General features: G+C 45.3%; 3 protein-coding genes and 1 non-coding gene across 4 annotated transcripts in view; 2 read left to right on the top strand and 2 right to left on the bottom strand.

Annotated features, from left to right (window-relative positions):
- The window catches only part of LOC149331150 (amblin-like), a 12,670-nt gene extending 9,934 nt beyond the window's left edge, over positions 1 to 2,736 (top strand). The window contains exon 4 of the mRNA XM_089556348.1: positions 2,603 to 2,736. Within this exon, the coding sequence (XP_089412474.1) occupies positions 2,603 to 2,736 (134 nt within the window). The remainder of the gene's footprint in view (positions 1 to 2,602) is intronic.
- An 11,695-nt stretch (positions 2,737 to 14,431) lies between these two features.
- On the top strand, positions 14,432 to 22,885 carry LOC149331149 (amblin-like). Its single transcript, XM_089555403.1, has 4 exons — positions 14,432 to 14,549; positions 15,629 to 15,808; positions 17,819 to 17,998; positions 22,232 to 22,885. Exons 1-4 carry the CDS (start codon positions 14,495 to 14,497, stop codon positions 22,366 to 22,368), a joined length of 552 nt encoding a protein of 183 aa, XP_089411529.1. The 5' UTR covers positions 14,432 to 14,494; the 3' UTR covers positions 22,369 to 22,885.
- An 8,263-nt stretch (positions 22,886 to 31,148) lies between these two features.
- Positions 31,149 to 52,362, bottom strand: LOC149331147 (uncharacterized). The gene is made up of 4 exons (XM_089556347.1): positions 52,206 to 52,362; positions 49,964 to 50,060; positions 33,188 to 33,516; positions 31,149 to 31,604 (listed from the first exon to the last, which is right to left on the bottom strand). The coding sequence occupies exons 2-4, from the start codon at positions 50,037 to 50,039 to the stop codon at positions 31,392 to 31,394; spliced, it is 618 nt and encodes a 205-aa protein (XP_089412473.1). The 5' UTR covers positions 50,040 to 50,060; positions 52,206 to 52,362; the 3' UTR covers positions 31,149 to 31,391.
- Positions 31,881 to 31,953, bottom strand: TRNAS-CGA (transfer RNA serine (anticodon CGA)). Its single transcript has one exon. It is a non-coding gene; the product is annotated as a tRNA-Ser (tRNA).
- Positions 52,363 to 71,569: the final 19,207 nt, after the last annotated feature.

Genomic DNA, 71,569 nt, shown 5'->3' with positions numbered 1-71,569 from the left:
TGGCTTGTTCTTGTGCGTCCATTTAACTCAACTTGGTGCCTAGAGCACTTTCACGCGGCACATTATCGAGAGGCGTATCACACGGGCCCATATGCAATTTATTGTTATTTTATTTATCGGATATTTCTGCTTGGGTGAATATCTAGAGGGGGTACCGCTGCATGTATAATTCTCCCTGACACTCATATTGTGCCAAAACAAGATTCACCTCATCAAACAGGAAAAATGCAGATACCTAGGGCCGTATTCTATAAGCTGTCCATCTTCCATTGTTCATTTACTTTAAATCTCACCCTCTTCATCGGTCACTCAGATACATAGTAGTGGTTCAACAGCGCAAACACACACAGATCAAAAAGGGGACAAGACACACACTGCGCTGAAATTACAACTGATTTTTTTTTATGAATCTACACCAACTAGCCCAATATGCAGTTCTTCTACACTCAGATATACCCGCGCTTTCAAGCGTCTGTTGAAAGCGACCCTGCCATTGGGTGGCTGGCGACATGACCTCACCACTGGTTGGCATTGATTGCGATATGCAGCCAGTGGTGTGGTCGGGGCGCATATGTATGAACGATGTTGCATGAAAAAAATGTAAAGACAAGTGGAAATCGCCTGATATGTTCCGAATCGCAGTTTGTTGAGTGGCTAGTTATAAAGCGTGTATTTAAGGAAAAAACCTTCGGAAGATCACTTCCGACACCTTCATAGCTTTTGTTTACTATCATACGATTCTTACCACATAACGGCCTCCTATCCCAACACGATCAAAAAGCTATAGGCCATTCTCTGCAATAGCAAAGTTTGAATTCCCTAGCAAGCAGATGATCATAGTAAAGACTGCTTGGCTATTTTTCAAACCACTGGAAAACATTTACTTGGCCATTGCACATTTTTTTCATTCACTCTTAACTTCTGCTGAACCACTGCCAACCTAGACTTGTTCACTCCGCATCATTCTTCTTCCTTCGTTGCTTTTATTTTTAACCGTGGCGTGTTAAGACACTCTTTAAGACACGACAAGGCATTGGCTATTTTGCCTGGTCCATGTTTGGTGCGAGGCCCATGCGACTGCCGACGCCGGGAGGTATTGTACGCCAGATCGCGGCAGCTTTCCAAGGCGTCCACGGAGGCGGAATTTGTATATCATTTACCTCTTTTTGGCTCACGCCACCTAGGACGATGTTATCGAATGTTCCGCCGCGACTGCTGCTGCCTTGGCACCGAGGCTATGTTAATCTCTATTCATAAAATAACACTGCATGTGTGGTGGCTAGAAGGTTCTGTACTCGCTTTCACGAAAAAATTATGGGTTGGAATCCCACCCGAGGGACTGCTCTTTCTGAGATTTTTGTGACGCGGGAGAACCACACACAAATCGTTGAAATCGCTCACTGCGGCCAGTAATGCTTGCGCATCGAAAGAAACTGGAACTTAAGGTCTGCAGAATTTGAAGGTGTGGACATGACATAGCAGATATCTTTTGCAAGATTAGGATGAGGAACGCTCCGAGTGCGAGGAGCTGAAGTTGAGGGCAACATAATGAAGTAGATTTACGAAATGACAAAGATATAAAGAAAATGCAGGCAAGCGAAAAAGATTTAAGGAGACCTCACAAAGGAATGGCCTCTCAATGTGTTTCACTCTTACGAGCGATTTCTGTTTGATTCATGCGTATGACATCAAAGGTTGATAGTGTCATAGTGCCGCAGTCAGATATCTCTGGACTCTCCGGAACCATGAAATTATGGTGCCACTTTTTTTTTCATTCGGAACTGAAATTTAGCAGAATACAACATGTACAGTGACATTAGACTCATTGCCGGGGGCCAAAAATACAACATAACTGCAGCACGCGGAGACTAATAGTTCTATTCATTAAATGAAAATCAGAACTTTCCTGTGGTTTCAAGGAAATTGCATGAACGAAAACAAAAGACACCAAACATTTCAATCTTCACAAAAACACTAATTCACGACATAACTTCGCATATTCATCATAAACATTAAGAGGGATCGTTTTAACCTTCTTAGTCCTTTAACATCATTAGGAACGCAATTCCCGATGAAAGCACCCTTTCACTGTCATATTCTTTGCCCATAAGCATATTGAAAAAGAGGGAATTGAAATGTTTAGCACTATTAGCTCTAGTCTTCTGTTTAGGACTTATAAAGATGCTATGAGGAAGTGGGTCATTGAGCTGTTGTATTTTATGAATTCTCTTAGCTACCTATAAAGTATACATGGAATGAAAAGATAGAATACCGGTGGACTTTGAAAGTGCTTCTGTAGAGTCAGTCATGCCAGCTCCTTCATCCTAATCGGAAGGTCGCAATTATGAAGTATAATCTATTGGAAGAAGAGGCTGATGCTATGTTTTACGCTGCTGCTCGGGGACTGGTCCCCTGAGTTTCATAAATGTGTGTTCTGCTTCGAGAAGGTCTGATGTCACAGAACTCCGAGTTCTTTGTTTGCAGGATTTGTGTGGGCTACCCTGACGTAACTTTTCCGCTTGCAAAGCGATCTGCACCGCAATCATTCAAAAGATTCTGCTCATGTAAATTACATCAGTTGTATTTTTATTTGTTTTCAAAGGAAAGAAAAACGCTGAAAAAGACTGCAAGAAGAGGACCGCAGCATTTCGTAAGAAGTACAACTTAGGGCTTGAACCACAGCGCAAAACATCAAAGTGGCCTTTCATATTAAGCTTTCCATTCCTAAGGAGCTAGGTATGTGCACGAAGCACAATAAAAATACTAATTTTAACACCCCAATAAAGGTCTGGACCCGCACGCACAATTCTGTCGGAGCTCCAAAAATAAATCACATTTCCACATCCATGACCACGCTGTGTGGCACCTTTATACACTTTCTGGAAGTGCTTGAAAAGAAATTATAGGTAAGAGAAGTTACCGCATTTTTGCTGCTTGGTTTCATCCATCAAGGCCGCTATACCACATTATGTTGGATTTAAAGGTTTCGCAAATATTTTCCGCCAACACACGTCACTTTGTTTGTGTAGGTTCATATCTTATCACAGCGAAGAAACAAAGACAAAAGCATAGACCTAACAAAGAAAAGGCGCCAACTAAATTTCCGACTTCATAGTCATTCATAGAGGGAGTGAGCGTAAGAGCTGAGAGCGCCTGTGTTGTGTTAGGTCTAAGTTATGGGCATGGCTTTCTGGCGAGCTGAAATATGCTATCATCAGTCTTTGAACTTCGCTACAGCGAAATGCCAAAGTTTGTAGAAAGAAGCTTTCTATAAAACTCACTACCAGTGAAAGACACTCAGGCTTTATTTATTTGTTTTTCCATCATATAATCCCGGGCTTTTAGTCATTATTTTGTTCTGTGTTCACTTCAAGATTTTGTTTTCTACGGAAGGAACCCAAAAACACTTGGCTGTAACACGCACCAAAATGCCGTTTTATATCTAGTAATTCGTTGTCTTAAACTAAGTATAAAAAAGTATTTAAATTACAATATTTTTCGTAATCATCATGCAGTATGCAAACCAAAACATTGAAGAAAGGCGTATTCTGAACGGAAACAAAAATTTGAGTATCGTATGTCACTTTTGGAGCATTATCAGATTGAAGGTTAAACGATTTTATTGTTAAATTAAACAGAAATTGTTTTGGAAACGTCTCAACAAAGCGATTTGCCAAATCAAGATATAGGAAGGGACAGTGACGGGAGCCCCGACCCACATTTTTCCCTGTAAGCGAGTGCCTGCAATGCACATTTTCATCGTTTATCGACGAAGTAACGCCGGCACATTTACGCTGATCACCAGTAGTTTACTTCCTTGGTGTTTTGCCAGAACAACAAGGCGGTACGTAGTGCAAGTTTCATTTATCTATCCGAGAAATAGGAAGGAGCGAGAAGCTTGCTGCATTCCGAATAAAATGGGCAAAGGAGCTAGCAGAGTTTCATGTGTGCAAAGAGCATTTTTAATTTATAGAGTTTCCCGATAATGTTCGGTAAGAAGCCGACAAGGAAGGAGCTGGCTAAAAAATATTCGTATAACGTCTATGGAGATTAAATATTTAAAATGAGTGAGCGTCGTGCTTAGCAGCTCTATTTTCTAGATTTGAAGAAATTGGCGTGACCAAACTAGGAGTGCCCTATCCGTCGGTCTGAAACAGAGTGGGCTGCAATTAGCTTGCGTTATAGCGTATGTGTGAACGTCCTGAGCATTTCGGCACTTGTGCAGGCCAGCAGCTTCAATGTTCTCTCTAACGACCTAACATGCGTCCAAAGACGGCTTGTGAATCTTGGTCACTGCAGAGTTGGAAAGGCAGTAAAAATTGCCGGCGATTACGTATCTTAATAATGCGAAATTTGAGCGCAGCTCATCAGCTGTTCGAGCTTTTCGATAGATTGAGGCAGAGAATTTGAGCAAGACATCTATGTACAATTACAGACAACTTATTATTTTTCACACATATTCCTTTTTCAAGAAACATTCCACTAACAGTTCATTGTCAAGAAGGAAGCTTTGTAGATGAAGCAATAGATGGATATATGCTCGAATTGCTGCACCAATGCCTGGTTCTGAAAGACTAGGTCTGAGCAAGTATTGTGCGAGGTTCTCACTGCTGTGGGAGCCGTTATGAGCGAGAGGAACTGGATGTTCTCCCGAATAAGTGGTGAGAAATTCCCGCTTCTCTTTATATCTACATTAAAGTCCCCACTCACTTTGCCACCCTGACAGCTGGCAGCGTTTCTGGCACAACATTGTCAATGCCAAAGCATGCAGCGCAAATCTGTCACTAACGCCACGTAGATTAAAGCAGGATTGAGTTGTCCACTGTTCCGAGAGGGCAGTTATGCGCCTTCCTTCTGGTTCAGGTGTTCAACGAGGTAAGTGAGACAGCTACTGCGCATTTCCTTTCTTCAAACACCAATTTGCAAATTTTACCCTCTGCTTTCCAAGTCCCAGCTCTATTGGTTTCGCAGCTGTGGGAGACAGATACTGCGCATTTCCTTTCCTAAAAAAAATAACGAAGACATTTTGGAAATTCTAAAGTGTGCTTGGCGAAAACCTTGTGGTCAAACCCCTGCCGCTTCCCCGAACCGCTTGGCGCGGAATCACTGGGCCGCTTCAGAGCCATTCGTCTCATTCACTCGACTGAACGAGAAGCCTGGCGAAGAAGCGGCGGTATAGCTGCCACTGCCGACGCGCGCGCGCTCGTTCCACAGCTACTGTGTGACCTGACGGTTGCTATGCACAGCTGCGCCCTTCCACTGGCGCGCCTGTTGCTAAGGAAGGGAGGACGTTGCGCTTTTATTTTCTCCTTTTCAAGCTCCCGCTCCATTAGGGTGTTGACTGCTGGTTACAACGGACAACGGCGACGGCGACGCCGACGCCGCGAAATGGAGAAACGGGCGCTTAAGAGCTGCGCTCTAAAACTTACCGGGTGATGCTGCGGTACTCGATCTCTAATTAACAGCAAGGAAAAAACACAAAAGCCAAATGACCAGAGATGCTAAAGTTACCCCCCTTACCCCCGCACAAGAAAAACACTCGCCTGATGCCAGCGCGCAGACCGAAGAGCGTGTCCCAGCTCCCGTAATCCTGTGAAAGAAAATTTAACCTCCCGCCTCTTAAAAAAAAAAAGGAACGATGCATTGACCCTGTGGTTAACCACCGGTCACGCTTGCTTCGATCAGCTGCAAGGCTACTTAGCACGCGTGTGTGTGTGAGTCAGCTGCGTGTGCGACACACATGCCCATTCGGTTCTCCGCCTGCTGCACTAATGCCGAGTGCAGGCAGAGCGCAGACAGCATTTTCTTTATGGCTATTATGCAGAACGTTTACGCTGAGCGCACCAATTTTAGAACATGGAAAGGACACACTAGCCGATGTTTTTCGAATAATGCGCTGGCTCCCACTTGCTTTCTAGGTCTAAGCGCCAGTCGTGTTGTATTCTTTTTCGTTGTCCTTCGCCTTAGAGCTGTTTTTTTCAAGAAACATAAACCAACTAGCTCAACTCTCCGTTTTATTGAGGTCAAAGATGCTCTGCTATCTTGCAACGGTTTGGTTTGGTTTATTGGGGTTTAACGTCCCAAAGCGACCTAGGCTGTGAGGGACGCCGTAGTGAAGGCCTCCAGAAATTTCGACCACCTTGGTTTCTTTAACGTTCACTGACATCGCACAGTACACGGGGCTCTAGAATTTTTCCTCCATCGAAATTCGGCCGCCGCGGTCGGTATCGAACCCGCGTCTTTCGGGTCAGCAGCCGAGCGCCATAACCATTGAGCCACCGGGGCGGCCCTCTCTGAGCAACGTAGTAGCTGCGGCAAGGTGTCACTTTATTTCGTGCAACGCGCCGCTGGAGCGCTTTACATAAGGCTGACATAGTATACTTTCGGCGCGGATATACGCTGCGGTCTTCGTCGCTGCATCCTCGCAACTTTGTCGAGGATCGAAGACGAGGCTCTAGCCACCCAACAGTTCCGGTGAATGCCTCAATCGCTATTGGTATTTATGAGTCCCTAATGTGGCTCGTCCACAGAAGTCGTAGACGGGAGCACATGACCGTGGTGAATAGCCAGCGCAAGCCGCTTGATGAATTGTTTTGCAGAAACAGACGGGCTTAAAGGACTTAAAAAAAAAGCATCGCCTTCTTCTAAGTTTGCATTTTTCGGCTGGAATAGGGCCAGTCCACTTACTACGAACTTCGGATTCAACAAAAACTATCCCCGTTACAGCCAAGCTCCTTTGAAGTGGGCTCCACAGCGTGTATTTTTGAACCCGGCGTCGTTGTTGTTACTTGCATGGAGGGTGCAATGTTTGTCGAACTATAATGTTGCGAACTTTGCGACATACGAAACATTTAGAGCACCAGGCTTCCTGTCGATTCCTCTATTATCAGCAACGTAATCCTTATCAAAATCACAACCATTCTCTGCCCATGTCGCTTGCAGACGTCGGCAGAGGGGGCGAGAACGAGTATAAGCCGTCTAGCTTACTTGGTCTTTGGAGTCCTATGCTTCCGTGATGTCGGCAGACGTCCTACTGCACACATATTAGTGTACGGAAACCAAGCGTAGGCTAATGTTGCGTCTTGGTGCATTTTTCTTTGTTTCCCCAAAGAACCTACTGACGCGCATGTGACAGAGTTGGAGCGTTAGCGCTACAAGCAGCAGTAGCGATCTCGTCATGCAGCGTTCCGAGCAGCCTGATGCTGAACGAATACCAGGGGTGCGATTACGAGTCGCTCTTAATTTTCGTCTCAATTTTTGAGACTTAAACGTCAAAATGACGACACCGCGAGACGCTGACCCCGGAATCAACCAATTAGCAGCGAGGTTGCGGTGGCTAGTTGCAGGGCTCCGCCCCGGAAGCATTTATTTTCACCATAAGAGACCGTATGCTAACCTTTCGCTGTAAACACGCCGTTAATAAAATGAACAATGTTTTATTTTGGTAACAAACTTTGTTTCAAACTCAACAACATGAAGCAAAATAAGAAGCGTCCTCAGTTTTTGCAATTAAGTTTGCTCTTCAGTCACTTTTGCTGCCACGAGGGTACGCTGACGCTGAAAAAGCATCTGCTAGGTGGAGTGAGCTGGCGCCCGATTAAAATAATTCAGCTTTATCCATCCACCCACATACTCAGCCATCGTAAACTTGACAGCCAGAAAAAAATAAGCTGAATCGAAGGCTCTCTTTTTTACACATTATGTAAAATAAAGGTAGTGTGCGGACGTCTTAAGTGCGCTGAAAAATCTGTTTGAAGGCAGTTTTTGCTGCGGCTCTGCCGAGATCAATTTGCATGTAGCGCTTGGCTCGAAAACCTACTAAGGCAAATTTTCACTGGCGAGTCGAAAACCTCGGGCGACCGATTTCGGTCAATTAGTTACGGTTTCCGAAGCACTCTTAAAGCGGGGAAGGATCGTAACAAATCGATATAATCTTGTCGCGCGACCTCCGCGACTCGCTAACGGGAACACGGAAAGCCTGTGCTCTCGGTCGGCGCCTACTATCGATGGCAAATGCGCTCTAAGGGCGATGCGTGGTTCTATTTATTTTTGTTCAGAAAATAGCGGGCGACCAGGAATGATAATCCTACAGCAGCTGTCGACATACGGGGGCAGAACGGTGTAGCAGCTGGGAGCTTTATATCTCAGTGCGAGCAATGAGATCCGGCACGCCCGGTCACTGCGGCAACGATCGCTCTCAGCACCGAAACCACTGTTGCCGCCCGCTTCGGGCTAAGCACTTGATGTTCGTGTTGTTGCCGTTCCCTTCGGATGATGCTCGGATGGCGCCGCCAGGTGTACTGCGGTGGCGAAAGTTTAAGCGAAGGAAGCCCTCCTCCGCCGTCGCCTTCTCTAGGGGGTCTCACCGGAAAGCGCGCACCTTCTGCGACTTAACTTTGACAGTGGTCTCCGCAACCCGCCGCAAACACTTGCTCACAGTCGGTGGGCTACGCCGGCGTTTACTCCATTTCCTACCGGCGGCGAAGAAGCGCCGCGCGCACAGCACTTGTCGCCTCACTGACCGCGCACTCACCCGCAAACCTCCAAGTTCAACGGCGAGTTCGTCGCACAGCCGTTGTGCAGCCTCCTTCCTACGTCAAAACCTCGAAACAACCCGCCCCGCATGTCAAAACTGCCTTCATGCACCCTCCTAGACCGTTGCTCGCGGGGCCACCGGCTACGTAAACAGCCGCCATTTTCTGTCTCAAACGGTTTGAGGCCACTCGTTCCTGTCGCAAAAAATCGTCTCAATCGGCTCGCATAATTTGCAAAGCAACGTACACACTTTTGGCATGTTTATGACGTCAGCGGGTGACACAAAAAATCAATATGGCCACTGGTCACGGCCGACCAAGAGGAACGGGGCAACTGAAACACTTTTTGAGACACTTCCAGTTGAGACGATTTTGAGCGCGACGATTCCCCAGAGGTCGCGACGATTCCGTCTTTAAGAATTTGCCTCGCGAGTCATTAGCAGTGCAGCGGTTTGGGGCTTTGAAGAAGAACACTTTCAAGCTCTGGAATACAGCAGCGCTACGCTTCGATTCATAGCCGCCGATTGCAAAGCTAGAGGGGTTGAGACTAACCCGAAATTTTCCCGGGAGCCTGTGTCCCTTCCCCACCCCCTGAAGCCCCGGAAATTGAGAAATTGGGTATTGGGGCAGCATGTCTTCTTTCGTACGGTTTTGAAAAAAATCGGTGATCTTACCGCAGTAAGTGTGGCTAATGGTATACCATAATCATGGGAGACCCGACTTCAACCAGTACAATTTTTCTCCAAGGTCGATTTGAAGGATGCGTAAGCGCTTCCAGAGAGGATACCGCTTTCGGATCAAAGCAACTCGTGGGATTAGAAAGGCTCCTTCCACTTGTAACCGCCGCCGTTTTTAGCAGAACGAAGATGGAAACCTTCGTTTCCCATCGGCGGGATCCGGCCGACACAATCACGACTCTTCGTGTCCTCGCCATCAAAAATGCGCGCCGGGAAGGTGGCAACCCACGTGGCTTTGCCGAAAAAATAAAGGAGCAGTGAAGAGGAATCTGAACTCGTCTTTTTGCCGCAGGAGCTCGACCTGCACATTCCGAGCATTCCTAGAAACTTCGATTTATTGCCCTGTGTGGCTTATTTCCCTAATTAAATCGAATTAACGTCTGGCTCCCGCCTTTATATTTTTTTAATTCTCCCCGTACGGTGGGCGGAGTCGACCAACGCGTGGAGTGCTTTTCAAAAGCTAGCTTCGTGGAGGCTTTGCTTTGCTTTATTTTGTTTTTTAGGTTTCCGTGAATAAATAGTTTCATTCGCAGGTAATATAGCCGCAAAATAAGCCTGCAGATATAAAATTACGCGCGGACTATGATTACTCCGTATTACTCCGCCGATGGCAGAGCGGCAAGCCGCCAAAAGACTGAGTGAAAGGCACTCCACGCGTTGGTCGACTCCGCCCACCGTACGGAGAAAATTAAAAAAGAAAGGTGGGAGCCGGACGTTAATTCGATTTAATTAGGGAAATCGACCACACAGGGCAATAAATCGAAGTTTCTAAGAATGCTCGGAACGTGTGGATTGTGTTCCCGCGGCAAAAAGACGAGTTCAGATTCCTCTTCACTGCACCTCTAAGATTAGTCCGCTGTCATGCGCACCATCGTGGCAGCGTGCTGGGAGTCGAGGTCATGCCGATGCCGCTTTATTGCCACGTCTGCTGTGCGCTCACAGTAGAGCTCCCGCGTGAAATTCCAACCAGGCTGGAAGTCCCCGATCTTAGCGGCATACTTGCGGAGCTGCTATAACTTCCAAAATGCGTAATGTTTTTTTTTTCAACTTTTCCTTTCGAACTCGGCCCAGTGCCACTGCTTTTAAATGATTTTGCTTCTGTGTGTGGTGGCCTGGACGATTAAGGGCTTGCAAAAGAGCATTCCAAGCGGCTCCGCGCAGAAGAACTTAGTACGTCCGGCTCGATAGAAAAATGTGCTGAAGTTTACCCTTGCTAAGCACGAAATATTGTGCGAAAGCACGCTATCTGGCTGGTGGACACCACCGCCACGTACCTGAATGCGCTACTGAGGTGTGGGATGACAAAGGGAGACAGTCATACGCGTACTAAACTTTTTCGTCGTCAATGTCAGTTTACCCGTTATACGCCAGCGGCCAATGCTCCAGTTCCTCGTTTGAGCAGCAATGTTGTCCCCGCCATTACATATTCCTTTAGTGCCGTGTTTCTGCCACAATGTTCTCCAAGTTAACGCACCGAGTGGCAGCGGCACGTAATGGTCCAAAAAATATTGGCGCCATTAACGCGTCGCTTCCTAGTCGCCTAGCCTCGACGCCTAGTCATTTGCTGCCACGTTCAGAGTTGTGTTCTAAAAACGATTTAGGGAGCCCTATTACATGGATATTTGAAAGCTGCCGAGATAGAAAAGAAGGCAGGAGTCACTGCGTGAGATTTCTGTGCCCGGCGTGAAGCAATACGCTAAAGCATGGAAAGAAGTATTTCTGGCGGGCTATTAAAATGCTCCCAAGGACTTAAAAGTGCAGCTCTTATCAGGAACGTAGCCTGAGATTCTGAAAAGATAATCTGCCTGCACTAACAAAGCCCAAGTAAATATTTACAAGGCCGCGTTGAGAAACATCGCTGAGCACAGACCACCAGCAGGCACATTACGAGAACCTTTACTGGTCCCGGGTCAGGACGAAATTTTCTTCGACTGCGACGTTTCTGTGGAATCTGTAAAGCTTTTCTTTGTTCCCGTATTGATGTGGTTGGGCGGACACTAATGAGTAATCTGTCCCTTATTGCGAATCCCCTCCACATTAGGGGATTCCGCTAGAATATTTGACTAATTCCATGGATTTTTTCTGCATGACGGTTGATGTTTTAATGCGGTTGTATTACAATCTTCATGTCGGGCAAACGTGTTCACTGCTCCCTAGAAGGTGGCAACGTTAATATAGGGAATCCAAGCACTGGGCACAGTTGGCACAGGGTTGGTATCGTGAAGCATTCACTTCTTGTTCCGTGTTTTACTCACCTTTCACTGTTGAAGGTGGAGGGAGGAGAACAGTGTGCTGGGTAGAGGAGCTGTGAAGAGGAGCCCACAGGATGCTATTCTTCCATTGAAGGGGTTGCGTGCGAGACACCTGAACAATGTGTTCATGAATACTGGCCATCACAGACATGGAATAGAAGACCAAGTGTGCATGGGAGCCAAGTGCAAAAAAGAATAATTAAGAAGTAAAGGCGGATGCAAGGAACTTAGTGTGATGTATCATGTCATGAAAAGTGCAATGAAAGTGTAATGCTAAACTATTACATTGGATCGGCCCACCGATTGCCTGCTAATTTTTTTCTCGCTTTATTGCGACAGGCGTGGATGGCAATACTTTTTTGCGTTGTTATTCACTACAGGCGGGTGTTGAGAAAATAACACGATTCGTATTTCCTTTCAATATGATTCTCATTACAATTCGATTATACACTCGCTGCTGCTAAAATTATTGAGTCAAACGGCCGGATGGCAGAAGCCAATTGAAATCGCGTGCAAAGAATTTTGTGATAGCAGCATAAGAATTATTATACAGAGAGGTGTTACCCTTTAGGTGTTTGTATTTTATTAACTCTGAGAGATATGTCTTTTCGGTCTGTGCAAGTATGCTGTGCAGGAAGGCGGCCATCGTAAATGTAATAAGGGTTAATGATTAACTAGAATAACATAATCAACTTTATTTATTTTTGAATTTAGAGATTGCCTGCGGCTTTGATTGTGTACAAGAAGGTAACATAAATTTGGCGACAATACCAGGCGCAGCAATGCAAATTTATGAAAATGACATGCTGGAAAGTCCAATACACAAAGCTTTTAATTGGGAATTTTTGGCACTCGATATTTTGGCGTACATCGCCGGTTAGCACTATTAAAAAACTAGACTCAACTTCGATGTTGACAGCCTTCAAATTGGCATTCCAATCTTGCCCTTCAAAATCTAAATTAAAAAAGGTCCTTATTCACTTTAGTTATTTATCGTCGAATAATTACGCTAAATCTTGTACCTAAAGGCATCCTTGCTGTACAATTCACGTGAACTGACCACATCAACGTACATCTCACATGATTTGAAATAAAAAATCAGCAAAAAATAGTCAAAACAACCGGTATGCTCGTGCATGCCAAAAAGAGGAAAAGCGCGAGGTGCCATAATTTGTCACAAAGAGAAACCGTCTCAAAAGAGCCAGACCAATGGCTTTAGCTTTTTGTGCTATTTCAAATACCTCGTCATTAAAAGTAATGGTGAATAAAATTTTTCTGCATAAAAAATTGGGATTTGGAGTAGTTTACTCCCCTGGTGGTCTAAATTTCTAGAGCCCTTCAAAACGGCATCCCTCAGAAATGCGCGTCGACTGTCTTCAGCATTGTTTTTTCACAGTGGCGCTTTTTCTAAAGCCAGGCAACGATTGCTTTTTTTGTTTATCATTTATTCCTTTGCGCCTTCGAAAAGAGATACCAATGACTCACATGACGGAGTCACTTTTGAAAACAAAACTTGAGTTTGTCAAGATATTTTAAATCAAGCTCCGTTCGGCTTACCTCGGGAGCAGTTCTTGTTGGGACATCATTATTTGATCAATAAATGTGCACCTGCCCCTTTGGTCGTGACAACCGCCAATAGTTTGTCGTCTTATAGACCATCAGTTGTCTCTGGAGTACCGTCTCTAGAATAACTTTTTCGTCACTCTCAGCGAAACAACCGTGTACTGCTGGACAAAGGCAACTGTCGTATGCCTAGAGTTAACGCTACTTTGAGGCAGCTACGGGTATTTTATCCTCGCAAACTGCCTAATATTATCCGCACACGTACCATTCTGGCGCCCCCTGCTATGTTTCTCTACTCTTACTACGGCTTTCTTCTCTGAATTGGATGAAAAAACTACCGGGAACAAAAGCGCTTTCCTGTACAACGGGATGCATACTTCGGTTGTCCGTAAAATGCTTCTCATGAGTTTTTTGTCGTCAGTTTTTGTCACAGGCTGTGACGAGCTATCGCAATAGCCGCTTGTTACACAATGCTACAGCTCCATCATCATCGTAACGATCATCATAATCGTAATCACCTGAGCTGCACCTCTACAAGAGAAAGAATTCTCCCATTGATACCCATATAACACTGCTCAGCGCTCGATGCGGTGAACCTATCATTGCCAAGCCCCGTAATAACGCTCAGTGATATCATTTACAGGTCAACAATTTGTACAACCATATAACAAACGCCATTCATTGATAAGTGCAGCGGAGAAGCAGTCTCTGAGTCTATGAATGATGATTTATTGGAGTTTGCCCAAATTACACTTGGTACTGAATTATAATACTATGAAAAAAGGCTCAGTGTTATGGTGCTCGGCTACTGACCCGAAATGCGCAGGTTCCATGGACGCTATGATGGAGGCAAAATGCTAGGGGCCCGCGCACTGTGCGATGGCCGTGCACGTTAAATAACCGCAGGTGGTCGAAATTTCCGACGCCCCTCTCTACGGCGTCCCTCATGACATGAGTCACTTAGGAACTTTAATTCTCATATTAACCATACACAACATTCTGAGGCTTTCTTCACTCATGAGCTGCTCGTGATTTTCTGAAAACGTTGCGACCAGAGATATCAAATTTTATGCTTCTGCACGTATACAGGAAAGCAAAAAAAGTGCAAACCTCTTTTTGAGCCTTAACCTTGGTACCTTTCTCGAGGAGAGTTCGGGCTCAAAATACGTGTTACGTACACACCTGAACTTCGCCTGCAAGCTTTTGCGCACCGACTTGAGTTTCCATTTGGGGACAGTACAATACTCTTCAAAGAGTGAGTGCCTTTTGGAGCTGCGAAAGAAAGATAAAAAAAAATACGGTGTAACACGAAGCCAAAAACGCATGTACATCTGCACGACTTGAACACAAAGGAAGTGGCCAACGGTTGCTGTTTGGCTTCAGTTACCCCAACGCTGCAGCTTGCAATATGAGACCACAAGCTTTCTTAGGAGCATTCGTCTTCACCTTGGTGGCCGCGCAAGGTACGTTCCACCTGATTAAAGCAGTTTAATTAGACATGTGTCCTGGCAGCTTGAAGTTCGTCGGGAGACTGCCATATACTAAATAAGGAAGATGTTTGTTCGTAGAAAAACAGAACTTTCTTTATGCTGGAACACGCTGGACAACGTATGTCGGCTAGGATCGGTCATTAGCAACGACACTAGTGGTTTATGCAGAATATCAGTGCATTTAATGGGCTTGTAAATATTTTTATATTCATTAAATTTAGGTATTACAGGCAAACTCTTGTTCACGTGTCTAGCTCTTTTTTCTAGACTTTAGTTTCAAAGAAAAAAACTGCATTTCATGCAGGACGGAGCCGTCAAATGTTCATTGTGCAACTGAGCAGTCATTATATTACGGAGCAAATGAGCCTGATGTCTTAAGTGGCTGCAAATCAGACTATTACGGTGATTTCGGTAATCCCTGTTTTGTAACAAAAAGAGTCCTCTTATTTCGAGTTTCTAAATTCGTAATGTGTCAAAGTATTGTTTTTTAAATAACAACATTAGAATCTAAAATATCCTTCGGTAATATATGAGAATATGAACCTGTCGCCTCTGAGGACTGCAACAAATCCTTATCCTCTCCTACAAACGTGTCATTCTCTGCTAGAAAATTTGGAGGAATATGAAATGAACGTGGTAATATAAATTTACCTTGATATTCAGCTTGCTCATCTTAATGCTTGGATGCATTGATGCAAGATGACTATACGAATTAGCTGATATCTGTGATTTTCACTTTGTTGAATTATTTCGTTATGAAGAACGGTTACATATCATTATTACATAAATATACAAGCGTACGAAATACAAAACAAAGGTAATCTACTAAGAGAAATAAACATGATGTGCGTATGCACCAGAATAACTTAGGGTGTAGATTTAATGAGGCCTCTGTGCTTCGTTAGAGTGTTGAAATTTTGATAAATGTGAGGTTAATGTTAAAGAAGACGTGCGTAATACTACCATTCTATAAATAAACTGCAAGAGTGACCGATTTAATTACCTTGTCATGATTTTATTTTTAACCTGTTAATTTTTGCCTTATATTCCAGCTGCAGGGATAAAGTGGTCGCGTTGTTTCCGACAGAAGGCTGTTGGGAACTGTCAAAATAAGGTTCCGTCCTGGTACTTTGATTTTTGGAGCTTCCGTTGCAAAGGATTCCTCTACAGCGGATGTGGCGGGAATTCCAACAGGTTTCCCACTGAAGAAGAATGTCAGAAATCCTGCTTACGTGAGTAATTCATTTTTTAAGAGAAGCGCTTATGGACCACTTTTTGTAGAAGCAAAATACGCTTCTTGACAATACTTCGTTCATAAAAGAGGAAATGTTTATTCATTTACATAACGATGCTGACATGTGAGGTCACAGAACAAATTTCAAGGTGAGCATTGTGACGGACGCCGCAGAGCGCTGAACACTTTGGCTCTCTTTTGGGCGGAGTAGTTTAAACATGTTCCTTTATCAGGTGTTTATTGAATACAAACAAAATCCCGCATTCTGAGCTAGAAGGAGTGGTGTGTACGCAACTTTCAAAACGAAGGGAAACTCAACTGTTGTTTTCGTGTGTGTGCAACGAGCCACACGCTGCAGAGCCAAACGTGAAACCCACACCCTCTACGGCTTCGAGTGGTCACCTGTCTCTTCTCTTCAGGAAGAGTCTTTAGACCCTGCTTGCGAAGGGGCTCCTCTGTGCTTGAAATCAGGAATATCAGGACACGTGTTGTGAAAAAAACTTGCTCCAGGCCGTTGCGGAACTCAGTTTTGTGTTATTTCACGTCTTCCGAACATCCATAGCGAAATGCGGCGAAGACGCGTGAAGCCGAAGACCTTTTCCTGGCGCAGCTGTGAATTTTAACTAAACGAGCTTTTATTCCACCCAGGAAAAATAGAAACGTCATGTTTTAAGACTGATTCCGTCGCCTCCTTCAATACCTGACTGAATAGCCGGAAGAAGCTGCTTTATTGTGATGCGGGCCGCTGTGGCGGCTGGCCTAAAGTTGGGAGTTTACCCAAGAAGAAGTGGAGGGCTGTGATGGAAGGCTACTGAGAATTTAGACCATTTGGGAATCGCAGACGTGCACTGACATCGCACAGCACACAGGCTTTAAGCATTTCGCCTCTATCGAAATGCGACAGATGCGGCGGGGTTCGAATTCATGTCTTTCGGATCAGCAGCCAAGTCTGCATAACCACTCAGCCAACGAGGCAGTTCCTAGCCAACCACCAGAATAGTTCTTTGGATCGTCAGCATGATTACAAAGCACACTATATGTAAAGGCCATTGCCCTTCTAAACTTCTGACCCCTTTCCGATGACGCTTCTGCGGGGCTGTTGTGGTTTCCTGCGTCGAAACGTGAATGACAGCTGCCTTGGGTAGAAGTGCTAACCACACTACAGCTGTCGCTGACTTGAAAGCGACGTTTTCATTGCTTTACCCAATTCATGACTGAAATAAACTGGAGGCTTTTTCGCCTTCCGTACTGGCTGTGATTCACGTTCTTTAATTCCTACATGGATAGCGACTGTGCGCCTGTATGACAAGTATGTGTTTAAATCGAGGCGCAGTAATATCTGTTAACAAATTTCGGCGTAAAGCCTTGATGCATGGCCCTCTTTCATGTATTATTGTAAACTGTGCATTTCGTTAAAGCTGTTCAGGCTTAAAGACACAACCACACGGAAGGACGGCCCTCAAAATCATCTCTTCGCATTCTTACCATGTCATCCTACTTTTTTAAGCGAATGAGTGTTCAAACACCATGATGTCGCACAAACTATCCGGTACGGAGCTGTGGGCTCTAGGCGCTGCCCCGTACTTATTGTAGACAGCTTGAGACCAGATGAACGGCGACGGCCGACATACAACACGTCCGCTCTGCCGCTGTGCCTTCAACGTTCTACTCGGCTCGTGCCTAGCAACTACTATGCTTTTTCCAAAGCGCTAGACCACATGGTCGCGCTACAGAGCTTTGTTCAAATCTTAGAGTATTCAATTTGAGCACTCCTGAGGATTTCCGTTTGGGGTACTCCTATTACGGTTACGTGAATTACATAATTAATGTTTTATTGCACAATTTTGATTTACCAGAGCGATTCAGCTTAGTAGAGGTATGCTCGCCCCGATGCTAGGGGCAGAATTACTCCTCTTTCGGTTTCTCTCTGTTGTTTCAATGTTGTGCATTGAGCATTGCCGAAAGTATGAAAGGTGACTGACGGAAAGTGGCTTTACTTTCATTTCAGGAAAGTCTAAGCGGAAGGAGGTTTGTAGCCTAAAGCCAAAAACTGGTAAATGCAAGGCCGCTATTCCATTATGGTACTACGATCCCGAATTGGACGAATGCCGCGGCCTCATTTACGGTGGCTGCAAAGGAAACGCCAATAGATTTGAAACTTGCCTCAAGTGCATGAAACGATGTAGCGGTAAGTTTGTCTCCTAAGCTTGACTATGGAGATTACGTGGAAATGCAAGGTGTTTGTTGCTTCATACAATACTTGCGAATTTTGTTGATATACATTAGTACGATGCCTATCTATAGGTGGTGTAGGCAAATGCAAAAGTATACAAAGTTAATAAATTTGCCCTGCGCCAAGTGTTATTCGAATCAGGTTTTTGTTCTATCTATGCTAAAGTGCTTACGGAATTCAAGGCAGCGAAGATCATGCATTGGTAACTCGAACACGCTTATAACAGTGGACGCTTACCTCGACGGCATAATATTTGCACATTTTTACCAAGTAAACAGGAGAGGTCCGCCGATGCGTAAAATTCGATACCCGTGAGGAGAGTGCCGAAGAGTGTCACAGTGATATTAAAAGCCGAAAGCACGCTGTGTCTCACCGGCGTAATTCAGTTATGAAGGTAGCAATTGTTTGTGTATTCAGACGTCAATGACCAGCTTCTGACGGGGTTTAGTTTGGGGAAGTGGCCTCTGCGAATGAAACGCGACTTCTAAAACCGAGAGGAGCCGCAAAATGCACGCAGTCTTATGCGTTGGTTACTGAAGAAAGGCCATCAGGACTACATTGCTTCTAAGTAGGCAAGCGTTTCTCGGGGGTTTAACATGTTGAAGGATATTCCGCCTTTTTCACGAAGTGTCAAAGATAAAGCAGCTGTACTGACGGATTCCAGTTGCCTACATCTCAGTATCTGTGGCGAGTCGCCGAGCGTGTTAAACACACATTGAATGTGGAGCTGGGTACGAGCGAAGCAGGTGCCCTTTCTAGCACTGCTTCGGCAACAGCTGGCAATTATTTCGAAAACACGCCCGCCGTAGTCATTGTGTTGCGAGCGCACGACGAAGCAGCTGCGCTGTTTGCACTCATACTCTTTAGGGACGCGTGGCAATCGGCCGGCTCCTTGCTAGGCGAATTATGTGTGTTGGCTGAATGGCAATCCGCCATTACTGTGAAAGGGCCGGGAGGATCACACATTGCTGCCTGCACAGCATTTCCTCTATATTCGCTCGTGCCGTACCTCTGTCATTATTTATTAGGAGGTTATGTTAGAAATTATGTTGGGCCAAATTCCCTTTAGTGAACTGCTAAGCGCTCTGAAAATCTTCCACTGCAAGATTTCCCCAACAATGTCAGCTACTCCGAGTGTACGTCTGCTGTCACACTTCTAGGAATTCAATGGGACAAACAAGGCGTGAGTTCAACGAAGAAAAACTGAGAAGAGAGTGTGCGAACAAGGGGCGTGTTCTGATGTTCTAATTCAACAACGCGGCTCACTCCTAAATGCTAAGTAGAACGGCTCAGAACGCCGGCGTATGCACTACTAAAATCAGATATGCAAATATAAATGAATTGCCATTCGTAGGATTTTTGTTTGCATGCCTGAGTTCCTTCGGAAGCTATTGGCGAGATAAAAACAACTATGAATCTAAAAAGCTTCAAAGTGAGGAGTGAATGCAAAATATCGCGTAGTGGTGCCTCTCTTTCACTCTCCAAGTTTGTGCTTTGGTAAAATTTAGAAATTTGATATCGGAGCAGTGTTCGCAGCGAATGATCAATCTTGGTGGGTTACTTGTCGTAAGTGCAACTAAATACAAGGTCTGTTAGAAAAGTATCCCACCTTTATTTTTTTGCGAACACAAGATGGATATGAAACAAGTACGCTTGCATTAGCCGACCTTGAACCTCCGTGTACATGCGCAAATGTTTTCCCGCCTGCCAATAGCGTCTTTCGCTGGGACGCAGCGTTTGAGTGAGGCAGTGTGCAGTGCTCTCCTCGGTTTTTTATTGCAAGGAAAATGGCGGAGTGACTGGAGCACTGCTACTGCATCAATTTTTGTCAGAAACTGGGAAAAAGCCAAGTGTAAACCAATCGTGATATTCAGACGGCTTTCGGTGATGATGCTATGAGCAGCACAAAGATTAAGGAGTGACACAACTAGTTTAAAGACGGCCGCACATCAGTGCTGATGCAGGACAGAGTAGATTACTCGCGATACATTAGTGGGACAGAGTAGACTGAGATCCTAGATTGGGTCTCTCCCGCACCACTGATGTATCGCGGGTACATTAGTGGGACCGTCGTGTGGCTATCCGAGAAATTACGGAAGAGGTGGATATCAGCACTTTTTCTGCGCATTAATTCCATTATAACCGAAGATTTCGCCATGAAGAGAGTTGCAGCAAAATTTGTGCCGAAGCTGCTCACGGTGGGGCAAAAGCAGTTTCGTGTTGAAGTCTCACAGGACATGCTGGATTCTGCAAACAGTGACCACGACTTCATGAATACCATAATCACTGGTGACGAGTCTTAGGTGTACGGGTACGACCCGGAAACCAAATCCCAGTTGTCACAGTGGAAGCATTCCACGTCACCAAGACCAAAGAATGCCTTCGAAGTGCGCAGCAACGTCAAGGTGATGCTGACTGCTTTCTTTGACTCCCGCTGTGTGGTACATCACGAGTACGCACCACAGGGTCAAAAAATGACCAAAGAGTACAAAAGAAATGTCCTCCGTCGCCAACGCGATGCTGTGCGGCGCAAGAGACCGGAGTTGAGGACAACAGGAAATTGGCGCATCCATCACGACAATGCTCCTGCACATTCCTCGCACTTGATTCAAACTTTTTTGGCTAAAAACCAGACTTCTGTAGTTCAACAGGCTGCTTACTCTCCAGATATGGCCCCCTGCGACTTCTGGCTGTTTCCCAAAATCAAGAGGCCATTGAAAGAGCGCTATTTCAAACAAGAGAGGACATTATGGGTGCAACGACAGCTGAGTTAAACTTCATTCCGAAAGAGGCCTTTTCGGATTACTTCCAACAATGGCAGCACCGCTGGAAGAAGTGTGCGAAGTCCCAAGGAGACTACTTTGAGGGTGATCGGGGTTCCAAGGCTCCAGTTATGCCAGTTTTCTTTCTTCGGCGAAAGGTCGGATACTTTTCTAACAGACCTCGTAGATGGAACACTTCACTATCTACAACGTGTTTAAAAAACTGATTCTGTACTAACTCTGCTCGAGTTCCAAATTTCCAGAAACTGCTTCCTTTTGAAGCGAAAAGCTTCCCTACAAGCACCACAGCCACGCTTCGCGTGAGCCGTCGGAGCCAAGATGTGCCAAAGCTGCGCACGCGCGAAACCGAGTGACGTCACGCGCGGCACAAATAAAATAAATAAATAAAAGACAAACAGTGTGCCAGGAAACACTCATATCTGGGTGGACACCCGAAACGCGCCATAAGGGAAAGAAAATGAAAAGAAAAGTTGTTTTAAGGAAAGGAAACGACGCCTGTCTCTCTCATATCTCGGTGGATACCAGAACTACGCCGTAAAGGCTTTAAGGAAAATGAAATAAAATGCAAATTGGTTCTAAGGAAAGAAAATGCCTGTCTCTCATGTCTTGGTGTACACCCGAAAGGAATGGAAGCCACAGTACATGTCTCCAAAGCAACCTTCTAAGACAGCACCGTATGCACTATACGCGCGTCTCCTCCTCCGCCTCCGTACAGGCAGTGTGTGGACGGCCGAACGCCTCCACCGTTATCGTGGTGCTGCCAGTGCATTGTGCGCCAACTGCGACAGCGATGACGTCAGACCAAGCACAACTGCAGCTTTTCGCTTGTATATTCAGGCTTAACCAGAGCTGAGCCACTGCCTAATTTTTTTGTTCAATAAGCATGCAAGAGCATTTGTACAATTAATGATGGCACCTATGAAAAGCCGCCACAGAACTGAATTGGGGTGCCGTAGTCAAGCGTTCCGCAGCTGCCTTAGATAGCAGAAGCCTGCTTGCCGTGGTTGCTGTCAGGGCAGCCAGGGCTCGCCCGAACCAGATCTGGCAACGATGGGCAAAATGATCTGCAACTGCTTTTGAAAGAAAATTTTTGTTCCTTGCTAATAAAACGACTAAAGATACATGCAAATTGGAAGATACAAAGCATACATGTGGAATTAGTGAGTATGGGGCTGAATAGAGTGCCTCAGGAGACAATGATTGCCACAGCGTATTCGGACGCTCACAAAATTTAGTCGAAGGGGTTTCCTTAAATGTAGGTCGTGCTTTGAGCTGTGAGCTTGCATGACGTAACGCGCTAATTCTTGTGACTGCCCGATGGAAATGCTAGTCTTACAAAATCTGTTCCTGCTGACATGAATGCAGGAATTCTGTGTTCTCATAATGTGCTGTGATTTTTTCAAAGGAAACAAGAAAGCAAGTAAAATCTGCAAGAAGCAAACTAAAGAATTTCTCGAGAAACACAACCTGGGATCAAACCAGCAGCGCAAAAAACCCACTTGGCCCCAGCTGTCAATAAGAGTTCCATTCATAGGGAAATGAGTACGTTTAAACGAAGCTTGTTGTCAAGCAAACACTGATGTTTATGGACAGGAAAATAAAGCACTGGAAACTTGCTTAGCATTTTCATTCATACCCGAAAACATATTTCACATGAACACGAAACAGCGATGTCTGTTCGTGCTTTCTGAAATTTTTACGAAACACATGTACTTGATACGAAGTAAAAGTAAAAAGTAAAAGGTTTAGTGGACGCTGCTTGAACGATCGTGCACGGGAACATGGGTTAACGCTAACAACGGGGGAGGGATCAAATTTGGCAAAGCATTGCCTGTCCTGCAGTCACCGTCGGTCACGGCTCAATGAGATTAGAGTTTTGGGCAAAAGTCGAGATTCAATTGCTCGTGAAGTGATGTAAGCGTATTTCATAAAGAAAAGAGGACAAGCATGTATCAGTGATTCTTCGGTTGCACTGTACAATAGTGAGGTAGCCTTTCTGGATAAGACGATGTAAGCTCAGACCTTGGTATGCTACTGATTGCCACATGATGTATAATTTCGATGCGCATGCTCAAAGTGCATTCTATTTTCTTCCTTTAAATATGTGCTTTGCTTTTTGAATAAAATCAGTTGTAAGTTTGCGCTCGTCCCGTAACCTGTCTTGTGTGTGTGTGTTTCGCGCAACTGCCATGTCTGAAGTATTGAACCAACTAGCCCGACAACACGTTCTACTTAGGTTGTAATATCTTTGAAGGTATAGACCGGTATAAAATCGGGTTCCTTATCGGGTGGGGAGGAGAAAACAGCCCAAGGAGAGAGAGAGCGCGGGCGGCTGCGTCAGCGGCCTCGTTTCCTGCCAATCCCTGATGAGCATTGGCCCACATAAGGTGTGCGAGGTCCGTATCCCGTATGCAATTTTGGTAGATTCGATAGGCTAGGAAGGGAGTGCAGCCTTGTTGGACGTTCCGACAGGCGCGTAAGCTCGCGCTGCTCTGCGGAGGGGTGATGTTCAGGATGCATATTCTTAGGGAGGGGATAAAAGGTTAGCAGGTTAGCAGAAAGAGGCGAGGGTAGAGATAGTAAGATGGGAAGGGGGATAATATGGGAGAGCTTAAGGGTAAAGAGAAGTGCGCGCGAGAGAGAGCAAGGCAAATTTATTTGACACAGGTGTCGGTATTTAGGGAAGATAGGTCCTGTGTGGCCCCCAGGTGGGGACGACGTCCTGGGCCCACGAAATGAGTGAAAGTTGAGTGGTCATGTCTGGCTGGGCGAGGAGTTCGTCCCAGCTTTCCGCTGAGGGCGCTTGCAAGAGGGTCTGTGGGTTCGGGTTATTTTTGCATGCTCAGAGGATGCGCGCCTGAGTGGCGGGTTCTCCGGTGTTGAAATTTGGGCACGTGAGGTCATATTGTCACGGACCAGAACACGAAAAAGTGGGCAGTGAGGTGGCACGTAGCGCTCGCGCTAGGCCCGCTGCCATTAAGTCATTCCATCGCCATATGTCATGTAGCCCTGTCTTCATCGGGCTTGACATCCGGTTACATTTGGTGGAGGTGTGCGGTGTCGTTGTCATCCTGGTCCTGGAGAAACACAGCGGAGAAACACAGCGCAGAAGAAAAAACCACATGCCGCCGGGTCGGATCCCACCGGCGGCTTTTCTAATCAATTAGCTTTAAGCGAAAACATATTCAGTAATATTATAAATTTATCAGCACCACAAAATAAATAAATAAATAAATTAAAAATTCTCTGCGCCCCTTGGTTTCTGTGGCAGTTGGCTTCTCTCATATTTATAACGAGCCCCTCATTCCCCTTCCCTGGTTTGTTTAATTGATTAGCGAGGGCCTCGGTTCTGGCAGCCTTGACGCCATAGGAAGCATAAGAGGGTTCTCACACAGCTTCCACCCTCGCTGTTTGATGGCGTTCTACGTCACACCAGCGGTAACTCAGGACGTTCCACGTCCGCCGCTTACGAACGTGGGTGGCGCTGATGAACACTCTCAAGGTTAGGTTATTTGTAAACATAAATACCCCCGAAAGCAGAAGGTTTGACAGCCGTCGCCGTAGCTCAGAGGCAGAGCACCGGACGCGTAATTCGGAGGTCGTGGGTTCGGATCCCACCGGCGGCATGTGGTTGTTTTTTCCTCTGCTTTTCTAATCAACTAGCTTTAAGCGACAACATATTCAGTAATATTCTTACTTGATCAACACCACAAAACAAAATAAATAAATTAAAAAAATCCCCTGTGCTCCTTGGTTTCTGTGGCAGTTGGCTTCTCTCATATTTATAACGAGCCCCTCATTCCCCTTCCCTGGTTTGTTTAAATGATAAGTCTAAGTCATTCAAATGCTCCTCAATAATGTCTATAGATTGCTCTTGGGTATGCTTAATGTCTGCGTAGCTACCCATCCTTTTCAAGAGAATGATATATACATATAATGTTTGGTTCAGGTAAAAAGTGTAATTTAGGCCCTCTCCCAATAAAGCAGTGGCAAATTAAAAAGGAAGGGCGACAAGCTGAGTTACGTTATCGAATGCCCTAGTTAGACTGCGGCCGAGTATTTTCTTGCTGGTGCAGCCAGGGGCCATATTCCTTAACTATACATTGTCAATTCGGCCCTCTGTCATTGGTCACCAGCGGCTTTGAAGCGTCTGTGGGAAGCGACCCGACCATTGTGTGGTTCTCGACCGGACCTCACCATTAGCTACACATCGCAGCCATTGGCATCTCATGGTGAGTTCCAGTCGCCGGATGTTCATAGAACGCTGCGATGCACTCCACCATTGGCTGTCACTGGCTGCATGTTTCAGCCAATGATGAGGCCCGGTTTCCAAGCGCCTTGGGGTCAGTTCGCTTCCGACAAACATTTGAAACCCACGTATTTATCTCAGTGACCAATGATAGAGGACCACATGGACAAAGAAACTTTGGACAGTTAAGGAATACTGCCCCAGGACTTGATTAGACAATTCAAGCGTGGCGTCCTGTGCCGAGAGATGAGATCTAAATTACAGCATGGAGTGCGAGAAGAGCTGATAATCCTTCATGAACGGTTTCAGCATGCTGAGAATAACATGTTCCGTGAGTTTGGAAACGCATGAGGTCGGGGACAATGGTTGCAGTTCAAGAATGGTTCCCGAAGGCAGGTTACGCGCGCATATCTGCGATGCCAGGAGACTGCCGGATGACCAGAAATGGCTAATAAGCTATGTTACCGATGAAAGAAATGTTGGATCCAGTTTGCATAGAGCTTTATTTGAGACGCCGTCTGGGCCTGACGGTGCGAAGCTGCGTGATCGCACAGAGGACCTCTAGTTGTGTGATGTCGGCACTCAGGTAGGGATTAGAGGTGCGTGTATATGGAAGCAGTGGGTTCTACGGCATATCTGAGCTGAGATATTTCTACTTTACTTCAGAAAATAGGGTCTTATTATCCCTCGTCATGTTGGTGGAGAAGGCGCACAAGGTTGTGATGCGCGGCGCTGTTTTGCACTTGCTAGGGTGTAAACGATTGCGAAGTAATTGCCATTTGCGTCCAATGCGCAGCGGTCTCTGCATGTGATCGCATACTTGTCTCTATTCTTTTGGTGTAAGTTGATCGATTTGTCCTCTATGTCTTCATGTACTATGCCTAACAGGAGTTTCAGTTTGCGATTGAACTTGTTGGAGCGCCAGCGGATGGAGTAAATGACTGTCAACATTTTGGTTATAGATTGGGTTGGAATTGATTTTTATGGCCTTTACAACGCGTAATATGTTTGTAGCCTACTTTCTGAAGTCGGAGATGGGGCGAGAATCTTATGAACCCGCGCTTGGCTGAAAGCCTCGCAGTCTATTATCTGCTCAGTGCTTGCATACCGAGAGCTCCGAACTGACAGAGGAAGAGTGGTGTGAACAATGAAGTGAACACTGCCCAAACTGTGCCGTGTGATTTTCTATTGCGTGTCTGGAATATTTCCGCAGAAGGCAAGGACTTGTGTCATGTCGAGAGAAACGCTGCTCTCAACCCGTGTAGTGTGTCATGGATCGGCAATTGTGACCACCCCCTTCCTCCCGGTCGTAACTGGGGAAAGGTGGACGCTTGGGCAAGTGGTACATCATATGTAAGTGAAACAGCGCTAGACACTGGACAAAGGAAGAACAACACAGCCCTGTTTCACTTACACGCTGTTTCACTTACATATGACGTAACTGTGCAGCCGCTCTGGAATCAGATTTTTATCCCAGTGCAGTTTGTGGTGCGCTCAAATCTCATGCGATAGTAAGTGCCTTATGACGTGCAAACCTCAAGAATTTCGTTAACAAGCTATGACAACATCATTGATACGCCAACTCGAATAAGTTGTCAATCGGAAACCTTACTCGATGTATGTTTCACAGACTTTTCACCCTGCAATACCAAGTCTGGTGTTTTCTCTCGATCACCTTCCCTTTTTTGCACTTTTTTCATTGCCAAGGTACCAGATACTTCTGTCCAGACACATCTATAGGTACCTATGGTTGGGTCGAATAGCGAATACACTTGGTCGCTACGATCTCTCCGTGTACTAACGTACTAATGTGAACTTTCTCATTTGTGTTCATGAAGGTGAAGATCTGATGATATCCAGCGAGTTTAAGGGGTGAGTTTAAGGAATGTTCATTAAGTTTCGAATGGGAAGTGGAACGTTGTCTCCCGTGTAGCGGAAACCATGACAGTTTCGCTGCCAGATTCTAAGTAGATGAAAATAAAAACTTAAGATTCCCTGCTATGTACAGAAGACATCGCAACTATAAAAACCTATTAGCGGCGAGGTCTACGTCTCCAAGACGACGCCAGTATTATAAGAGGCGACTGTGTCGGCGACTCCGTTGTCCTCCACAACGGCGGACAGTTTGCTCACAATCCGGTGGGCATGTACTGAAGACGTCACGTGACTTACGTGGCCCACGTGCTACCTAGCTGGCAGAAAGAGGTAGGTTCTGTGGGCATTTTTCACTCAACCCGTCGATTAAAATGACGCCGAATTTTTGGCTCAACGGGACTCTTAACGCCACCACGTTAAAACCGCGTAAAACCAATAGCGCACAGCCAAGCGTTTTGTAGTAAAGAATTTTATCGAAGAAGCCAGGCAATTGCGCACTAGAGAATTCGCATCATTTAGGTAAATAAATCGTTACCATCCGCAGCACCTTACGGTAAGGTTCCGTGTGCGCCACATTTTGCAGCCACATGCTGCCTTTCTTGGAATACCAAAATCTCAGACTATGAAAGCTGCAAGGGGAAGCAATTAGTCGAGCTTTTGCAGAAAAGGCGCTTCCTGTTAAGAATCACGACATTTCCTTCAAAATGGCGCCAAGTTTGTTGGTGAGCTAGTCCTGCCAGAATGCTCTGGGCACCTCTGGCACACAACCCTGGAGGCCGCAAAAATGACCCCGGCAACATCTCCGGTGCCATACAGATATACGGACATTTCCTCCTTTGAGGTGAGTGTTGGTCCGCTGTGATGCACAAGCTTAGGTCCGTTGTTACCGCTAGAATCGTCCACCTTTGTAACAAAAAAAAAAATTAGGCAGTGGCTTAGCTCTGGTTAAGCCTGGATGAAAAGGAAACTTTGAAATGCATCTGTAAATACCAAAATGTTAGCATACAACACATTTGTCCGTTCGTAATTGGAGTATGCAGCAGTTGGATGGGATCCTCGTACTAAAAAGAATATAATGAATTTAGAGCGTGTTCAAACGAAGGCTATCAGATTCATCTTTAGTAAATATAAATGAGAGGATTCCCCGACTTTAATAATGCTTGCAATAAAATCAGCACGCTGGAAAACAGGCGTAAGGTAAGTCGTCTCCAATTTTTATATAACATTATAAATGGAAAAAGCGCACTTCAGCGGCCTCATTGTGTTAAACCTCTAAGTTCACGCCAGCCAAGACAAAGACATAACCTTTCACTTATGCCAATATTTTCTAAAACAAAATCTCATATGAATAGTTTCTTCCCGCGTACTATACACAAATGGAATTCTATACCTATCGAGGTATTGCAGTCACAAAACTTTGCAGAAGATCTGGAAAAATATCTCCTATAAACTAACAGAAACAAAAGGAGTGTTCGCAATCTGCTATGTTTTCCTAACTTCTTCACTCTGTGATGCCTTTTTTTCCCCAAAAAACAGTTTTGTTGTTTTGCGTTATAACAATTGCACTTGCGATATCGGCAATTGCTGGCCTCATGGCGTTTACCGCAACGGAAGCACTCTACGGGCTCAGTCCTGCTTCGATAGCTGTCCCTAGCACGGTGCTTTGGCTCAGAACATAAACTTCTATTCCTCAGCGCGTTTGTGGTATACCTTGGTGCTCTTCTAGCTTTACCTGTTGAGTGTGGGTAGAAGCTAGTTCACGATTTAATGCAGTTTGGCGCGCCTTTTCGAATGACGGCTTTGCAGCTGTCAGCAGCTCACGCTGAGTGTCGACGCAGCGTACTCTGGCGACTTCGTTGAGAAATTTTCCAAACTCGCAACTGCTGGCCAGGTGCACAGTGCACCTGTACAGTGAATTCGGCTACACTCTTTAGCTCAAGTTGCAATCTTCAGCTAAATCGGCACCTTTCCGCGATCACGGCCTTTCCGGGACTGTAGCGGGTTTTCAGTAGCGCCGTGACCTCATCATACGTTTTGCTGACTGGCGAGTGCGAAACTAGCAGGTTCTTCAATACTTCATACACTCTAAGTCCTACTACAGTCAGGAATACAGCTAGCTTCTTGCATTCAGCCTCATCATTTTCCAAGACGTAAAGTTCAAGTAAAGCTTGAAGTAAAGACGTAAAGCTCAAGTCTTTCCAAGTAGGACACGAAGCTATCGCTCCTTTCGTCAAAGGTATCAATTTTTCTCACCTTCGCCATTGCAACATCCCCAAGGCAGTCTTCGGCAGCAACCGAAGAAAGTAGCCAGCCGCCAAGCTCCCATCCTCGCCGCCAGTCAATGTCGTAGCGAGCGGGAGCCGAGCGGTCGCACCAAAGAAACAGCGAAGACCGGTGCAGGACAGGGAATCAGCGTTTATTCGTCTGACACTTCTTTTATAAGCAGCGGTTGCTTATCCGGTGCTGATTCAGTGTGCGTGATGAAAAAGTGTCGCGTCATGCACTTGACGCTATCACAATTTCATCCTTGTCACCAATCAGCGTATTCAAGAAACCGAACAATGCAATACTGGCCAACCTCTTTAGTCCCCTCGTTGGAACACACAGCTTGTAGAAAATTAAAATGATCAACCGCCACTATGAGCCAGTTCTTTTCACGAAATCTTACTGCTGCCAAATGATTGCTTAGCTGGGGGAAGTATATCAACAGAGAGACTTTAAACTGGAGCGGCAACTTTTTTTATTCGAGCTGTTTGCCATTAGGCATAATGAAAAAGGGAAAGAAAGTTATAAAAAGGAGTGCAAACAAGCCTCGCTTAAAAAGCGACAAAAGTTCGCGATAAAGCGATTATCTTCACTCCACTTGCGATAGTCGTCTGCAACGTCCCATCGCAGGCCAACCTTTCTTGGAAGCATCGTCTCACGGAAGCTGTAACCGGGCAAGTCCACAGCGGCAATTCCTTTTGGTGGCGTGCTCAGACTTACCTGACATCCCGTGCTCTGTTTTTATATTTTTTAAATGTTTTACGTGGGGTTTCCTGTAAGCTTTGTGAATAGTTATGCAAATAGAACATGTGATTTCAGAATAATAAGTGACATGCTTAAAAATAAGGGCCTGCGTGCACTCAATACAGCGTTTCTGACTAGACCCAAGGTGAGAGGTGCGCTTGCCGATTAATTACTCAAATTTTCTTGTCAACGCAACTCATTTTTTTACATGCTTACATGTCCTAATCATCTAATGAGGTTGAAAGATTAGTTAAAAAAAGCTGAAAGCACCGATAATAATTTCTCGTGACATAGAGAGTATTGTGCACAGTGAAAATCTTCCCAGAGGAGTCTGGTGACCTGTGCCTTTAGGGTGTATTCAGAAAAACGTAGAGGATGGCGGACCATCACCACGGACCACCGCCCATGTGACGCAAACGTCACTTCTCTGCGTGACTGTGAGCGTTCTCCTATTTGTCCGACTGGGCGCCGCAGGCTCAAGGTCACTCAGAGGAGTCGTGTTTGCGTCAAGTGGCGGGCAGTCCCGCGGGTAGTCCTCGATTCTATCCGCTCTTCTGAACCAACCTTTACAAAGTAAGGTGCGTGCCAGCGCACCAGAATACAAAACAGGAAACCAAAAGTCTGAGAAAAGTTGGAGGCAACATCAGTTAGAACGACATAAAAAAATCAAGCTTCTTTTTGCAAAATTCCTTCAAGAGAAAGCACTTTTTCTAAGAATATGACATAAAGAAAAACTAGAGTTGACACGAAAGCTCCGGCTTAAGAGTATTATGGGATACGCAATGCCCATGTATGCGGAATCGATCATTGTGCACTTTAGATTTGTAGATCGCTGGGAGAAGCCATACCACTGCTGGGGCAGTTCTGCAGGAGCTGAAAGATTCGGCTTTGCCTTACGACTGCAGGTGCTCAGGCCGGTAGGGCTTGTGAGACTCAGGTTGCTGTTTGCGCTCAACCTCTCCCGACCAAACATCAGTTTCAATGCCACCTGCCACGGTTGACAGTTTTCTCAGAATCCGGTGTGCATGTTTTGTCGGCGGAACAATGTTACGTAGGTGGCCCAAATAGGTTGCTTCTCGTGTCATTTTTCACCCACTCCGATGACTACGACGATGCCGGTATTTTCGCTGAACTGGACTCGCAGGGGCATAGAGTTAAAACTATGCGAACCCAAGCCCACACAACCAAGCATTTTTCAATAGACGATTTTATTAGAAGAAACGACGCAGTTTTTAATAATTGTACATGGGAATTCGCATGATATAGGTAAATCAGTGATTAACACCTGCTGTACCTCACTTTAGGGGCTCGTGCGCACCGCATTTCGCAGACACTTGTTGCCCTACTTGTAATACCACATTTTTAAACTACTAAAGCTGCAGGAGGAAGCAAGTGGTCGAGGTTTTGTAGAAAAGACGCTTTGTTGCCACACTCATGGTATTCCCTTCAAAATGGTGCCCAGTCTGATGGTGAGCAAGTCCTGCCAGAATGCTCTGGGAACCTCTGGCAACACAACCCTTAAGGCAGCGAAAACGCCTCCCACAGTATCTCCGGCACCATACAGATACATGGACATTTTCTCCATTGAGACGAGTGTGGGTCCACTGTGATGCACCAGCTTAGCTTCGTCGCTGGAATCTTCCACCTTTGTGAGAAAAATATGAAAGGTTTCACTCTGGTAAGGGAACAAAGGATAACTACACTACGTCATTGTTAACTGCACTAGAGGAACGTGAGCAGACAAGGGAATGAAAAAGACAGCATACATGACGTTATGGCATACATGACGGAAGCCAACACTCACCGACACCAAGGATCATAGGGGATGTATGTTTTCAACTAGTGGTGTTCATCAATGGGAGATTAGAGGATTAATATTTTTAAAGATAACTGTTTAGAAAGGAGACGAAAAACAACCCCATGCCGCCGGTGGTATCCGAACCCACGTCCTCCGAATTTCGCGTCCGGTGCTCTACCAACTGAGCCACGGCGACGGCTGTCCGATCTTGTGCTTCCTGTGGTGTAAACAGAACCTTGAGGGTTTTCACCAGCGCCACCCACATCCGTTAGCGGCAGACGTAGTACGTCCTTTATTACCACAAATAACATTCAGGAACGTGATCTAACGGCGAGGGCTGAAGCTCTGCGAAAACCCACTTATGCTGCCTATGCCATCAAGACTGCCAGAGTCGAGGCCTTCGTTAAGTAATTAAGCAGACAAGGGAAGAGAAAAGTAGGGCTCCTTATGACATTGAGCGCACAGCGCAGATGACTGCATTAATTGTCCGCGTTTTATTTTTCGTACTCTAAATTTTTCCTCCTATAACTCTGCACCTTAAAATCATTACCACGATTTGTTTGATTTTAGAACAGTCGTAAACTAGCACCCCAGAAATAAACACACAAGTTGCGTTTCCGTACTGTCCATGGTTTTTGCGGGATAGAATTTTCTGATGCCATGACAAAGAACAGAACGTTAATTTTCTGCGTTTTCTTTTCCTGAACAAATAACAGTTCCACGTGCCACCCACCTCCTCCACCTCATACTTGCTGAGGCTCACATCTCAAAACCACAGATTCAAGTAGTCTATAACCTTTTTATTTGAACTGAGCAGCATTTTGTGTTTTGACCTTAGGTTTTTATTAATGGCATCGGAAGCCACCTCGCTGACACGGCTGTAGATGAAAGCACGTGTGACACCACAAAAGCAGGGTGTACTTTATTTATTTCATCTCCCGTCGTATCTATTTTGGATTTAGACCAATAAAGTGCATTTTACCCGATTTTACACGATTTACCCAGCCTTCAATATGCACATGTACACGAGGAGTAATTATCATGTTATCGCGCTTCAGCAGTCATGTGGTCCATAAAAATGGGGACGGATAGAGGGACATAAAGCTTCAAGACATGCGGCGACACTTCTGTTTCCAGATAATTATACCCAATGTTTCCCTTAACTGTCCCCGAGCCTGCATAGAGGGAGGAAGCATAGCCTCTGTGCTCTTAATCTTTTTCTTCCACTGACCTCGCGTCTGGTTCCCGGAGGGTCACAACCTGCGCGCTCTTTTATTGTCTTCATTCCATCGCGTTTTTATTTTTGCTATAAAATCTAGAGTGGAACATTCAAAGAGCACTAAACATGATAAATCTGCTAAGAAAGTGCTCAGTCTCTCCCTTACGAAGAAAGGGCACTTAAAACGAAGTCACAGTGTTTACCACATTACCTTGAAAGTAACCGTAACTCGGCCTACGGCTCGGGATCCAAGCACTCCCTTCTTGCCTCCACAATACTCCCAAGGCATGGCAGCCACCAGCTCCTCTGTGTTCGCCAAGTCCACTTGCACCAGCCTCAAGCCCTCGCGGCAGTACGGCAGCACGGGGCCGTAGGGCTTCAGTTTGTCAAGGCCAGTGTAGGCCATGGGACCGAAGTTGAAGCCGGGTATTACTTTGTCGACCTTTAAAATTGGATTCAAGTACTCTTCTGGCAACCTCTTCACGACGGCGTCGACCATGTTATCGAGGTCCATGTCGGAAAAGTCGCAGGAATCTGCGCCTGGGAAAGAGTAAAGAAGCTGAAGGCAACTATAAAAAATCACTTGATAAACATATTAATCTCAGTGAAGAGGTTATTAGGTTTTCATTGACAGTGAATCGAAGAAAACGCTCCTAAACATGCGACCAAGCAATTATCAAATTATCATTTCTCCATCTGGTCGTTGAACTGCGTTTTGTTCATTGTATGTTTTTATTTATTAGAGGACAAAGCACCCTATTTGGCTTCTTTCTGTATGAAATACTCTCTCTACAACACTATAAAAAGCAAAAAAAAATTCGAACGTGCCGCAACCTCTTTTGAGCGAGAATATTCGAGTACTTCACACTTCACGTTTAACTTCCTACTAGGTAAGCTCGGGTGGCAGGTAAAAACTTTTTGGTGCTTAAGCACAAGATGCGTCGCTAATGAAACAGCCGTGACTCCTGACGTTGAAGCCTGGGTGGAATTCGGGATAACTCGAATAATATCGGGGAAGTGTCGCACCAGATGGAAACATTTGAAGGACGGCGTCGCGTCTGTTGCTGCCGAGCGGAAAGAGGGAGGGAAGATGAAGAGCCCGAAACGAAGTTGCGGGCACATGCAGACGCCAGAAAGAAAAGGTGAATGATGATGTCAGCGGCGGAACGTGCAGGAAAGCAAACGATAAATCATGGTTGAAGCCAGCCCTTTGAATAAGTCCGAACGGCATGTGCGGTGAGCTGAAGAGCCAGGCAAAAGAAGAGAGCGCCTACGTTATTCAACCGACCTCGTGAACATAGTAAGACGGCAAGCCGATGCGCGGCGGCGAAGACAGTATACGTTTGATAAACGTGATGCGGAAATTGATTAGCGAGAAAGAAGAGAATAGTGATGAATTCGCCGCAGGAACGTGCAGTCGAGAGGCGTGGCTTCAGAAACCGCCTAACAGAGCAAACGGGGACTCCAATTGCAACGAGCTCCACAGGCGGCTTATCGCAAGTGTAAAGCAGGGAAGCGACTACAAGAACGTTTCCGTGCAACTCGAATTTTGAACCTTATAGAAAGCTAAACAAAGATAACGCTAAACAAAAAGAACCATGCCAGCGCACCGAAGTCCCATTTAGCTGAACCAGGGAAATTGTGGTATACTGTTTTCTTGCTCCGCATGAACTGATGTCCCGAAAGCGCATTGCTTTTTCAACCGACTTACACGCTTTTCGAGGGGAGAAGTTTCAGTTGTAGCGGTTGTTGTTGTTATCCCCATAAAATGGCACATGCTCATGCAATCATTCAGCGAGCAGACGAAGGTTGTTGTTGTGTGTTGGGTTTATTGGCGCATAAGCAGCTAAGGCTATCATGCGCCAAGAACAAGGTATGGAAAAAATATGCTTGAGCAGAGTTTGAAAACAAAGTGGATAAAAACGGTGGTGTAAAGGGCCTAAAAGTTATTTTTACTAACTAGCTGAAGAAAGACAAGAATTTTAAAAAAATGTCTGATAGCAGAAACTTTTAAAGGTTGGGTTACCTCCGCAGACATCCTTGGCTCGGCAAGGATTTCGAGGCTCCCAACAGCTCAGATAAAGACCTCAGCCTCCTTCTAGTGATTGAGAAAGTGGCTGAGGTGTATAATTGTATGTAGCGAAGCACAGGGTGAGTAGATTAGAGTTGATGAAGAATACTGGCTTCCCTTAAAAAGCTAAAAACACACGGTATACTGACAAGTGCATCTTTGCCTAAAATCAATGCTGGATGAAAAGGAATGTGTTCTTTGTAAAAGGTAGTAAAATGTTTTTTTCTTAGTGATTCAAGTACTGTACATGAGAATAATATGTGGTTTACTGTTAGTTCATCTCCGCACTTTTCACAAACAGGTTTGTCTTCTTTTGTAAGTAGGAAGTTGTGTGTGAGATGTGTGTGTCCAATACGGAGACGGCATAAAATAACTTCGATGAAACGTTCTTGGTGGGAGCATGACTTCCATTCTTCTATAAATGGTTTTACTAAGTGGAGCTTATTATTTCGTTCAATGTTCCATTGCGACTGCCATTTATTTCTTAGCTTGCACTGTACCAACTTCATACAGTCATTGTAGGGGATGTTCACTTTCTTTATTTCTTTGTTGCGAGCTTTCGCAGCACATTCATCCGCCTTCTCATTGCCAGTGATTCCAATGTGGCTGGGAACCCAGCAAAATTTTATGTCTTGTCCCTGTATTGTGGCGCTCGTTATGTTGTGTATGATATTACCAATTAGTGGTGTCACTGCATTTCTATGGTGAAGTGAGGTTAGTATGCTCAGAGAATCAGTGTAAATGATACTGTTCTGAATGTTCTCATTTATTATTTTTTCTACAGCCACCAAGACTGCGTAACCCTCGGCGGTGAAAATGGATGTACACTCAGGTAGCCGTACTATTTTTTCCCAATTATTCTGAACTACAGCACTTCCCACGTAGTGCGCCGATTTTGATCCATCGGTATAAAATGCTTCGTATTCTCTGTATTTTTCCTTGAGTGCTAAATATTCTTGTAATATCTGTTCATGTGGTGTATGTTTTTTCCGAAATTGAGTTAATGTGAAGTCGCACACAGATGGTAGGCAGTACCAAGGCGGGAGTGGATCAGGTTTGCGGGCAATATTAGGCAATGTGTTCATTATGTCTAGTTCTTGGCATTTCTCTTCAAAGCGGAGAAGAAGTGGTCTGATTGCTAGAGGTTTGTTGGTAAATAGTGTTCGAGATGGACACTTTGTAACGAGTGGGTAACAGATGTGTTTAGGCTGGGAACGGATCTTTATGATGTACGAGCATGTGAGCATTGTTCGTCTGTCTGCAAGTGGTGGTTCATTGGTTTCTACGTAAAGGCTTTTTATGGGTGATGTCCTGTAAGCCCCAGTTGAAAGACGCAAACCCATATTGTGCACAGGGTCCAGTCGCTTCAAGTACGACGGCCTTGCTGATCCATACACTATGCAGCCATAATCTAAAACGGAACGTACTACAGAGCGATAAATCTATAGAAGGCATACCCGATCAGAACCCCAGTGTTTGCGTGAAAGGACTTTAAGTATGTTCAGTGATAGCGATGTTTTCTTCTTTAGTGCGTTTATGTGAGGCAGGAAAGTAAGCTTTTTATCGAAGGTGATGCCTAGAAATTTGTGTTCTTTTTTTAAAGGCAGTTTGGTTTGGTTTAGGTGTAATGTGGGATCTGTGTGCAAGCCTCGTTTGAGTGAAAAAAGTAAGGCTACTGTTTTCTGTGGTGAGAACTGGAAACCATTCTTTTCTGCCCATGTTGCCAGTTTGTTGATTGTAAGTTGTACTTGTCTTTCACATGTAGATATATTGGAAGATGTGCACGCTATCTGAAGATCGTCAACATAGACTGAATATGTTATGGACCTTGGTATTATTTTGTTAAGAGAATTCATTTTTACAATAAAAAGAGTTGTGCTTAAAATACACCCTTGAGGCACTCCATTTTCCTGAATAAAATCCCTCGAAAGGGTTGAGCCTAGACGGACATTAAATGAACGGTTAGATAAAAAGTCTTTAATGGAGTTCAGTATTCTGCCACGGATGCCAAGCTCAGCTAAGTCTTGGAGAATCCCGAACCTCCAGGTAGTATCATATGCCTTTTCTAAATCAAAAAAGACGCTAAGACAGTGTTGCTTGTGTATAAAAGCTTCTCTGACAGTATTTTCAAGGCGGACTAGGTGGTCTGTAGTGCAGCATCCCTTTTTAAATCCACACTGATGGATATCAAGAAGTTCACCAGATTGAAGGACAAAGGCTAGTCTTATATTTAGGACACTTTCGAAGGATTTGGCAAGGCAACTGGTCAGGGCTATGGGTCTATAACTGCTAGGAGAAGTTGGGGGTTTACTAGGCTTAAGAAGCGGTACAATAATAGCTTTCTTCCAGGCTTCCGGTATTTTTCCAGATATGAAAATTGTGTTAAAGAATCTTAAAAGTGCGTCCAGGGCTGGCTCGCAAAGATGTGCAAGCATTTCATAATGTATTTCGTCGGGTCCTGGAGCAGTTTTTTTTCCGGCAGACAGTACTTTGTTGATTTCTTGGAGGGTAATTAGACTATTGTATTCTTCATTTGCGCCTCCACTTGTTGGGAGCCTCTGTTTTTCAGCTGTGTTTTTGTGTTTTAAAAAAGACTGTGTATAGTGAGATGAACTTGAAACTGCAGCGAAATGTTCCCCTAATATGTCTGCCTGTTCCTCAATGCTTGTTTGTGTGCCGGGTGTTGTTAAAAAAGGAATTGTGAATGGTGAAAAGGTGCCATTTAATTTTCGAACCTGCTCCCACATTTTTTTAGATGGGATCTGCCTGTTGATAGATGAAACATAATTTTGCCATGAAGCTTTCTCGGCACTGCGACGGACGTACCGAGCTTTAGCTTTTGCCTTTTTAAAATTCAAGAGATTTTCATGTGTCGGATACCTGCGGAATTTACCCCACACTCTATTTTGCTGTTTTTTTGCTTCTTTACATTCCTTTGTCCACCATACTTTATGGTTTTGTCGCGCTACTCCTGACGGCTGTGGAATAGCTGTGAGTGCGGCAGTTATGATACAATTAGTGAACTTTTCGTTAATCTGGTAAACGGTGAGATTATCTAAAAGTATATTTTCTAAATTTGCATTTGCTCTAAAAAGTGACCAGTCGGCGAGGTGAAGCTTCCAGCGCCGTGGCCTTGTGGGGATTATTTCCGGTGTGGATGTTAAAGTGATTAGTACAGGGAGGTGATCACTGCCATAAGGGTTGTCAATGACGTCCCAGTTAAAATCGTTAAAAACAGAAGGTGAACTAAAAGACAAATCTAAACAGGTCATTTTCCCTGAGGCAGGGGAGCAGTATGTGGCTTTTTCTGTATTTAAAAGGCATACACTATTTGTGAGGATAAAATCTTCGATTATTTGACCCCTAGAGTCACAGCGCTCACTTCCCCAAAAAGGGGAGTGAGCGTTAAAATCCCCGACTACTAGATATGGTTCTGGAAGTTCATCAATGAGGCCTTGTAGATCGTGGACTGTTAGTGTGAGATGTGGAGGAATATATACAGAGCAGATTGTAATTGTTTTGTAGCTGACAATGCTGACTGCAACTGCCTCAAGTTTTGTTTTCAGTCTGATCTCTTGAGCAGGGACGCCGCTTTGTATGACAATCGCGACGCCTCCCGAGAGTCTATTTGCCTGCTCACGATCGCGTCTAAAAGTTTTATAATGCTTCAGGATGTTCATATGTTGTGGACCTAGATTGGTTTCCTGGAGACATAAGGCTACGGGTGACATTGACCCTAAAATATTTTTTATGTCATCGTAATTTCTCAATATTCCTCGGCAGTTCCACTGAACTAGAAAAGCCATTTTTATGTTTGGGGTATGAACGATTGGGGGTTTACTTATGTTCTGGGGCCGTTATGGTGGCCCTGCCTTTTTTCCGCTCAAGAGAGCTGTTCCGCCGTTGCAAAGCGGGCGGATCGGGAGTTACCTCCATCACCTCACTGGAGGTGCTGGAAGACCGCGGGGAAGCCGCGCGTGTGTGACTGTCAGGCCTCCCCCGACGGGGGGAAGTCCTGCGGGATGCTGACCCATGGGCCGGCACTCCCTGGCTTGGAGTTGGCAGAGCAGCTTTCGCTGTCTCTGCCTGGGGCGTGGATGGCCCTGCTACAGGCGCAGTAGAACTGGCCGCGGCAGGCGCCAGAGTGCTGTGTGGTGCTACGCCCCCGCGCACCACATCAGCGAAGTTTGGTTTCGCTGTGAAGGAGAATGTGTTGTTAAGTGCAAAACGCCTTCTGGCTTCTTTGAATGAAATGTTTTCTTTGGTCTTAATGGTGATGATTTCTTTTTCCTTTTTCCAGGACGGACACGCCCTGGAGTATGCAGCGTGGTCGCCTTCGCAGTTTGCGCAGCGTAGTGCTGCGTCGCATTCCTCAGACTGGTGATCCTTTAATGCGCATTTCGCGCAGGTTTTGCGGCCGCGGCAGCTCTGTGAGCCATGGCCAAACTTCTGGCAATTAAAACAGCGACGGGGATTGGGTATTGTTGGGACTGAGGCATCCCGTGCCAGGAAACGGTCGAGGCGACGGTGAGTAAAAGGACGTTTATGTACAGTATGTACAAGGGCTTTTACATGATACAAGGGCCAAGAGCACCACGGGCTAGCACACAGAAGAAGGGCGGCCCCGGCGGCGAGCGTAGCTCCGGCGTGATGGCTCTTCTGCTGCCCGTCTGCTGCTCGGGTTCAGCGCGGCTCCGCTTTTATAGCCACTGGAAACGGTTACGGCAGCCAGCCGTTCAAATCCTCCAATCACTGGCCACCGTTCAAATTAGACCAATGGTCGAGAGCCGGCGAGCGGCGGAGGAGTTCGCACCGACGGAGAGGAGGAGAGGAGGAAGGGTCCGTGTCGGCGCCGCGGTGTCGGGATGAGTCACGCTGCATGTCGCGACTTGTCCGAGAAAGTCTGGGCCTGCTTTGAGCGTCGGCGAGCGCGCAGTGCTTGTTTAGACAGGCCCGCCAGCGAAATGTGGGCGCCGGCACGACAGCACCACCGCCGCCAGACAATGCGCCACGAAGACGAGCTACTTCCGCGTGGCTCGGATGCGGGGCGCGCTCGTACGCCAGGCTCCTCCAAGTTCTCGTCCGGTGTTCAGCCGCAGGTAGCTCCAGGCTCCTTTCCGAGAACGGGTCCCGCTCGTCAGGACAGGACCACTGCTCCGCAGCTTAGTCGTCCAGGTGCCGGGACCTGCTTCACTCGGTCCTTCGGAAGAGCTTGCTTCTCAGCATCGGTCGTGGATCGTTCTGCATGTTGCCAAGAAACGACCAACAGGCAACACCCAACACGAGCAAGTGCCCTCCGTCACCCGTCAATACACCAGACTTGAAAGTCACAAAACTCTGTTGGCTACATTTCTGTCCCCTTTTTGTTCCCTCTTCTACAAGAGACACATGTAGGATACAAGGACATCAAAGTAATTAACTCAAACAAAGCGTCAAACACATGCAACGCTTCGAATGAAATGAATGCAAAATAAATTCGCTCTCTTGAGATCACTCGGCCAGGAAAACACTCACTTCAGGCCACAAATAAGGATATAACTTTTTCCCCGATCTACGAGCGAACTTAACAGCTGTTCGCGAAGAGACAAAATGTAGGTCACGAGGAGGCGAAGCCAGCCTTGCTTAGAACACACGGCTTAGTGCGTCTACGTTCGCGTTTTCCTCGCTTCTAACGGACGGTAAACGACACCCGCTACAGCGGAAACTAGTGACTCTGCCTCTTTCGCTGTGCTGCGCTTTTCTCCCTCTCTCTCTCTACTACCGTGGTAGCTAACGTTTCTGCCTCTTTCGCGGTAGACGCGCTTTTCTTTCTCTCTGTACTTGTCTTTCCAGTTTCTACGGGAGCTACAGTACGAGAGCGATTCGCTGTCATAGACTGGCAACTTGTCCCTTTCTTTGCGCTTCGTGCGCCAGTCGCGACGTCCCATAACGAGTTCGCAACGCTTCCGATGGGACCGTTCTTTCTTTCTCTCTGTTCGTGGGGGCAAGTCAGACCTTGCACGAGTCTTGACTTTCTCGCGCATCCGTTTGCCTTTCCGCTCGGTGTGTAGCTCGCCTCTACACGGCCTTTTGATTTTACGCCTACTAAGTGGCGTCATTTCGAATCGCGGCTTTCTATCGCGATAACTGTGCTTGGCCGAGCGCTTCGACGGTTTCTTCTTGGCAATTTTCTTGCCCCTGTCACTGCGGCCTCGTACTATCTCTCGCTCTTTGAGCCGTTCTCGTGTTTTCCTTGCGCGCGCGTGCCGCTTTCTGTGGGAGCGCGGTTGCTCCCGTGACTGCAGCGCAAAGAGAGAGCCGTCCTGAGAACACGCGCCTTTGCGCGTCTCGCTCTTTCTGTGCTGGCGGCAAGATTCACACTTATCCCGCTCCTTAATTTTTCGTCTCACGGGCAGCGCTCTCTTGTATCTCGGTTTCCTCCCAAGATACTCTTTCTCGCGTGAATGCTTGTATGCTTTCTTTTTGCAGTTTATTCTACTGCCCAGACCTATGTGCCCCGACACACTTATGCGCTTCGCTTTGCGCGATAGTAATGCCTCGCACATTTCTTTAGCTCTGGTTCTGACGCTAGTTTCAGGGCTGACAACGTGACTGACTTTACTGAAGTCATTTTGCCGGCGACGCTGGCGCTTCCGATGGTGGAAACCCGTTTTCGCGCGTTTGCCCTTTCTCTCTTTTCGGCGGCGCCCGTCTTTCTTCTGCCTGCCTTTCATCTTTCGGCGGCACCACTCTTTCTTTTGCCTACCTTTCATCGTCTTTCGGTGGCAGCTCTCTCTCTTGAGCTTGCCTTTACTGTCCTTTCGGCGGCAGCACTGCTTGTCTATCACCTTGTGGTGATAGCTCACATTTCGGAGCTGGCTGTTACTTTCCTTCCGATTGCAGCTTTCTTTATTGTGCTTTCCTTTCATTTTCTCCTGAGGAAGCACATGCTGCTTTCGTCGCCTAGGTTCCTGTTCTCTGACAATGTCACTATGATTCTCAGCCGATTCACGTGCGCTACCTCGATCAGACCTGTCTTTGGCGCCTTCACCAAGTTCCTCAAAGCTGCGCTGTTCCTGCTCAGCGTCTCTGAGTGCGCATTCGGCCTCATCTTTCTCGGACGGGTTAACGTCTACCGCCGCTATGTTGTCTGGAACGTTCTGTTTTCCACTGTCGTCCAGCACCTTAGCTTCTTCAGGCGCTGACGAACCAGTGTTTTCTCCTGACATGAGTGCTGGCATGCAGCTCTCGTCATGCTTCTGACGCGTTTCAGCCAATTTCGGATGAGGGTCGGCTCTGCACTCAGTCGCGGTGTTCTCGCTACTGCAGCTGCTTTCTGGAAAGTCGCAAAGCTCAGAGCAGTGCGAAAGCACGGGACTCGTTTCGCATCGCTCGCTGCAAACACTAGCGCACAACTCAGCGTCCGCAAACTCTATATGCGTCCGCATCCGTTGATCGGAAGTCTCAGGTTTCTGCATTTCTGTTGAATGCGATGCACAACGCGGTGTGTCATCCTCGTTTACTTCGCTAGCGTTGGCACTGGCGCTTTCATTAAGGTCCAGACGGACATCCTCTCTGCCCTGCTCTGCAACTTCTCCTGCTTTTGACTCGCTAGGAGATTCGCTTTCCGGTAACTCCGCCACAATCTCAATGGGCGAGACCTCTGTAAATGCATCGTCCGATGCTGTGACTACCTTATCCGATGGTGTAGAGGTTTTCTCAGTTGGCGAATGCGGGGCAATTCCAAATGTTACAGCAGCAGTTACATCTGCCACGTACGGACTACGTTCCTCTGTGCCGCACTGGCAGCTCTGCTCTACAGCTACGCACTCTACCTCTGCGTCACGATCTTCCGACCATTCAGCATTTTCGAGCCACTCTAAAATGTCGGCTTTAAACTGGTACGGAAAATCGTAAAACGATGGGGTGCTATACTCTCGCAGGTAACTTTGGCGAAGGTCCAGCGGTGACACGTTATATCTCGCCAGTAAGAAGCTTTTCAGCTCATCGTAGTCCGCCAAGCCGCCGTCCAACAGGCGCTTGACAACGTCATACGCTTCGCCGGAAAGCAGGGCTACCAACTTCTGTGCCCAACCATTCCGCTCAACGCGCTTTCTCTCGCAGACGCGCTCGAACTCCGCAAGATATTTCGCCATATCTTCGGCGATCACGAAGGGCTGCGGCCTGTCTCTCAGCTGATGACCGTTGGTCTTACGCAGAGCGAACAATGTTCTATCTCTCTCATAAAAGATCTCGAGTGCTTCAAACTCCAGGTCCTTCAGTTTGTTAGCGCGAGCACGTCGTTTATTCTGAAGCTGCCTCCGTTTTTCTGCCTCCTCGCGCTCACGGCGTTTTTCGGCCTCCTCGCGCTCACGGCGTCTTTCGGCCTCCTCGCGCTCACGTTCTGCCCGTTCGCGCTCAAGCTGCTTCTGTTTTTCTGCCTCTTCGGCCTCGCGCTCACGGCGTTCTTTGATCTCATCCCAGGCCTCATTGGCTTCCTCAGCCGTTACTTCCTTTGCCCGCATGATCTCAAGAATCGCATGCTTTCGTTTAGCGGGGCCCAAATCAATGCCCAACTCTTCACAAATTTCGATGAGTTCCTTCACTTTGAAGTTCTCCATCGCTCACAATAGCCTCTTGTAGTTTGCCCTTTTCTTAGAATTCCCTTGCCGTTCACTACTATAGCACTACTAGTACGACACGCGCAAGTAATTCTTTCCAACAACGCCTCATTTACTCCCTCTGCACCAGCTTTCGTTTCAAAGCGCTCCGACTTGGCTCGAAACAGCAAAGCTCTCTACAGTGCTACACACACAGCCCTACTCTAGACTACAATCACCTGTGCTAGAGCAGTCTGGCGAATTGAGGGGAAAACATCAGGCACTCACCGCGCCGAGGTAGCTGACGCCGGTCGATCCCGCAGCTGCCATCCACTGTTGGGACTGAGGCATCCCGTGCCAGGAAACGGTCGAGGCGACGGTGAGTAAAAGGACGTTTATGTACAGTATGTACAAGGGCTTTTACATGATACAAGGGCCAAGAGCACCACGGGCTAGCACACAGAAGAAGGGCGGCCCCGGCGGCGAGCGTAGCTCCGGCGTGATGGCTCTTCTGCTGCCCGTCTGCTGCTCGGGTTCAGCGCGGCTCCGCTTTTATAGCCACTGGAAACGGTTACGGCAGCCAGCCGTTCAAATCCTCCAATCACTGGCCACCGTTCAAATTAGACCAATGGTCGAGAGCCGGCGAGCGGCGGAGGAGTTCGCACCGACGGAGAGGAGGAGAGGAGGAAGGGTCCGTGTCGGCGCCGCGGTGTCGGGATGAGTCACGCTGCATGTCGCGACTTGTCCGAGAAAGTCTGGGCCTGCTTTGAGCGTCGGCGAGCGCGCAGTGCTTGTTTAGACAGGCCCGCCAGCGAAATGTGGGCGCCGGCACGACAGTATGTAGTGCCTTACGTTGACTCTCAGGTATCCTACTTCGATTGTTTCGGGCAAGCTGCTGGTGTTAAATGTGAGGACCATGTGTTTGGTGTCTATTTCCTTGTTATCCTTGCGGATTTTGATCCTGTGGACGTCTATTACATTTTGTTCGGATAGTCCTTGAAGCATTTCAGTTTCTGTTAGGTGGATAAAGTCAGCTTCGGAGATAACGCCTTTGACTGAGTTGAGGGATCGGTGGGGAGTCACGGAGACAGAGATGTCCCCTATGGAATCGATGTTTGCAAGTTTCGAGCACTGGATGCTCTCGCGTAGTTCGAGGAGTAGGTCGCCGCTTGACATTTTGGATACCTTGTAGCCAGGCCCTAAGGTATCTGTTAGGCATTTGGTAACAAGAAATGGGGATATGATTCGGGCTTGCTTTTGTTCACAGTTACTGTGTATAACATGAAACTTAGTGAAAGTTGGCTTCTTTTTCATGAAAAAGTCTGATGCTTCGTTCCGCACTCTTTTAAGAGAGCGATCGGGTTTGGAAAGGGGGGGAGCCATAAAAAATTGATGTTTTTCGGTCATGGTGCCAGCCACCCACCATGGAGTCCAACAAGGGGACGCGACAGGAACTTGAAAGAAAGTCCTGCCCACGCCAGCTGTACACCTTAACTATAACCTAATATGACTCAACACAGGGTAGTTGGTCACACACGGTTAACCCTCGCCGCCAGGAAAAAGAGGAAAAAACCAAGAAGGGAGGAGGATACAGGAGAGTTGTAAGAAAGGAGATAGGAAAGTGAAAGATGGAGAGGAGAACAGGAAAAGGCGACTGCCGATTTCCCCCGGTCGGGTCAGGCCGGAGGTGCCGTCTACAGGAAGCTGGGGCCAAAGTGGTGTGTTGCCTCCGCCGAGGGGCCTTAAAGGTCCAAACGCTCGGCATCGGCTCAACCACCAGGATCCCCTTTTCCCCGGACACGGCGATGCCACGCACGGCTAAACGCGGATGCTCGGGTCCGTGGTGACGCATTGTTCACCATCATCCCCCTGCGGGGATGTCCCTGCGGATGCTCGGGTTAACCCCGTGGTGTCGCCACTCACCAACGTCTGCATGCTGCAGACGCCTCCCTGCGGGGAAGCAGACGAAGGTCTACAGTGCATCGCTGTAGCTCTACCCTCCGCGCCACCCCTCCCTAGATAACAAAATTCAAGTGAACACTACAGACAACTTACGTGCGGTAATGCGTAAGCATGTGAGCTTAAAATATGGCGCTAGCTACTCACATCATGTGTAAGGTATCGTAGTCTTCGTCAGGTCATCGGTTCGCTGTGCTTCGTGACCGAGTGACACGCGATTTAAATGCAGCATCAAATGATAAAAGCAGAGACAAATGCTCGGCATGTCACCGAGGAGCAGAAAACAAGCGGCTACAGACGGCAGCCCGTAAAACACCATATGCTCCGAAAGAAGTTCAGTGCACTATATACCTAAAAAGAAATCTGATATGACGTGCCGCCTCAAGCCGCGAGATAAGTCAGGATATTAGCACGGTGAATACAACGTGCCGAAGGCGGCGAGACAATCAATACCAGCCAAAAAACGAGACAGCTACTGGAATCCGGATGACAACATATCTGAGGCGTTCTGTGTTTCGTTTTATATTTCAAGCCACCATTTATTGCTTACATTTGCCCTTCACTGCGAGAAGGACAATATTTCCCGCAAAATGATGCGCGCAGGCACAGAAAGCACTTAAAATGCTGCACGGACTCAAAACTTTAAAGAATAATATCAGTAACTTGAAATGACCACGCCAAAGCCGCCCATTCGCGCCTGAACAAAAACTTTTGTGAAAAACGTGAATGCGAAGCCTTGTGAACAGGTTTCAGTCCTGCGAATTGAGCATACTCTCCAACCAACCGATTCCACTTATTTATTTATTTATTTATTTATTTATTTATTTATTTATTTATTTATTTTAAATACGCTCATGGCCCTGTGGGCATTATGGGGGGAGTGGAACAAGCACAGATGACAAAAAAAAAATGTGAATACATTCACGGGTTACAGCACTACATTTTGCTCACTGCACTGAGTATTAAAGATTTCGACAATTGATGGAAACCTAGACGAAGAAGAAGAAAAAGCAGAAAAGAGAACAAAAACCAACAAAAACTACGAATCAGCAACACCGAGGTCATGTTGCCGTATACTATTTCTTATTTATAGGTATTCCTTTTAGAGCAACAAAAATGGTTGGTCAGCTCTTCGCTGTCACCAACAGGGTCATGGGACAAGGGTGTAGAAAAGGCCTCAGAAATATACACCAAAATATACGCAACGCTTACATAGCCTCTGTATTACTGCACTGCAAAGGTGATAAACTCCGTCACGAACGAGTCATGCTCTCTCCGCAACTATTTACCTCGTATTTACAAGACGTATGCCGAGTACTGGATCGTGAACAGTTGGGGATATAAGCTGAATGACATCTTACTGACCTCTTGCTAAGAAACCAGGGGAAGGATTTCGGAGCGTCAGTGAGACGCATGCTTCCTACGCAGGGTAGTGGGTCTAAAAGTTAATATCATGAAAACTAAGTGGATCGCCAACAGCCCCGAAAAGAAATAAGAATTTAATATAAGCTGCGAACCATTGAAAGAGGTAACGGAATGCATCCTTTAAGGTCAGGAGGTGACACCCACATGGATAACAAGAGATAAGTAACTACTGAAATGCAGATAAACGACAGTCCATTTCGCAGGTACTTCCAGTTCATGAATAGCTGTTAGTCATTACCGCGTGAAAGGAAAGTAGAAGATGAACAAGATGAACAAGATGAACAAGATGAACACTGGTGCACTCACACTGAACAGAACACAAGCACAGGGCGCACCGGACGTCAAGACACAGGCCACTGCACAGGATTCAGAGCCCGAGCACGCGCCAAGCGCCCTCTCACTTCGTCTGCCTCATCGTCTCTGAGTCGACCCGTAGCAATATAAATCCAATACTACTAAGAGCATAATGTAGAGCACGATGCAGTTTTCGCAGAAATTGGCTCAGAAAAGGATATTCGTGAAAGAGAAGGACATTTTCTCATCACCTCAATATTTTATGGCACATGAGTTTCAATCGTCACCAACAATTGGGGCTCTAGCGCCACTCATAAAACTGTGCGCAATCTAAAGCTCCTCTTTCGGTGAAAAATTACAGCGATTTAGACATGTCAGAGTTCCGCCTTTAGGAAATCCCGATCTTTTAATGACCTTTAAGTAAAGATGCATCGTGCTGCTCTCTACTATATTTTATGATTGAATTAATTTTTGGTGATACATTTGATTCGCCTATTTTGTAGAAGCGGTATCTCTCCTGTACACTCCTACCGAGCCGAAAGCTGGAAGCAAACGAAATGCTTGAAATAAAATTCACTACAACGCAGCCAGCATTGCAGAGGGGAATGTTAGGCGCAAGGCTAAGAAAGCAGAGAGCGAAGTGTGTCAGAGAAACAATACTAGGTTGCAACTGCTATCAAGAAAAAGAGAGGGCACCGGTAGGGCACAGATTCCTAAAGTAAAATAACAGATGGTCGCATAAGACAACAGAAAGAACTCGAAAGCGTATGTAAACTAGCAGGAAGCGGGAGACTTTAAGGCTAGTGAAGGAGACCAAGAAACTTGCTGGAATATGGTGGTCGCAGCTGGCACAAGACAAGGTTAACTGGGCGAAGAAATACGGAAAAAATCTTTGTTGTCTTCTGCTTGTAGCAATGCAGATTACGATGGTGACCATAATGAAAGAAAACTCAGCAACCGCAAGCGATACTTCACATGTACCATATAACAAAATAAATGAAACGTTCGTGCATGAGTCTGAAGCATTCAAGAGCGGTTGAATAAAAAGGGACAAAGTAGAACCCGAGTTCACAAAATCTTACAGTTGGCTTAGAATTCAAGCCTTCAACCAAGTTTCATATTGTGGAATTGAGCAACTAAGCCATGTCCAGGAAATAAAGTACTCATTCTTTTGTGTTCCTCACCAGTATTGCAGTCTCCACAAATTCGACTGCATAAGCTGGACGCTGGTTCAATATTCCGAGATGGGGAAGAAAAAATTGATTTTTTAAAATTGTATCCGCTTGTATCTCTCGTTTTCTCAGCTGTCCCGAAGTATCACTGCTGAAGTAAAAACTTCAAAAACAAATTAAAATTAAAAAAAATGATCGCGAACCGCGGCCCATGTGCATTGGGGGGAAGGGGGGGGGGGGGGGAGACGCACGTAGAATGCGTGTTTTTCTGCGTTACAGTTTTCTGCCTTGATATTCGCTTTCACGGAGCACACTTTTTCCCAACTATTTCTGCATATTTTGACCTCGTTTATTTTCTTCCGCTGCTAAGACCACATTTTACGCCAAGGCATGCCTTGTCTTTCACATTTGTGAATATTAAACAACCTGCGTAAAATTTACTTCGATGGCAACGGACACTGCGACACGAAACATTCAGAGCCTAAATTTGCGCTTTGAAAATTTACGAGATTCTCAGAACGTCCTGACCAGTAGCGCATGAGTAGAATCGCAGTGAACGTTCAACCAGCCTTGATCTGCATTATTTTTACTCAGAATTTTCTGGAGATGGAACAGCGAAACTTTGTCAGGGTAGGCATCAAATTAATTATAGAATGCTGAAGTGTTTCATGCAAATACATCAAGGAATAAAATTGTCGATTAAATACAAGCGCCTTGCACCTTGAGACTAGCAAACATGACGCAATACAATATAGAACAGCGAGAACAGAAGTCGGTAATACTTACAGCTGGTGTGGATTAGAAAACTTATTACAAGAATACCAAGTGCCTTTTGAGTATGAGAAAACAAAATATGACATCAGTGCATGTTTAGTGTACAAATGAGTTCATGGAGACGGAAAACTGTCAAAGCAATACCACACGCTTGTCCTATGACTGACATAATATACACAGAAAAACATACGCTGATAAACCACCCACAGAATGCCTACAAATCAGAGTTCCTCGCATCAGTGCACCTCATGCTGATCCTATGCGCAGATCATTACTGGTCGACCGTATTTTGGGGCACATCATCTGCTTTCTGTGCTCATGTTCAGTTTTTATTTTTGTGTTTCTCTCTTTCATCTCATTTATTTACTAGTCTTGCATTCTACGCTAGTGAAAGCCTGTTTAAGAGAGCCTAATATAATACAAAGCCAATGAAAGGATAACATTTTTAGAGCAAGGTATTCATTTCTTTCGAAATAAACGCTAGAAAGATCACGTGTTTGCCAAATATATTAAAATTCAATACACGATTCCGAAATTGGCGAACACAGGAGGAAAAATCGGCAAACAATTACGGAACTAAAAGCGTAATTCAGCGTTATCTATTTTACTCCGCGTACTTTCTAATATACCACTTCAGGCAGAGGGCACGTCAGGTCCCTTTCGTTGTTTTATTTTTTCGTTTTTTCAAAGCTTTCTTTTTCAATAAATTGTACCTTTTGATGTATTGAATTCAGGAGCCGCGAAGACCGCGCTGAAGCCCAGTAGGAGGAAGGCTGTGGTGGCTGCCATATTCAGGCAGTGCTGAAAACACTGAAAAACAAAGGGCCGAAAAGGAATCGAAGAGAAATTTATTTAAAACGTTTTTTTTGCCGAGGGGTCATTTTCACACCGTACTTCCCTTTTCAAATAGCTATTTAAGTGCTAAAATTCCACTTCCTGCAACGTTCAGGGCAGTGCTTAAAGTTGCTACAATATCTTTGTGGTGAGTGGTCTTGGCATACGCAGTTTCCACCAGTATGTTTATTCGTCGACTAATATTGCGGCTGAAACTATTTTGGATCTTTTCACGAGAGAATTTTGAATTTAACAAAAACGAAGTAGTGTGAAACAGTTGGTTAGTTTGTGAAAGCAAAATAAATAACTAAACCCTGTGTCTCATTCACTGGCAGTGAGGCTTATTAAAACGTTCCTCTTTTGGAACATTGCTGCTTGGTGGTGCCAAATTCTAAGACAGACTCGTCGATAATTCCTACTTTAGAGTCTCGCGCACTTCGCGAGCCAAAGTGCAGGATATCCTATTCTATCAAATGTGTTAGCACAGATTTACGGACGGTATTGGGCAACGAGATTGTGCGCAGTGTCGCGAGCGCATACAACTTATGTTGGACCCGCCACATGTCTTCAGGCTTTCATCTCCCAGCTACATGTGCCTGAGAGCCTGAGAGGCGCTTCGGGCGTCTGTACCACCTTCATGACAAGGCGTCCCACAGAATAACGGCAAAGGTGGCACGAAGCCTGAGGCGGGATGCATATTAGTTGGCGTCAAGTATTTGTCCGTCATCCCCCTCTAGCGTGCACCTTGCCTGAAGACAACGAAAGCAAAGTGCTGCAATGGCAGAGGGTGGTCTCGTGATCATGTAACGGAGCTTCGCGCACGTCTTCTAGTGCAAGCACATCCTACATATGCTGCAAAAGGCTTCGCTCGAGAAATGCATTCCTGCCTATCGTGGCTTCTGAGAAGCTGCAAGCGATGCAGCCCGCATTGTATAAGAAAGCATTATTCGAGCATAGGGGCCTTCTTTATAAGATACTGTTTACAATTTACGAATACGTAGCAGGCGGCTTTACGTCTATCTACAGATAGCAGGAAGAATTTCGCACTGCACAGGCGATAAGATCTCTTTGAATGTCTATTAATTTTCGTATGTAGTAAATGCGAATATTCCACAACTGTAGCATGGAAAATAAAGTATTTGGCCGTTGCAAATGGGGCAACATTTTTTTCGCGGTTATTCTAGTAAGTTCATAAGAATTCTTAAAGGAAATTTTCGTCTTGTAGTCGTTGGTTCCTAGCGCGGCGTTTAAAAGGTTAATAATAGGAAGCCTTTTCTTGCGTTCGCCAAAAGATTCGTGACTGACGCCTGTTTTTAAAATCGAAAACTGTATTGGAGAGCTTCTGGCGTCACTACAAAGTCACTTCTTTCTAAAACAATTAACACTAAGAACAAAATAAATGAGAAACGTGTGCTCATACCTATTTTATTCCTAATTAACTTTATCATAAATTAATAGATTTAGGGAATGGTTGCCTGATAAACATCCGCAGAGTAGAACGCACTACAGAAATTACCCCTGTGAATAAGGGCACTGGCCGTAACCTGCAAGTCCGCTGTTTGCTGAATAATTCTGAAGATACAATCTCTTTTCTCTTAAAAGACTACTGTGAAAAATAATTTTCGCCTTCAATTCGAGACAACAGCCGGCAAAATTTGTATTTCAAACGGGACTTTAGCTTTTTAATTTCGATGACATATTAAGAACGCACCCCTGTAATATCAGCGTATTACTATTGAGTGTCGCTACAACAACACGAGTCATCATCCTAGGTTTGATGAGGAATTCTGTTACTCCCATTACTTTTTTTTACCAGGTCCTCACTGCCATATAACTACAACTTGCACACACAAATACGTACATGGGCTTTAGCGGCATTGCTGATACCACGGTTGCAGATTCGCAATTATTTGGACCATTCCTACCATCGTAGTTAAAGTTTCGTGTTACCAAAATGCTCCGAAAGTTTTAAATATTTTCTTATGTTTCGCCGCCATTAATGTCGCTGTACTGAATTTTAATTAAACGTGTTTGATCATTCAAAGCAAAAAATCTTGATAACTACTTTTTGTTTACAAGAGTCATTGAACAATGCTGTAAGATATTGGAAATCGGCCTTACCGAAAGTAGGTGTTGTCCGCAACTTCGAACCTCGCTGCAGTTTCTCCAGTCCCGGAGTGTGTTACAAAACACGCCGTCCGTCTATATAGGCAAGAGGAACATGTTCGTCTAGGCTTTCGGCAAGGACACAAAGCTTCGCTTAGCATGTACCTTCCTCAATCCGGCCCGGTCATTTTTCTCTTCCACTATCGTGTTTTCTTCAAGTCTCACCTTGATCGACCCATCAGGTCACCATTTATTGTGTCATTAAGAAAGAATCAAAAAAGGAGGAAATTGCGAGCCGGCTCGCTTCTGTGACCCGAGGCGTGAGCGTCCGTTGGTGCGGCGTAAGATAATAACAAAAGAAAACACTTCATCGCATGAGCCTGGCGGGCTGAGTAGTCGAAGGGTAAGGGGCATGCACGCCCCTACACATCTTTTTCTTTGTGCAGTCCACATGGCTATTTCAAGTTCAAAGGGGCGAATAGAAACAAGATGAAGCACAAAAATTCATGAAGCAGGATGTGTATTCGCTCCAATAAAAAGGAAGAAGCGCAAATGACCAAGTAACTTGCACTCATTGGCTGCGGTTACAGCTTTATTGCCACAAAAGCGAAAGGATTTGTTGGGGGTGGGCCGAATCCGGTGGCCTCCAGTCGGGACGACCCGTTCAGTTCGCGTGACGAAGGCCAGCTGAGTTGTTTTTCTTGTACTGGCCAAGAGCTTGCCCCCTCCCTCCGCCGAGGGAGCCGGCAAGAGTGTTGTCGGACGGGGTTAGCAAGCGTATTCTCATAATATATGGTCTTGGGTGGCGGAAGTCCCATCCCCACAGTGAGGGCATGCTGGGTCGTATTCACCGCTTGTAATTAAACATAATCGGTACGGGGCTAAGAATGGCCAGTATTTGTAGGCATCTGAGTGTCGTGGCTTACGCCCTCCCCGGGTCCGGGTGAGGGACGGGTTATCTTCGCCTTAGCTGGCGATAAAAATTTGTAATCTCCGGGTACGAGTGAGGCGCCTCGGCGGGCGCGTCATTGTACTGCGAAGTTTTTCCAGAAGAAACGGGTCTTAAATGAGCGCAACAGATATCAGATGAAAGATACGGCGAAACACTTTGGTGAAGAAAGCAGTCGATATGGAGGAACAGAGTTTGTTGAATCGCTTTGGAACTGATGATGTTAACCTTGAGGTGCTTATCAGCGACCTCCTCAATAATAAAGACGATTTCATCCTCATCATAGAAACATGCTTTGGCTAGTACAGCGCATAGATTTCGTAGTCTGTCCAGTTTCTCCCAGGATGCAGTGTGTTTCGTATTTTTCTGAAGTAACTTCTGTTCTTGTCCGTTGGCAAGGACGCACGAGATCCAGCCTCAAAGGGAATTACAAATACTATAGGAGTAACTTTCTCGCAAATGAGCAGACAATATCTCAGACATCGAATATGAACGCACGGCGTCTTGCGTACATCATTTTCTCGCCTCGTATCAAAGCATGATATAAAACAATAGCGCACACAGTCGTGATTGCATTGCAAATAAGCAACTGCAAATGAGCGAAAGGCAGTAAATATTGGTTCTGAGGCGACTACTACATCGCTTCTATAAATCCAGATGCAGATTAGGATCTCGAAACCCACAATCCACCGTACTACTGTGCCGCCTTAACACTTCAATTCTCTTTTTATTTCGTGCTATCTGTTTTTGGATTTCTGAACCCAACGTAAAATGACGCTAGCGCAATAGCAACTTCTGTGAAAGTTATAACAATATTTGCAGTAGGAATAATATATTGCTTTCTTTATCCTTTCACTCATACCAGTCCATTGTTTCGTGTGGCTCAGTGGCTATGGTGCTCGGCTGCTGTCCCGAAAGACGCGAGTTCGATCCCGGCTGCGGCAGTTGAATTTCTTTGGAGGAGAAATTCGAGGCCCGTGTACTGTGCGATGTCAGTGCACGTTAAAGAACCTCAGGTGGTCGAAATTTCCGGAGCCCTCCACTACGGCGTCTCTCATAGCCTTAGTCGCTTTGGGACGTTAAACCCCATAAACCAACCAACCAACCATTGTTTCGTATTTTTTCTTCCAGTCTAGTTCTCGCAGTATTCACAGATCAACGGAAAATTCGTTCTTTTTACTGTATTTTTTTCACGAGATTTTTTCAAGGACTACGTGCTTGAACGGTGCCATGATCTCTTTAGTGTTGACAAGAGATCGGGTGATGTTATACTAGGCAAAAAGATAAAAAAAACAGCAGTTTGTTAACGCTGGGCCACAGTCCGCGGCGTCCTGTTTTAGTCTGCTGGACAACGACACTCGTAAACGCCATGAACTTTTTAATATTTTTTTAATAAACATTCCAGGAATCCAAATGCTAGAGCTTATTTTTTTTCTCCTCGTTAGCTTCTTGTTTAGCTGACGAGAAAAGTTTCATCTATCAACTGCTTCTCTGAATTCAATGCCGTTTCATCGCTGAAACCTTACTTGAATTGACCTTGTCAGCTTAAATAAATAAATATTGCCGCTACTGGTTTTCATACCCACCGCGGCACGAACAGTTCATCTTCGCTGGCCACATCACTAGAGCACTGCGTTATCGCCGCAGCCGATCACGTCCCGGGCTAAAATGCAACACAATCGCGCTGTGCAATGCACATCGTTGTCTTCATCAATCTTGGTCGACGTTTAAGCTTCGCTTGAAGAGTAGAACCCGATAGCGAAATTAATTATTCAATCCAGTCAACCGCGAGAGCACACATACTATATATCATATTTACGTCTCTCAATAGTTACCAAGCTCAGTCATTGGAGATGTTCAAGTGGTATCTTATACATCGGCATATCACACATACACCCGCACCGATTAGTTCAAGTGCAATGAACCATCGCAACATTCACCTTTATTTCGCATAATTACCTAATTCCTCATTATCATAAACATCATTATTCATGTAAGTATCGCACATATCCTAAAAAACTCCACATATTTAAAGGTCAGAACACAATCACTACGTCGACCTTTAATTATCTTTTATAAACGAGCCTTCGTGGCCGGTCGGCAGCGTGCCCCTCTTGTAAACAGAAAGTCGTGGGTTAAATTCCCCTGCAAACGTATTTGGACCTATTTTCAGTTAAATGTTCTTTTCAGCTCAATTTTCTCCAGCCATATAAGCCTCCATGGGAAATATGGCGCCAATGCGGAAATGTATTCACCTGCTCGTGAAATTAAGTGTTTGCTTCCATTGGGACTTTTCGCGGCGGGCTTCCGACGCAGATGTCAAAAAAGACGAAGGCTTTTCTGCAACACGTGGCGTGCGCTTAATGAAATCGCATTAAAATGAGCCGCTCATGTCAAAATCGGAATAATACGATTGGCACGGGTGTCGCAGTTGACGTTTTAGTGCAGCTATGGCTGGTGGGGAAGGCTAGTGGGTGTTGATTTCTCGGTGGCCACGGCAATGTAGCGGGTAGTTGTGAGATAAGGAAGTCCGCCTAATGTTTCCCAATGGCTTCGATTTGCCCACGTTTCGGGTGCTGCTGTTGTCGTCACCATGAGAGAAGCATGCAAAGGAAAGTGCACGGGCCTGCCAACTGGCTCCAGCCGGGTCACCACCGCTGCCACGTGGAGAGAGAGGAGAGAGTGAAAGGAAAGAAAAAGACGCGCGTCGCAGTAACAACTGCGTCCGTCGAAGCGGAAGCTGGCTGAAAAAAAACAGATAAACGGCCGTAGCCGCGCTTATCCCTGACAGATAAGCGGCTACTGCGGCTACTGCCGCAACAGAATAGTCGTTTGTGAAGCATTTGGTGTCGTCACACCGAGCGGAGAGAAAACTGGAGACCAGCTCGGCTCGTCGGCGCGGTCTCAGGGTACCACGCCGCGCCGCGCACCTGTGCTGCGCGCCGCAGCCGCGAGGAGGCGCTCGCTGTAGTGACGTCATACCAAGCGGAGAGAAAACTGGAGACCAGCTCGGCTCGTCGCCGCTGTCCCCAACGTTCATATGTCTGCCACACCTCTATGCCCAAAAAGTTTCAAAACGTGCTAGAAATAGCTTCTGGAACTCGATGCAGATACTTCGGGTTCCTTGCTTTCGAAGTGCAGAGATCGCTATTGCGCACTGATTGCAAGGTGCATTTGAAAGTTACCTCGAAGCGTTCTTGTAGTATATACTCAAGGAAACGATGTACTGTAATAGATAGAGCATCTAATGTTGAAAATGTCGCTGCATACATATTTAGTGTAATTAGCTGAATTTTTTCTCTCGGCTGCTGACCCGAAAGACGTGGGTTCGATCCCGGCCGCGGCGGCTGAATTTCGATGAAGGCGAAATTCTAGAGGCCCGTGTACAGTGTGATGTCAGTGAACGTTAAAGAACCTCAGGTGGTCGAAATTTCCCGAGCCCTTCACTACGGCGTCCCTCATAGCCTGAGTTTCTTTGGGACGTTAAACCGCAATAAACCAATAAACCAAACCAATTTTTTCTCCTCGCTTCCACTGTGGTTTTGTGCGATAAAGTGAATGAACCTCATTACTATATATGTGCGAAAGCAAATTATAAATTTAATGCGAGAATATTGGTCGCCTCCAGTATTACAGAAAGAGAGACGAAGAAGATCGCTGAACGCCAATGGAATACCAGTATTCTGGACTGAATCGTTTTCGAAAGCGTCGTTTCCAACACAATCGATTGACCTAAAAGGATGAAGCTTATCTAAGCTGGGTGGCGAACATGAGCGCCGTCTGCAGTCAAGGCTTCGCTACTGCCTTCTCCAAAGGAGCGATGGCAATTTTTTTTTTGTCAATAAACGCAACATGTAGAAAGAGGAAAGCGGCTAAAATTTAGTTTTTTTTTGGAGGCAACAGTGAACAACAGACAGTACAAATGTGCTCCGTTTAGAAACAATCGAGCCAACTTTTCGGAGCAGCGTATCTTCTACGTGCTCTTTTTTTTGAGTAATTAACGAAAGCCCGCGAATTATAAAAGCAAGAAAAATGTGACTGCGCTCTTCAGCTACCGTATTCCAGCACCGCCAAGCGCATCTTAACTGAACAAAGCCAGCGCACTGACCGTCTCGAAATCAGCGGCTGATGCCGCACTCAGGATAGTGTTGAAAGTGCGTCAGCACAATCTTCCTGAACATGGAAAGGGCGCGCAGTGATCGGCGATAAGTGATAGGAAGGCCACTGACAGGCAATTCAGGCGGGATTTTTACTGGGCCTTCGCACAGGGAAAACAAAATTTAATGGGAGGCAGTTAAGTCGCGTATTTCAAGGTAGACTACGTTTTTTTTATTTTTATCATTTTGCAGTCCGTCGATCGGAGCAGCGGGCTATCACTTAAGCACGGTCAGCGCACACGTTTCGTTCGTTGAAAATATGGTTGGGAGCGCTGGAATATTTCGTAGCGCATGAGCGCCGTCACGTGGTTATTTTCATAGTTCGCAGGCATTCTAAAAATGCCTGCGAAAATGCCGTGAAAATGGACCACGTATGTGGTAGGTTGCTACAAAAACTGGGTCGTTCTTTCGCAAGCGCCTGCACATATTGAGAAACCAACCGGTACTTGCCGTAAATATTATATTTTTTCATAATTATCATTGTCTAATTAACTAATGAAGCGATGATTAAAAATAATTTGACGAGAGCCACATGACGCGAAAGAGTATGTCGGTGGTTTTACCAGCTCCGCTGCTCCAACAAACCAATACAGTCCTGGCCACTAAAACGCGACTGAACAGGCGAGCCTATCTCAGAGGCACCGCACCGCGACATTCCGTGGCTATGGTGACGTCGGAAAACCTCCAGTGCTATCAAACGCTTATACGTAGTAACGCTGTGGCAACGACTGACTTTTCACATGTTGAGCGCGTTCATGGTGGCTGAAGAACGCAAGTTCATGACGAAGGATGCTCCGACACTTAACGGAGACTTTTAAAATAGTGCATGCATGCAGTCTTGCATGCACACTATACAAGCGGTTTGCGGAGCGATATACTGTGTGTCTCATCACCACTTATAGTTCAGTGTACGAAACGTAGACACAGCGGTGACTGTGGTCGTGGTGACGTCATGTGGGGCTTGTCCACGAAAAGTTCTGTCAGCAAAACAATTTTTGATTACGCCTGGGCGCTGTCGGCTATTAAAACTAAATTAAAATGTGACATAATTATCGCCTTTTCATTTTGCTGGAGTATGCAGTTATAGGATATCCAGTAATATTAGTTTTGTAAGCCCCGCACATGCTTCAGATTATTCTTATATATGCTCTATATAATAAACTCTGCAGTTATTTTATTTATAGAGCACCGTGTATAGAGGAATGTTTTCCTAGCGTTGCTCGAAATTTGATATTCTTTCGTTGGCATTGAAATGTGTGGGCTATTTTCTGCCAAGTTCAAGTTATTGCACTCCAATCATATGTTACTATTGCCATAGAAGCAACATTTCCGTTTGGAGTCCAAAAATTCGATTTCAATATAGAGACATCTTCCGCAAAGCTTACAAGCAAGCCGTATGCCTGGGAACCCCTACATGGGCGGGGTGACTTCTCCAAATACGTGTCAACGACGGAATTCGCGAAAAAGTCGCCACTCATTTGCTGGCACGATCTGCTAGACTCGTAACGATGTACGCGAACACCACACAGACGGAAATGGCACCCTGTCTGCATGTGTGGTGTTTGCGTCCAATATCGTTCGTTCCCATGAGTAGCGAATTAATGAAGTTAAATATGAACCAACTAGGTCCATTTGCAGCTTTACGGCAACACCAAAAACTCGAACATAGCAGGTATTCCCCTCCAGAGTCTAAAAAGTAACAGGTTCACCTCAGGCGACGATAAACACAGAATTATCTGTGCAGCGTTTATACCAATGTGCGACTAGGTTAACACGCACCAAATAAGCAGTAGGCAGGCTTATCTAAAAAGAAAAAATTAAGACCAATCATTTGGATTGATGCGGAAGAAATGTGATAGCAATGTCCACTGAGACAAATGTTTTGAAAACTGGAAAACGATTGATACTCTTATGGAAGTATTGAAGGTAATGATCCACTCTTCTGATATGAACCAAAATCTTACTTTTAGAGTGTCTCCATTCGGTTGCATAAAACATTTAAGACTGCCATAGAAAACCAATGGGAAACACTTCTGGCGACAGCAAAAACGTTAATCGAAAAAAAAAAATTCAAGACTGCCGTCGGGTGGTCTGCGTATGTATTGACTGCTACAGTGAAACCTGACATTATATAAAAAAATTGCGGTCATAAACGGCTTCCCGCTAAAAATTTCTTTGCGCAGAATTGCTGTGTATCATTTGTTTCACTTCCCAATTTATTTCAGTCCTGATTCGATTCTGCTTCCAATTTTGAGTCCATTGTTGTTCACTAAGGCTCTATTGCAATTACATTCCTGTGTATTTTCCGATTCTATTCTGATTCTTATTCTACTCTTATTCCGCTGATATTCATAATCGCATCTTGCAATGCGGAGAAGTGATTGCGGCGAAGGATCAGCTTCTGCGAGTCTGATTTTTGCACACACTTCTTTCGGAGGCACGCAGACATTCTCCTGGCTCACGAATTCGTCTTTTATTTTAGCGGTTCTTTTCTACTCTCCTCACTTTGCCGTATCCGATTGTTTGTTAACTGTGGCTTTGGTAACTACGCGACAGGAGTCACATTCCCAGATCGCGTTGGGTCCTCGTCCCATTATCGGGGCCATGGTGTTGTGCATAATCGATGTGCAGGGTTGATCAAAAGTTTTCAGGCCACAGGGTCTGCTTTTGAGCCGTGTGGCGGGGCATTTACGTCACCCTCAAAGCTCATTATAACTCTACAGGATAGGATAAATATCATTCTCGCCTCTCACAACCTCGTTAGATTTATGGATGTGTTAAGGGCCCGGCTATACCGCTTCAGAGCCGGCCCCGTGGCTTGTGAACTTTTGACCAACGACCCTGTACCATAATCGATGTTCCACTGCACCATGAATGGCATGAGGACTCCCAGAGATCCATGAACGTAAATTCAGGGGGTCCAATTTTGCATATATGGGCCTTAATTCAGTAATGTTATGGCGTCGTACCCTAAGGGCAGAGCCTAAGTGTCCCGTCCAGTCTTTGGCATAGCAAAACGGAAATAAAACGTAAAGCATATAATCACTTTGCCGTAGGAAATAAATGAGTTTGAGAAAATAAAACACATTTTTTTTATGTGCTTTCTGTAAAATTATGTGCTCTGTAAAATGACTACCAAATAAATATTTCGCTGCAATCCCTGCCAGCATAAACAAGTAAAATTCACTCGTAAACTAAATTATTGATTTTAACACCCCGCAGAAAAAAAACATAGACAATGAGGAATGTCATAGCGTAAAGGTGCGAAATAGTTTGGCCCAGCTGAGGTTTTTTTAATGTGTGCCGACGTCGCACATTGTGCGAGTGATTTTTTATTCCGTCCTCAAACTGCTGTCGTCGCAGCGCGGGCCGTAACTGCGACCTTGCTATGAGCAGCCAAGCGCTATATATGTGCAGACGCAGCGCAGTGATCAAAATTCGTTTCGGCCTTTCTTGGTTTCGGTAACCATTTCCTTCTTCCAATTATCCTAGCAAGCTTATCACTGCTAAAAGCTTATGGCATAACAGCATAAAAGGTTTTCTCTACTGGCAGTCCCAATACGATAGGCAACACAAGAGTATGGCAGCAGAGCTTGAGCTCAGGCGATTTCAAAAATTTCAGTGTGTACCATTTTGAGCGGTTATAGGACGCTCTGTGTTCGCCGCTATATTCTGGGATGGCGCAGGTGGACACTTAAGCTAAGGCGGCACGCAATTCAAACATAATCTAAAGTAGAAGGGGAGCGACGAGTTGGTCGAGCTCTACGCGTGCATGTGGAGGTCTTCGGTTCGGATCTCAGTAACCATGTATGGTCGCTTCTTATTTTACTTTCTTTAACCTTACCTGACCGGCAATTCGATAATGGAAAATTTGCTCTTTAACCAAAATCATCTCTTAAAGTGGTGTTACCGCTTCCTTTCCTTGATTTCGATGTCTGCTCCTTCATTTCGTGCATGCTTCAATCCTTGTCCGTATAATTGAATCAAGAGACTATAAACGTACTGAAGCAATATCAGAAGTCCGTTTTGAGGGACGTCTATTGGGATTTCAGGACAAAATAATTAATGCTCGTAAGGTTTCTGCGGCATTCAAACTAGCCACGTTACTTTTAGTGCGCGAAGCAAAGTGAAACATTGGCTATATTTTAAGAGGGCACGGAGCCATACCCAACCATTCACATTCACAGCCCAAACCATTTACATTTCGCGACCATTTGCAAGCCGTCTAAAAGAGACATTCTGCAAGACAAACATCGTGAATATTTACCACATTTAATACCAATGATGAAGACAGCGATACAACTGCGACTAAATCATGTTCGAAAAGTTAACTTTGAAAGCAATAAAACAAACTGGCGACAATCACAAACAGGTAAAGCGCAAATAAGAGATCACAGCGTCTCTGTTACCGCAATGAAAGCCTTAAGTGCAGCTGCAGAGCTACAAACATAAGTGCTCGCGACGCCATTCAACCGATGGACATGCCATAAATTGAAGAAAGGAGTTGCAATCTACGAGCGGATGAACAGCGCAAATGCATTTTGCACGAGACACGACATAGAAATGGACCATGCGAAGCAATAGGGGTTTAATAAATCATATGAAGCAATGAAATGGAGCTGAGCAGAAGAGAATAGGTGTTGAATATTTCAGTAAGGGAAAAAGCACTGCGAAGTGAGAAATTTGTCGACTACGGAGTCTCACTTTTGAGTGCTGTATATACGCAGTCCTTCCTAGTAAATTTTTCTTTCCTGAGTCTCATTGAAAATCCTTTGAACAGTGTAGGGTTAGAGTGATTTAAGATGACGCAACAAACAGTCCGGACGGCACGACGTGCCAACTAGAAAGCGTTTCAGAAATAATTGAGGGAAAATGAACAAGATACCGAGATATAATGTTTCATTAAAATCTTAGGCGAAGAAAAAAGGAAGGTTTTGGTTTGGCTTCGCAAACGTTTGTACTTAGAGCAGCCCCCAGCGCACAAATTAGCTTGCACGTTCACTCCCATCACTGTCTGTTGAGATGTGTGATAAAATTTGTTTTTTTTTTGTGACTAATGCCAGTCCCATTATGATATTTTAGTTGTCCGCCTTTTAGGTGTTCACAGCGACACGGAATGAGCTTGTCGCAAAACCTTTTCTGATGCGACATTTTTATGAACCTGCGTTGCACTTCTCCCAGACAAGCGAATGACAGGGAGAAAACGGTTAACCACAAGAGCTCCATGATTGCTTCGTATAAAGTTTGGCCGCACCAAGGCTTAATGTGTCAGTGATAACCCAAGGCACAGTGTATAACGTAAGACTTTCCGTGAAGCGTTGTTGTCCATACAACATGGATGTAAAGCCTCTACTTGCGACATTTGTCATAGCTTTAGCTGCTAGCTTACGTCTGGCGGCAGCGAAAAAGACTCCAGAATTGGGTCCAACGTTTCGTGCGCTACACGGGGACTATTTTACATACGCGTTTGGAATGGTCAACATTTTCTGTGGAAGGAAGCACCTGATGGCCATTGCGAAGATCGAGAAGGTAACTGTATGGGTGAGTTGAGAACCGCTAATATCGATGTCTATGTTTTGGAAGACGAAATAACACGTTAACTTTATAGGCATAGGATCCGCCTGTATAGCTCACATAGAGTGTTTTGTTTCTAGTGCGGGCTAATTTTCCTTGAAACATCCGGAGTATTACTGAGGAGCTGCTTTTTCGCTCTCGGGCTCATGCGATTTAGCTTACCCTCCTTGCCTATGAACCAAGTGCTCTTACACTCTGACGACCTACTCGTGCTGCTGCTCAGATGTAAAAAAAATTCTATGCCGACGAATCGCCGACGTCGTCCCACAGCTGCCGCGCTAGACCGTGGACGAAGGATGCGGCCACGTACCACAAATGCATCACATATATTAAGCAACCGATGGCCAGAACGACAACTGCCTTATTTTCTTCCCTTTTGTATTAGGGTGGTAGGTGTCGCCACCTGTCCTACTATGCAATAAATACAAGTGGCCATGTGTGCTTTTCAGCGCGCCTATTTGTCCAGCCAACAGTGCGAATCATGCTCAAACTAGCAGGACGCACTTAAACTCCACATTAAGAGTATGACGCAATAACTTAACGAGGTAATTCTTATATATGCAGACGTTCATTTCTTACTTTACAATCAAAGATTACTGCAGTCTTAATACCTCTCCTGTTGTAGTTATGCAGAGGTTAAATGATGCGCCACTGCCCTGCGATTACAGGTGGTCTTGGGCGCCCTAGGTTGCTCTTTCAGAGCGACCAATCATTAACTGCCTCGTGCCACGGTAGTACAGCTTGCTCCCTTTCCGCTGGGCAAGTTGTGATGACGCCGTAGGTGACGGGACCTAGGTGGCTCACGTGCCCCCTAGGTTGCTCTCTAGGGACCACCTGCCAGAGCCATGCCCGTGATGTTTCTCTCACAGGGCCCAGGCCGATGCCGAAAATGCCGACACCGGATTTTCTGCTGAACGGGGCCTTTAACGTTAAAGGTTCACTGAAGAGGAATCTGAACTCGTAATCTTACGGCTGTAACTCTACCTACGCGTTCCGAGACTTCTTACAAACTTCGAATTATTGCCCTGTGGGCCGATTCCCTAATTTAAATCGGATTAACGTCCAACTCCCGCATTTTTTTTTTAATTCCCGCAAATGGTGGGAGGAGTCGACCAACCTTTCACCCACCCCCGTGGCGGCTTGCCGCTCTGGCATCGGCGGAGTGATACGTAGTGATCGGCGAAAGCAAAGAGCCCACGCGCATTTTTATTTCTGTGAGCCTAATTTGCAGCTATGTAGTTTCTGACCAGACCTATTTAATCACGGAAGCCTACAAGAAACAAAATAAAAGCGGAAGCAAATTCGCCACGCGACTGCCATTCGTTGGTCGACTCCTCCGACCGTATGCGGGGAATTAAGAAAAAAGGAGGGGAGCCGAACACTAATCCCATTTAATTATGAAAATCGGGAGCACAGGGCAATAAATCAAGGTTTCTAAGAATGCTGGCAGCGTGTAGGTGGAATTCCTGCGGTAAAAAGAGTTCAGATTCTTCTTCAGTGCACCTTTAACACTCAGCGTTAATCATTCCCTAGCGGCCAACTTGTCCAGCGCATAAGGCCGTTTTTTATCTGTCCTCGCTGATATGTTGAATCAAAGAGGCCAAGCGCTTTTTTCTGATAGGTATATACATTAGTAGCATGTTTCGGTGGAGTTGAAGTATTGGTTGTTCCGCCTTCTTAGAGAGATTGTTAGCGCTTCATATAAGCTTTATTCCAGTCATTACTACGGTGGGAGCTTTTCTCGTGTTTCGGAAAGCCATTTTAAAGTGCCGAGTTCGAAAGCGAAAGGCATTTCGCGCTTCAAACGCCTCTTTACAACGTACCTGCTCAGAAATCACATCAGAATCTGTGGGTATGACAGCCACATCTTGGTCAGTATTGCATGTAGCTTCCTAATCACCTTTCTCGTTCGGCTTTTCAGTTTGCCCGGAAGGGCGTGTGCCGTAAGCAGATTTAGATGAGTGGCCAGAAACTTTCTGCTCTCCTCATTGGAAATGCTGTCTGTTTCCTGTTTGGATAGATTTAATCTTCCCATTTTTTTATTTACTCTTAAGCATTCCTTGAGGTGGATTTCTACGTATAACAGTTCAACAACCAAATAACGCGTTCCGCCCCCACAAAGAGCATCCGTTACTGAGTGCTCCCACAAGCCACGCAAAACTGGTTACATGCTACGACTCATTTTGCGCTCTTCTCTAAAATGTTAAAACGCCAGCAATCATTAACAAGACAAGCTTTCACTGAAATATCTTCATCTGTATCTTCACTTATTAATCTCTTGAAGAAATATATTGGTGCCATAACCTCATTTCTTACATCTTTATGCTGCACTTTGCACTTTTCACAGTTCTGTATATGTTGTGTAGTCATGATTGCGTAGGTACAATTGTAAGCCATATATTTTGCTAACTTCTACTCTCGTCTTTCATATTGCATCTTCGTTTGGGGAGTTACAACCATCCACAATTACAACAAACTGGAGCGACTACAAAAAAAAAGGTGCTACGAATTCTTGAGAACTTTTATGGAAACCCTAGCCAGCTACCTACTGATCCCTTGTTTACTAAACATAATATGCTTAAAGCAGCTAAGTTATATGACTACAAACTGTCTCTGTATATGCATAAGCATAACATTCCAAACGATGCATACCGTCCCATGCATGCTTACAGCTTACGTAGGGAACTAAAACCAGTGCCGCGTACACGAACGAATTATGGCCGGTCCACACTTGACTTCCGCATACCATCACTTTATAATAAAATTAAAACCCACATTGATTTCACTGCCCCACTTAGCTCATTTAGATACGAATTAACTAATTTTCTGATGAGGCAATGAATATTACTGCAATTCAAATAAATGACACTGACCAATAAGAACTGACACCACTACTCGACCGGCGGAAAACTGATATGTTCTTGATCGATTAACTTTTGTTTGCATCATAATGTGCTAGCATGTATTGGTTTGTTTCTTTTTAAACGTATTGAAATCAAATAAATTATATTGAAATATTATTGTATACTTCTTCAGGAAGTGTAAACACTGCATTTGCTGTTTGTAAGTTTCATGTTCACATTTATCTTGATATCTGTTGTGTGTGTAATTCTTTAGGAAATGTAAGCACTGCATTTTCATGTTCATATTCATTTTTATAGTGCTGTGAGCTCCACTGCGTGATGCTGCCTGTAGGCCCCCAGGGCCCAGTCAAGCTGTCTGTGATATCTTTTTGCCTGGGGGACCCCCAACTTGTAGGTTGGAAATAAAGTGGATTTGGATTTGGATACTATCGATTTTCAGGTATTTTAGCATGTAAGAAATGTATCTGCTACATAAGGTTTTTTTTACAAATTGATTCGCCGAATTTTTATTCGATCAGCATGTATGGCTCCACCTAGGGTGAATACTTGGCTCTCATCTCTAATAAGTACGCCAATTTTCGCATTTAGCCTTCTTGTTCGACGGCATATGGTTTCTTTGCCTGTTTTACAGGGACGCAAGAAAAATAAAATACTGATTCAGTACATAGCATATGAGACTAACTGCAAACCAGCAGTTCGTCGCATTGAAGACCCAGGGCCAGGCAAGTGCCACCGCAGGAAGAACACGGTCAGTGGCATTTCATTTTAATTATCAGGACTAATCTAGAATTTCTTTCGGATTTTGTGTAATTCCTAGCAATTGGAAACAATATCTTGCCTTTCACTCAAGCATTCACGCTTTGGGCCGCAGTGGCGGTTCGACAAAACGACACCACCGAAGTCGTGCTTGTTAAATTATGTGATATATTTTCTTGCAGTCAAGGTGTACTAAGTTGTTGGTTTAATACGATAAAATTAATTATATCTCATCAGCACATTCTAAATAATGAAACGAATAATTTTGTGCTTCGTGTAACATTTACATAAGGATAGTACAGGTTTGTTTAACCAGTAAATTTTGGAGGTTAGTGCATGAGTTTAGGTACCAGAAAAATTTGAAATCAGACACCTGAACTAGTAGATAGTTTTTGAAATATTTATCGCATTCTTTCGCTAAAGTTGCTGAAAGCTTAGTGACTAGGCTCGCTGGCTTCTCGGGAAGATGACCACCTCGGTCGTGGTGTCACATGTGAGGCTTATTTGGAGCACTGGATTTTTATTCCGAAATGAAGTGGCTTGCTACTACTCTTACCACTGAAACCCCAGTAAGCTTATCTGAACGTTAGAATGCGGTACACCTAGTCATAGCTACTTTACATTATTCCTGTTCAAAACGTACGATCGGAGCCGCACTGATACATTTGCGACGTAGAATGTGCACATTGCGATGAATGATGTATTATCCGGGGGCCTCACATCTACTTCAGTGCCGATGCCTCAAGTTCCAGTATGCTGTCTGCACGGTGTGTACGGTTTCATTGGCGCCATTGAGGGCTCATGAGTTCCGCGTCAGGGACACAAACGATATACCGAATCCCTCCTTGATTTGAGATAAGCAATGCAAATATTTCAAGTTCAAAAGAATACAGTTTTCCAAGCCTGTTCACTAAGATAAACAAAATTCCCAACTCCAAAATGTTCGATCCAGGGTTTCCTAGCGGCGCCGTTGTTATCCAGAGTTTATTAAAATCTTGAAGAGGGGCGGGAAAAGCGGTTACGGACGCCTGAAATATCGCAGGCTGGTAGCAGAGCTTTGAAATGTAAACCAGTTTGTTTTCTTGACTATAAAGGGCCCGATAAATGTGAGCATACAGTTCGACATCAGGGTCCAAGATCGTGAATGGTAAATGGCAGTCTGAAATTGTCGCATGACATCCGATAAAATTTTCCAGCAACGCGTAAGAATTCAAATAAATATTAGCGGCCATCGTACCGAAAGTTTTCTAAATCTCCGGTGGTACGGCTTCTCTTTCGACAATCGTCACTAAGGTGGGGCCGATTGGGATGGAAACAATAGATTGACAATCCCGACGCTTGACAACTGGTACTTGTCTTAACACCAGCAACGCAATTTACGCACACTAATTGGAACTAGTTAAACTGACGAAAAACTACACAGAATGTTTACTAAATCCGAATCGGAGCGGAAGCATTCATTTGTTTTACGTTGAAGACGACGATGAGCAGGCAGTGCCGCGTGACGGAGCAGATGGAAGTTGATGAAGACGACGCTCTCCAGTGCACAGCGCGAGAGTGTGGTGCTATTTAACGCAAGGCATGCTGGCTGCGGCGATAGCCTAGGGGTCTCGCTGAGCGGCCCTTAAAGGAGATCTGTTCGCGCAGCCACCGGTTCGACTCGCAGTCGTGGATATTGATTGAATTTCTCTTCTGTGGTTTGGCCTCTAACTCAGCTGAAGGTCAAATTTAGGCGGTTCGCGATTGCATCCCGAGGTCTGGTAGTGAAGCTGTCGCTTCAATATTAAGTACACCGAGGCGCTGTACATCTCTTTTATATTCATTATCCAAACGCTTCTCCATGCCTTTTTCTGGCAACATAGATGTATTTCCGACATCAGAAGACAGATTTTTCCACTAGGAAACTGCATTAGCAATTTTTTATTCCTTCAATAAATTTATTACGTTTACACAGCAAAGTATGCGTTATAACTGTTTTGAATAGACTGGTGATTAGACTAGGCACTGGGATCCGCGGCCGAAATGCGTTGCCGACTTACTGCAGTTAACATGAGAAATGTGCCGCTTATTGAGACGTCTTTATTTGATTTTCGACCTATTCCAGCATATAAAAGCTCCGTTTACAGTAAATGCTGTCTCTTGGTATTTATAATGCCGTAAGATATCATGAGAATTTAAATTTTTTTTCATTGACCCTTTATGGTTAATGGTGGTTTAGCGTCCCAAAGCGACTCAGGCTACGAGAGGCGCCGTAGTGAAGGACTCCGGAAATTTCGACCAAATGTGGTTTTTTGAAGTGCATTGACATCGCACAGAACACGGGCCTGTAGAATTTCGCCCAATCGAAATTCGATCGCCGCGTCCGGGATGAAGCCCACGTCTTTCGGGCCAGCAGCCAAGTGTCATAACGACTCAGCCACCGTGGTGACTCAGTGTCCCTTTAATTACCGACTCTCTCAGAGGTAAATTGCTTCGCTGTTGAAGAAGACATAGTGTGTATGCAAGCGGAAATAGTAGTGCTTTGCTGTTGGCTGTGATGTATGCCAGTCAGGAGAACATCAGCCCTAAGTGACATGTAGGAGGAGGAGGCTTTGTGATCGAATGTTAAGTCTTGCCATAGATTGTCATGAATATGTGGTCAGAATAACTACAGTCTGCGTTTTACAAAACGCTCCAAATTCTTTAATGTGATTGGAAAGACCCGCAGTGCCATAAACCTTAGTTCCGAAAAAAAAAAATACTCGCTGTGTGTATGAATAGCCAATGTCGATAAACGCAATTATACTGGAGTGAAGCTCATTTTTCGGGAACGAATCCAGACCAGATAACTGCACTTTTATGCAGGTGAAATGCTAACCGATTGACACGTACTCTGCGATTTCAACTCTGTCTAAGCACACGAGGTGTTAAAGTGAATTTTCAACCGGTCAGTGCTGCGTTCCAAATATCCTGCATGTGTATTAAAGGGGAACAAAACAGGAATATGAACTCGTCTGTTTACCGCACGAACTCTATCTACACATTCCGAGCATTCTTAGACACTTCGAATTATTGCCCTGTGTGGTCGATTTCTTTACTTTAATTCGGATTAACGTCCGACTCCCGCCTTTTTTTTTAATTCCCCGCCGACGGTGGGAAGGATCGACCAACGCATAGAGTGCCTTTCAGGCAGTCGCGTTGCGGCTTTGCTTTCGCTTTTATTTTGTTTTCTAGGTTTCCGCGAATAAATAGATCCAGCTAGAGACAACACAGCTGCAAATTAGGCCCACAGAAATAAAAATACGCGTGGACTCTTTGCTTTCGCCGATCACTACGTATCACTCCACCGATGGCAGAGCGGGAAGCCTACACGGGACTGGCTGAAAGGCAATCCACGCGTTGGCTGGCTCCTACGGTCAGCGGGGAGTTGAAGATAAGGCGCGAGCAGAGACATTTAATCCGATTCAAATTATTGAAATCGCCCGCACAGGGCAATAATTCAAAGTTTCTAAGGATAACCGGGACGAGTAGATCAAGTACCCGCGGCAAAAAAAAAAAAAAAAAACGAGCACAGGATCCTCTTTAGTGCTCCTTTAAGAGCATTAAGCCTTCGAAACAGTCTACTTGGAGGTTACTGTAAAAACACAAACAAAATGACACCGTACCATGCAACTTCCCTCAAACAAAAAATATCAGGTACTGATTGATAGTTTTTTGCATGATAACTATCAACTGTTTTTTTGTCTGTCCTGATGATGCGTGCCATCAGTAAGTTATTCGGATAAGTCAAATTGTGTTTTGCGAGAAACGAACATACCTCTTTCCTTTATTCTCTGCTCTTCATTTTTTTGTAGCCTCTGTACAGGTGCAAAGGGGCCTTAACCATTTCAGATTTTCGTCCGGACTTCCTGACGGTCACATCCCACTTCTGCAAGTGAGTTTGATACACTGACAGAAAAAGATCTAAAGTTTCTTCCTGTAAAGTTTTTGCCAAACTTTGTGCTTGCTCATATGACAAGCTTTGTTGTCTTTTATAACAATCACCGTCTTATGAATCCAGAATAAAGAAACTAATCAGCAAAAAACACACTGCGGTCTTCCGTCTATTCTACGGCAGCAGTAAGCAATGCTACCTTTTTTTCTACTTTTTCATCGTCTCTGGCGAGGGTGGCAGTTTGGCCTCAGTTGGCCCAAGCAGCTATACACTATACCCTATATCTCTCAGGCAACCTATGCTCGACTGGAAGTCGGAGTTCTCTGAACTCTCACGATAAAACACTTTTAGAGGACACTAAGCAAAAACGAACTTGCAAACTTATCTAATATGAAGTCTTTTTATAGCGTTTCGTGGAAAAAAGTATTGTTTCCCTCAAGCAATATAGACTTCAGCACATTTGTCTAGAGCGCCGAAAAGGTGCTGTGCAGAAAGGAGGAAGCGAAACTTTTATTCTGCCGTTAAACTGCGCAAAAAAAGAAAATGATTACGCACATTGAGGTAGCTTCTGTGCTCATGGTATCACGCTGTTCGTTTTGGTGTTGTTTTTGGCATCGTTGTAGAACGGATTAACGGGGTGAGGGAGAGGGAATTTCCCTTTGTGTGGTTTACATTGATTGCAGTCGTTTACTTTCTGATCATTGAATTAGTTATTTTCTTGCATTAATAGCAACCAGTTTGGAACGTTGTATTATAGATTTTTTTCATGTTTGAATTTTCACTGACGAAAGTTCAAAAGCCATATCGCGCACAAAGCTCATCTTTGGTCATGCAGTCGCCTAACTAAATTAAATATATATTAAAGGCTTTTTCCGCAAGTTGCCTCTCACAAAGAATCCAATTAAAATCACAAAGCTTCTTATATTCCTTGTGGCGTCCAAACTCTAATTGCATATTTGGACTCTACATAAAGAAACACACTTACAAAGTGATTATAGTAAATATCCTACCATAAATGAAAAATAATTTAAGTACCCGCAGCCACACTTAAGGAGCTCGTCGGATCGCCATGTGATCGTACGCCATAATGCTTGATGCGACAACGCCTACACCTGCGCGAGAGTCCAGCTGCCAAATTTAGCGGGTTCTGTGGCGCCCTAGGAGGC

Source organism: Amblyomma mixtum, chromosome 8 (genome assembly GCF_055824585.1).
Source record: "Amblyomma mixtum isolate Tamu chromosome 8, ASM5582458v1, whole genome shotgun sequence".
NCBI lineage: Eukaryota > Metazoa > Arthropoda > Arachnida > Ixodida > Ixodidae > Amblyomma > Amblyomma mixtum.
The sequence above is the reverse complement of the archived record's forward strand: the minus strand, read 5'-3'. Positions and strand labels throughout refer to the sequence as shown.

Coding starts and splice junctions, on each gene's coding strand:
- LOC149331149 (XM_089555403.1), top strand. CDS start 14,495: ATGAGACCACAAGCTTTCTTAGGAGCATTCGTCTTCACCTTGGTGGCC. Junction 14,550..15,628: donor CACCTTGGTGGCCGCGCAAG/GTACGTTCCACC, acceptor CTTATATTCCAG/CTGCAGGGATAAAGTGGTCG. Junction 17,999..22,231: donor GTGCATGAAACGATGTAGCG/GTAAGTTTGTCT, acceptor ATTTTTTCAAAG/GAAACAAGAAAGCAAGTAAA.
- LOC149331147 (XM_089556347.1), bottom strand. CDS start 50,039: ATGGCAGCCACCACAGCCTTCCTCCTACTGGGCTTCAGCGCGGTCTTC. Junction 33,517..49,963: donor TGAATTCAATACATCAAAAG/GTACAATTTATT, acceptor ACTCTTTCCCAG/GCGCAGATTCCTGCGACTTT. Junction 31,605..33,187: donor GAGTTACGGTTACTTTCAAG/GTAATGTGGTAA, acceptor TTTCTCACAAAG/GTGGAAGATTCCAGCGACGA.